This window comes from Perca flavescens, chromosome 12, assembly GCF_004354835.1.
Source record: "Perca flavescens isolate YP-PL-M2 chromosome 12, PFLA_1.0, whole genome shotgun sequence".
NCBI lineage: Eukaryota > Metazoa > Chordata > Actinopteri > Perciformes > Percidae > Perca > Perca flavescens.
In genome coordinates this window covers 12,697,841-12,763,850 of record NC_041342.1, presented here as the reverse complement: position 1 = coordinate 12,763,850, position 66,010 = coordinate 12,697,841, and the positions used below count along the sequence as shown (strand labels likewise).

Here is a 66,010-nt window from a genome sequence, read left to right as displayed (position 1 = left end):
GACAAGATGCTTTACTATGATGTTGACCCATTGTTGAATTGCAAATACACAAAGCACATAAAGCAAAACAGGACCAAAACACATAAAGCAAAACAAGACAGAAACACATCAAACACGCAGCACTTGATCCGAAACTGGAATGGATAATGGTTAGTTTTGAATTGTCTACCGGCTATGTCCCTAATCAAATTCAACTCCTCACTTCCTCTTTTTCTCCTGTGTAACTAAGCTAAACATGCACCCGAATGTCTACAGGGGCACTCCAAAATAATCTGCTTTGAACCAGTCAAAACTTCACTTACGCCTTTATGCGTCACAATCACTCATCACATTCATTCCGACTGTGTACTGAACCTCATCCAAAACGAAGCACCAATCACACAGAGAAGTCCGCACCAAAATCACGCATTAATCAATGTCACCCACCATGGGACCTTGGTAATACTTGGGCCACTAGCACACCAGGGCTTCTTTCATCCCTATTACAATCACAAGAAAACAGATAAGTTTCTGTCCCTCAACGCTTCACTATACGTTGGTCTTATCACTGTCAGCAAAAAGCGACCCGAATCTTCAAATAACCTCACTCACAATCTAATCGTGTTGGCCAACACTTTTGTCACAGGTTAGATTTGATTATGGCCACAGCTCCAACAATTCAAACACCATTTAAAAATTTTAGAATTACCCTCATTAATAATTTTAGCGTAATCCAATTAATAATTCCACAGCCAAATCATGTCTCCTTCATTTCAAATCCCACACCCGGTTCTTTAACAGATATACAGCAAAAGGGAGCAAATTTCATTCAACAGGAATAAATATTTACTCACCTTTCGCTGAATCTGCACGCGTTCAGTGATGCCAAATGATATCTGGGAAATGTCTGGAAAGGAGATGGAGACTGAACAAATGCTGAGTACAATGAGTTCAGACTAATGCAGCTTTATTCACAACAAACAAGCATACTTTCATGAAAGAGAGAACAGTTGACATGCACCAAATGTATATGCCAAGGTTTCTCCTAGAAAGGAAGATAACCATGTGTACACCCTCCTAAGAGCATGTACCCATAGTGTCTCTACGAACATCAGAATAACTCCTTTATACTTTTTGTCCTCACACGCTTCAAGCTATCTATTTCAGTGCAACAGTTTACTCTTAAACTACACCTTTTATGGCACGTGCTCCTAATAGATTCCCACATTCCAGGCTCCAATTCCTCTGCGTGAAAGTTGTACCCAAACTCAATAGATTCTACACATTCCTGTGGGTGAAAGTTGTCCCCAGACTAACCTTCTTGTGTAGTACCCTACATACAACATATAAAATACATTTGAAACATGTAGGCTGAAATATCCAACCTATCAATAACATACAGCAAGACCGCTATGGAGAGGAGCACTGAGTGGGAGGATGAGAGCCAAATGACATGCAGCTGGGTCATTCTGGGTCAAAATCCAGAAAAAAAAAAAAAAAAAAAAAAGTGGTGCACCCTCTTAGATTTTGCTCAAAGTTTATGCTACCCTTTGTTTCAGTCTTTTCAGACATAGGATTTGAACAGAAATATTTTACAGGCCTTGGGACACATTCTTGATATAGACAAGGTTTGAACAAAATCTGAGACCGTGCAACAACAACAACAACCTGTAACTCCATTTTAACCCAGAAGACTTGACAGTGCACATGCATCTGCCTGAGATATATATTATATATGTCAAGCTGCGTCCTGTTAAACCCTGCTGCTTCCTGCTACGTCCATCCATGCTCTGCTGGGCCATGCTACATCCTGTAGCCCTGCAGCGCCCTGATATGACATGAACTACTACGACTACCATTTGAAGTCACTGTTCCATTATTAATGTGACTATTATCGCCACGGTTCATCATATCCCCAACCGGCACAGTCAGACACCGCCTACCAAGAGTCTGGGTCTGTCTGAGGTTTCTACCCAAGAGAGTTTTTCCTCTCCACTGCTTGCTCTTGAGGGAATTACTGGAATTGTTGGGGCTTTGTAAATTATAGAGTGTGGTCTAGACTTACTCTCTGTAAAGTGTCTCAACATTATATTTCTCCATTTAATAAACCAACTATTCAGTGAGATAGCACAACATCAAAAAATCTTCTCTTCATCAGGTATTTTAAATTACAGGCAGAACTTTATTCAAACCCAGAAGAGCTACCATTTCTCCTGTAGATTTTAAGGGTTTTTCTCTAGACAATAAACAACTAGAGAGTTTTTACACCTTGCTGGTTTGCTCTGGCTTCAGGTTAACAAGACTTCAGAGAATTTAAGACTTCTTAGGGCCTAAACTTGGATTTTGAACTTTTAGACTATTTTAGACTTGTTAAAGAGTGCAGAAGGCCTGTGAAGAACCGGTATGTGCCGGTCCGATGTACGTGTGAAGCTCGGTGGAGTTTCTCACCGTGAAGGACCACATGCGCAGCTTGTGATCCTTACACAAAGCAAAGATTAAGCAGTCTTCCTCCGCAAAAGCATTTGGCTAGGAGGGGCAGGTGGGCGGAGAGTTTAAATGCAGCGTTTGGACTGGCCGAAAGCTTTTCACTCCACTGCTCAGCGGCAGAATCAACATCATAGATTGCATAGAAACTGAAACCGGAGAAATGAGAGATGCAACAAAATGCGTACCTAGAGACCAGCGAATCGTACAAGCGTACTTAAGGGTCAAAATGTGTGCAGAGTACGAAAAATTCGTACATTTTGGCAGGTCTGCCATTAGTCTGTGTGTACCTTGCGTGCCGTGCGGTGGCAGAGAGAGCAGCACAATGCAATCAGCCGGTGCAGCCAGAGCATAGATCGTTTCTCCGTATGCTCTAGGCCAGCCAGTGCCGGTCCTGGGACTCAGCGAGCCGGGGATGACTAGGTCTTTCAGAGTCTGCTTGCCCACGTCTGTGAATATGGTCTGCATGTATAATTCTGACGCCAAATCCTGGAACAAACGGGAAAGACACATTTATATCCAACGTTATTTAAAGGGGTGATTATATAGGGTATTTCACACTGTCCCTTAAAGGGGTACCTCACCGATTTAGTATTAAGCTTTGGATCAGTAGAAACCTGGTAGTATTTTCGAATGGCTGTACTTCCTTCCCTCATGTCCCCCTGAGACGAGAGATCTCTGTATTGTGGTCTGGAAACAAATTTTCAGAGGACTTAAAACGACGATGTTTGAGTCATCGGAAGATTTTTTGCCCAGAGGCAATGGACTGTAGTCCTTTATCAGTAGTAGGAGCTACTTCCGCATGTTTTCAACCCGCCCGTAGGGGGTCGGACTGTCGTCTTTAGACAAAGCTTTCCGAAGCAAAAGGAGCATCAGCCATCACTCGGTAGAAAACTTTTACAACAATTATGTGCATTCAAACTACCACACATGCGTACCACCGGGATATATTGGTACAGATCGGAGAACACGAAGGAAACTTTATTACAGACGGAATACTCGACACACTGTGCCCGCTTCGGAGACCAGCACCTCAGTCTGCGGTCTCGCTCTATGCCACTAGCCGGTAATGGGAGATCTTCAGCGGTGAAACGCACGAGGGATAGACTATGAGCTAGCTAGGTGGAAAGCTAACGCTAGCCGGCCACCTGTTCCATCAATCCTGCTTGAAAGTGACCGCTCATTAGACAAACTGGACTACATCCAACTTCAACAAAACTCCCAACGCGAGTTCAGAGACTGTTGTGGAAAACGGTGTACCGGACTATCCAGCTACCAGGCCTGCTGCTCTGTTGCCGGTTAAGACTAGTGGAGGTGGGATGTGTTAACACTGACTGGTGCTTGTATCCAACTAACTGCTGGTTGAGTTTGCCGACCATTCTACATTCCACTCAAATTTACAGCTGCGTTTATACTCAGTTTACAGCCCACCAAGCGCTAACGCTAGTATGCGTTAGCTAAACTTTATGGAGCCTATAAATGTGCGTGCACTAAATGTAACCCATTTCGTATGTAGTTTTTAATATGTCGTTTTTAAACATTTTAAATGTGTAACACCACAAAATGACAAACACACTTGAGTTGAATGTCTCACTGTCTGTCTGTAAACGGTAGGTGTGGCTTAAGAGTAGACTCTAAAGCAGCAAATTTGGTCAGACTTCAGAAGCTCCACAGTCTGACGTGACAGCTGGCCGGTGCCTGCTGGGGTTGCTGCCTTGCTGCCAGTTACTTCCAGGATCTGGGCTAATGTTTACTCACTCTGCGGTACATGCGTGAGGGGTGCGGCAGCAGCAGCCTGTGGACGCTCCGATTAGTGGAGACGAGGATGACGACATTGTTGAGTCTCCTGGATGTGGACTCCTCCGGGCAGAACGCTGCAGTGACTCAGCAGTTACCTCTTGCGGCATGTCTAGTCGCATAGTCGTGTATATCTAAACTGAAAGGTAATTTATTACACAAAATAGTTTTTGTAACAAGAATATTCCTAAAAATAAACACAATGAATAGAATAATCTATTTCTTACAAATAACCAACCTAAACATTTGTGCATTGTAACATTTGCCCGATATCCACACCTAAGCGTGGCTCTATTTTGCATAATTTGCAGTTTAGTTATTTTTTTTCTTGAGTTGCATTAGACCATACCACTGAACAATAATCAAGATTAGACAATATTAAAGCTTTTGCTACTACTTTGATTGAAGTTTGTGACAAATCTGGTGCACATCTTTTAACAGAAACACCACTTCCCACCTTAACCATTTTATAGATACGTTTAGTCCATAATAATTTAATATCTAAATTAACTCCTAAGAGTTTGGTTTCATGGACATGTTCAACAGATACCTCATTTATACAAAGCTTCAACTCAGGTTGATTATGAAGAGTATAATGTGAACCGAACATCATGCTTTGTCTTATTAAATTAAATACAAAAAATTAAATATTAAGAACCAGCTTATTTTTCTTTATCCATTCAACCACCGATTGCAACTATTGTGATAGGATAGTGTTTAAATCATGAAATGTAGATGAAGACCTATACATAGTTGAATCATCTGCATACATCGATATACAACCTTATTTAAAACAAGTGATAAATCATTTGTGAAAATAGCGTACAACAATGGCCCAAGACAACTCCCCTAGGGAACTCCACAGCTAACCACTCCAACATCCGAGTAGCTACCATTTATTAAAAAAAAAGACGACTAGTTGTTGCCCGTTTGTTAAATAACTCTTCATCCATTGCTGACTGAGAGAAACTATAACATTCAATTTTTTTTCCCAATAACACACACACACACACACACACACACACACTTCAATATCTCTCAGCCAGTCATAGGAGTTAGAGCTGTAGCTGTTGAGTGTCCCTTTCTATAAGCATGTTGACAATCAGTTGTTAAGTCATTAAAAGAAAAATATTCTAGAATCTGCTCAAATACTATACTCTCCATAATTTTACTCAACACAGGCAATGAACGTATAGGATGACTATTTGACCCCGAGAATGGTAACCCTACATATTTAGGCAGTGGAATTATTTTAGCAATTTTCCACTCCTGAGGGCATAAGCATTCACTTAAAGTTTGGTTTATAATATGACAGATAACGGGGGAAATTAGGTCTGCAACCAATTGAAGAAGTTTACCATCAAGTTTTACATTTGTTTCTATTTTAATATTTACTCTAACAAATTTAAAATTACAATCTTTGCCTCTCATGATTTTCTCTTTTATTAATAAATAAGATATCTCATTCTCTATTTCCGTCATTATTTCTTAAATCATTTATTTTATATATAAAATTATTAAGGTGGTTTGCGATCTCTGCTGGTTTGTTGAGGAAATTTCCACGAATCTCCAAAAAATATAGTTTGTTCAGTGCTTTTTCCCCCCCATTAAGCTGTTAAACATATACCATAGTTTTTTCTAGATAGATGATAGATAAGATGTTTCATAAGATGTTTCATGGTAAGTCACTTGTCAGTAGTAATCAGAGCAGCTGTATCATTGTTAGTTAAACCAATCAGGGTCGGCCATTTGTCACGAGACTATCACAGCTTGACACCCTGCTTTAAATCTGCTCTCTCTTCCGCGGTTGGCAGTTGTCGTTTCAGGAAAGAGAGTGCGTCCCGCCTCCTCCCTTCTGCCACCGGTGGTCACACCCTCGGACCTGGGTTCCGTCTAAGCTTGGCTGTCGATGGTTCCTCTGCTCATTCACCACCACCAGTGTCTGGACTCCATCAGGGGATTTGTTTGGGTTTCCTTAAACCCTTTAGGATATTTGGGTTCGATGGAGTCCAATCTCCAGAGACTTGTACATTTACATGTTTGTATGTACAATAAATATGTTCATAATTGCAAAGAAGTCTCTCCTGATTGAAATGGGAAGGATGTGTTGGGCAAGTTGATTCCAAAATGTAATACATTGATTACTAGTTACGGTCTTTGAGAGTAATTAGTTATATTACAATATTATTGTCTCTGAATTGTAATGCTTACACTACTTTTGCGTTACTTTCACCAAAATGGAAGCAGAAGTATTCTTGGCAGGTAGCTTGTGAATATGAAATACATCATAGTTTATTCATATTATTTTGTATTATTAATCCGACGCTGCAAAGTAACTAAAAGCTATAAAATAAATAGTTAAGTAAAACGTTAAATAGCATACTTGACTCTGAATTGTGGGGGACTAGAAGTAGCCTAATCAGTAGGAGAAAATGAAAAATACCCAATTACAATTGAATCAAAGTAGCCGACGGTAGTATACCGACAGCTATAGTTACTTTCCACCGCTGATAAAATATAATATTCCGTGTAGCAAGACTAAACATTAATTCTCGACAGGTTATCTGTCAGTTGCTCGGGCACATTGCGGTCGCCACTGACAGGACACAGATGTTGTCAGTTACCGTCTGGTTCTGGCTCTGACCACGGAACAGTGACGGGACAGCTCGCTTCAACTCCGCGTAAATAACTCAGGAAAATAATGTCTGTCGCAAATGTATCCGTCTCTGCAGTCATTTCAACCAATGAATTGTAACGAGTTACTCCCATCACTGATGGACACGCTTTTTTCTTATCATCCATTTATTTGTAATATCATTAGGTTTCGGGGGTTGGGGAGTATTTGTTTATGGTACTGCGTTTGTTACCGGTTGCCCCTTGGCGACTGATGTTGTCGTCTGTCTTGCACACGGTGCAGAACGCGTGAGGAGGTTCTATATACTGTGTCTGTGAGGTAGCCTGGACATGTGGAGGAAAGGCCATCTCTCCAGTTAAGAAATCGTTCAGATATATACTGTCTATGTTCTTTTGAGGCGGTTCAGCCATGGCATGCAAGCCTACGGTTATCCGGACAGCCTGGCTTGCTTGCTGAGGCACTGAATAGTGTTGACGCACTGACCGAAGAGCCGGTTAATTAACCCGACTTGGGTCACTGAGCAGGGAGAATCAAGTGCCATACGTCAATGAACCGACTCACTTCGCTTTTTTTCCCCTTTACTTCATTTGTGCTATGCCGCCTCTGTACACCTTGCATATAGTCCACTTACTAATGAGGTTACATGCTTCAGAGACGATGGGTGGATAACAGCCTGCCAAGTGAAAGGAATAGTGTGACACTGTCATTAACATAGAGAAGTGGGAGATGGAGTGCAAAAGGTTTTCTTTTGAAAGGAAGCCAGGCTCTTTTATCATGAACTGTCAAATATATGTTGCAGATTTTCACTTTGACGTGTGCAGCAGGTTGCTACTAAGAGAACAAAGGCATTGAGGAAAGTGCACATTTTGTGAAATAAAAAAAAATTTCAAATTATACAATTGGTGCTCTTCAATTATACAAATAATATCAGTTATTCTAACAGCAGGGCGTTAAACCTCTTAGCTTTCAGTTGTCCTTTTTATTTTACCTCAAAGATCATAATTTTCCACACATTTATATTCTGCATGTTCCAGCTCTATTATCAAAGCTTTATATGGCTGCATAATTTAATGAAATATATAAATTGTAGATGTTTGTTTTCTTGTGCATAATTTATACAAATTTAGACAGATTCAAGTCTCCACTAGACTTTAAAGAAGGTAAATAGATGCTATGTACAATGGAGGCGAGAGAGAGAGAGAGAGAGAGAGAGAGAGAGAGAGAGAGAGAGAGAGAGAGAGAGAGAGAGAGAGAGAGAGAGAGAGAGAGAGAGAGAGAGAGAGAGAGAGAGAGAGAGAGAGAGAGAGAGAGAGAGAGAGAGAGAGAGAGAGAGAGAGAGAGAGAGAGAGAGAGAGACTTCTGCTACTGTGTGTTGTAATCTAGGTCATTAGCGCCTCCACTGGACTGGAGGTGCTAGAATCAATCCGGAAATGAGCTACTAATGCCTAGACCCGAACGAGACCGAATGTAACCGTGCAACCGGCCTGTCCGCTCGACTCTAATGTAACCAAGCGGCGTCTTGGTTCTCGGCAAGTTTGAGTTATTAACCAAGCCTTGTTTCTGGTGCATCTTAGAGGATTGTGTTCACGGCAATTCACACATTATCGATGGGGAAGTACAGTACATCACATACAAATACACAAATGTTATCTTGGTAGTTATGTTAAGTTAAAGGTTTGTTACGTGATAGGTAGGCTGTCACCAGGAGACTGTGCACCAGACTGCTGAACGAGACCGTAACCGTGCCTAATGCATGAGTCATGTAATCAAACCGGTGTCTAGGTTCTCGGCAAGTTTGAGTTAACAGATAGCAGAAGCACATCTGCATTTTAGAATTGTGTTCATGGAAATTCATATGCTATACTACCAAGGGGAAAGTATTAGGCCTATATCACATACAAATACACGTAATGTTATCTTGATAGATATGTAAAGTTAAACGCGACTCCATTTCTTTATAGTTTATATTAAAAGGAGGATGTGACTCACCAGTGAATTAATCTGTTGCTAGTGACAGACGGCAGCGTCCCGCTCTCGCCATACTGAAATGCTCCAGCACTGTCGGGAAACTTCACCCCCCCCCAGGAGAGCACTCTCACCTGCACACAGAAAACACACCTTATGTTTTTACTAATGATTCTTACTCCACTGCATTCATCTGACAGCTTTAGTTACTATTTACTTTACACATTAAGATTTCTGGACACAAAACACATGTTTATACAATCTGATGTTTATTATAAATGAAACATAACTTGCAGAACTTTTACTGTAACAGTAGAACTTTAACTGCAGTTAAGTAATCTGAATACTTTGTCAACCACTGGATGTTTTCATGACAGCTTTAGCAGCTACATTAGCTAAACGCTGCTAACATCAAACTGCTTGCTAGCAGCGCTAGCTGTTAGCTTGTGTGCTAACCACAGAGCGGCTCTCTTACAGAGGTCAATTGTCACTTCCCTGAAGCGGTGCGGAGTTTCCCTCTTAAATGTCCTAAACTTTTGCTCCAGCACCACTGAGGTTGTTTCCTGGCCGACATCAGCGGGAGAAGAGAAGAAGAAGCGCTGCCCGTTCAAACATTTAAAAGAGACAGAACACACTTGTTACCAACCAGCAACAACAAGGCGGTTCAGACTGATGCTCTAAAACCTAAAGAATGGTTTTATTAACAAGATTGTACAAGTTCCGAATATGGATACCTTGTTCATGGAAAAACATACCCATACATTCATAAAATGGCCCATTCCCCCTCAAGGTTAAGAGACTAACTTTTAAATAATTTATAAAATCTGTCCGGTGGCTGACTTTTAGAAAAGGTTCATATTTGAAGTAGCCTAGATCATTGTGTATTTTGTGAGATGACTTTGGAACACATCTTGTGTCCTACAGCTTCTGGTCTGAGCTACGTGATTAGAGGTCACTTAAAATTGATAAAATCCTGACTCAATTTATCACACATCCTCTTTTATAGGATACTATAGATTCCTCAATATCTGATGTGTAGATATATGTATGTGAAGATATTATGTGTAGATCTCGACAACAACCCAGAATAGTTAGTTCTGAATCTCAGGTAAGACCATTTAAAATACTTACCTTGTAATTACCATAAGCTTTATAAACCCGGTCGCAAGCTGAAACCGGGATTTTAAGATTCAGACTTTCCTTGCCTTCTCCTTTAGGGTCCCTGTTAAGGACATCATGGACAGATACTGCTCCATGATATCCTTAACAGAGACATCCTTTGTTGTATGCTGAGGAAAATACATGTGAAATAATCAATTACATAGTTGAAATTAACTTCTTACATTAGGTATTTGTTATAAACACTACAATCATTAATTATACTTACTCCAAATTGTTGAAATTGCATAATTCTGTAGAAAATCAAACAGAAGATATGAGGGTCACATAATACATATTCTTACTGAATATACTGGTTAAAAGGTACAATATGTAACATTTCTGCATTAAAACCAGGGACGTCGTTAGGCCTATTTTAGGGGTGCTGACGCTACCCCAAAATGTTCCTAAGCCCCCCAAATAAGGAAAATATTTAAATTTTTACAGTACACTCTGTATCACTCAGTACTTTGAATCAATCTTCCTTCACCAATCATCGGTCGGTGTCGTTGTGCACAGCAGTCTGTTTTATTTATACTAGTACAGAGCCCGTTCAAAATGTGCCTGTTTGGAACGAGCCGATTGCTTGGTCTTTGGTATTGCTGCTCATAGAATTCTCCAAAACCAAATTGTACCCCAAAATGACTTACAGAAGGACACCGAACCGTGGCAGCTCTAGAAAATGTTACATTGGGTGGCAAGAGGTCTTGAGGTCTTGGCAGGGTGGCATGGGTGTACGGTAAAGGGGGGAGAGGCTCTAGAGTGGGGAGGGGGCACCTGCCCCCCCTTGCCCCCCTGTAGATCCGCCCTGACACCGAACCACTTAATATGCACCTAACTTAGTGTAGGCTACATCTACTGACCCACCAGCCTGTTTAACATCGCAAGTTTTGGAAAACTTCGAGACTGTACGGCTGCATCCTGGAACCTCCAGTGTCATGCCCTCGTCTAATGCCGTCCCCGCCTCAAATTTTGGTCTTCGGTTCAGTTACAGTAGTAGGCTTCAGGCGAGAGAGAGTGGTGAATAAGACGAGGACTGTGTCTGCATTGTTCAGCAGCAGTTGGGTATGTGAGTGGAAATACATCCAACATGCTAACGCATATCCGACGCCATCACCCATCATTCGACGCCAATCACTGGAACGAGACAAAAAAAAATTAAAAAAATTACTCAAACTGTCCAACTTCTCCTCCCTACAGTGCTTAACCAGCCTTTGATACAAATAAAAAGTTAAATTAAAAAGAAAAGAGCTTGGATGTTAAACAAGCAGTTATTCGTTATTTTTATTATTTTTGCACTTGCTATTTAGAGTTTTTATTTTGTATTCCTCCTGAATTGGACTTTATTTTGTGGTTGGATTGATAGCCTACATCTGGCTTCAGGTTGCACTACAAATTCATTTACTTGAACAGTGCAGTGTTAAACACATTTAAGAAATAGATTTTAACCTTATTGAAATTTGTTTTGTGTAAATTGTTAATTATTGAGCAATGGGAAAATAAATCGGCAACTGAAAATGAATAGTTCCTCCCGGTATCGGAAAAAATCTAAACAATACCCAACCCTACGTCTGCGTGTGACGTGCAGGTTACCTTCCCACCAACACAAACGCATACATACAGATAGGTCTCGCTTTATTAGATAGATTTCCAGATTGTCAACTGGTGGACAAGGCAGAGACGAGCGCCCGCGTGCACGTAACGGTATGCGAACGAATGAGGTAGAGAGTGACTGAAGAGAGAAGAGCGCCTGGCGGCATTCAAACAAATCAGTAGCCCAGAAATAAAACGTTTGACGATTTCTCACTCGAAATGCAACTGCAGCAAGCTTCTCACTATTGCTAACGTTATCTACATTCATATTTAGAAACAAAAATATCCAGCTGCAAAAAGACCAGAGGTGTCAAGTAACGAAGTACAAATACTTCGTTACCTTACTTAAGTAGAAATTTTGGGCATCTATACTTTACTGGAGTAATTATTATACAGCATACTTTTTACTTCTACTCCTTACATTTTCACGCAATTATCTGTACTTTCTACTCCCTACATTTTAAAAATAGCCTCGTTACTCATATTTCAGTTCGGCTTGTTCTCATTCCAGCTCGTCAGTCATCTTTCAAAAAAACACACACAAAAAACCCTATCGAAATCGCTCCATCCGGAGAGAGTGAATTTGATTGTGGTTGGATGAGAAATATAAACATAGTCATTCCGACACCCTATTGGTTTGTACGCGATCCATAACACCTGTACAGACCCGGTGCTAATACGCCACTGGTGCCTTAACGAATGTTATCTACCGGACCGAATAGCAACACGGATTTCGGTGCCTTAGGTGCCTGCGCGATGCTCCGAAAACGGACGTTAGAGGGAACTGAATATCGCCGCACGGGACGCTAGTCAACACTACAGTTGGAAGCAGGTTAGCCTAGCGTTAGCTAGAAGATGGAGTAAACATGATAAAATGCTGAGAGCTAAACTGTGTAAAAGTGTGTCTATATTTCACTGGAGAGGAGTCTGACACCAGACTGTAGCTGCCGTTGTCTGAAAAACACAGAAGAGATGTAGCCTACGTGTCACCTTTTTCAGCCTTTCTGAGTTTGCAGGTATGATTTTAATATACTGTAACATTATAGTCATATGATTTTGTCCCCGCGTTTTAGAGTTAAGCTGTTGTCCTTAATGGCATTTCCCCCCCTTACATCAGGGGTCTTGAACGTTTTTTAAGCCAAGGACCCTTTAACTTAAAGTGAGATGTAGCAGGGACCCCCTACATATTGTATGAAATTAAGTTGCATATTAAACTGGGCCTACAATAACTGTTAGGGTAACCTAAAGCCTTCTTACATACCTTTTTTCATAAGCTATTCAAATATTAATTAATTGTTAGCATGATTTTATAAATCATATTTTAATGTTACATATGTGGCACAGTAAATCTAGTAAATCTAGGATTAACTGTATCTGTGGACTGATATCTTAGTTACTACCTTACTTATAGGCCAGTAAGCCTATCATCAGTGGGAATTTATATTTGCTAATAATATGTTGGAATTATGTTAAGGCATTTTATTTTTGTTTTTTTTAAAGACTCAAAAATGTACAATAATTTGGAGGCCCCCCTGCAATGACTGAGGACCCCCTGTTGAAGATCTCTGCCTTACATTACTTTTACACTTTAAGTAGTTTTGAAACCAGTACTTTTACTTAAGTAAAAAGCTTGAGTTGATACTTCAACTTCTACAAAAGTCTTTTCAAACCCTAGTATCTATACTTTTACTTGAGTAATGAATGTGAATACTTTTGACACCTCTGAAAAAGACAGCAAGTCTCTACACTGTATTGCTCTGGAACATTAAATAATAGGCTACACATGCAGTATGTTTGTGTCGTGGAGATTGTAAGGTTAACCGCCGAATCGGAAATTCCCCATACAATGTCTTTAATTATGAACCGGGTAAACCACCTGTGCTGTTTAACAGACAGTAATTTATGTGCGCGTGACAAGTTTGTCATTTTGTTGCAAATGTGCATTATTTACAAGCGAAACAAAAATGGCAGGGCGACATTCTTCGGAAACGACAGAGACTATTTAGAAGAGACATGCCACTTCCTCAATCCAACTATATAAAGGAAAACCCGTAAAGGCAAAGATGGCAGTTGTATGCACATGTCCCGCCCCTCCCGCTGGAAAGCCAATCATCTGCTTTTTAACAGTCAAGCCGGGAAACATTTAAGCCTATCGTCTGGTTCCACTGACGCATGCGCACAGTTGAGGTTTTGCGACAGCGGAGACGATTTGGCCACAGCGAGTTGTGGCGTGTCACGCCGCCTTCACACTGGCAGTTGAAATCAGCTCCGATATGGCCGGAAGTCATTCATTTCCTATGGAGATTCGCAGAGCGCATGCAAATGGGTCCAAACCGGGTCCGAACAAAAAATCGTGTCAGTTGGTCATCCGGATGCGTTCAAAAAAATTTAACTCTTGCGAAAAGCTACGGACGGTTCCTATCCGACGGAAGGTAGCGTTGCTATGGTACTGATAAACAAACCTGCTAATGCTAATTGGTTAGCTAGCAACAGACGTCCAACTATTGACATTATACCGCTATATCACATTTAACCGACGTGACATGTCAACATCCTGGGCAACTTTACTCCACGCAGCAGCCTTTCTATTTATAGCTGTATAAGAGAGGTCAGAGAGAATCGGACATTCAGACACTTATCAGTCCTTCTAGTTGTTCTGCCATTTTTGTAAATCGCTTCCGAAGCTCTTCAACGGTGTAGTACGGCGTCCGCTGGGGCGACACGGAGCCGATTTCAACTGCCAGTGTGAAGGCGGGTGTGTGCAAGATCAGATGGAAGAGGATGATAACAACGCCAAGGCACCGGACTACCAAGGTAGTTAAAGCACAACACCGGCATTCTGGATAGAGACGTAAATGAAGTTGGTGTCGTGAACCCTTGCGCATGCGTAGTAACAGTATAACCTGTGTGGAAAAAAGCGTTTTAAACGTTATTTTGAGGCAAAGTCATCAAACTTTTTCAGCGATTTTTATCATATTCTACTGCTGTTTCTATGCATGTAGTTTTTATGTCCCGATGACCAGTAAAAGTGCAGTTTTGACTCTCTGCCCATTCATTTAGATAGGAGCCTGGTCTTGTTAGTCCGAAATAGCTGCCCGGAGGCATTGCCAAGATGGCGGCCGAGTGGCATGACTTGCCTAAAAGGACTTTGGAAACGATTGTGTCAAATTGCAAGGTCCTCGAGGAGGATCAAATTAATGGGGATGAGAGGACTTTAAATGAGGCCAATTCCCGAACTCACCACCGGACGCGACAAAGACCAATCATTCAGGGGTGTATCCTGCCGGTGTTATAGCCCTACTGGTTTCTACCCTAACTGGTTGCCGATGTAGTCCGCCTCTGTCACCAGATTCGTCACACAATCACAAACATTACTGCCAATTTTCAAATAGTTTTCCAGATCTACGGTCGCAAAAATGTTTGTCTAACTAATCACCACATCACAGCCACCTACAAAAAAAAAAAAAAAAAAAATATATATAAAATCTAAAAATATAATCATTCAAGTTCGGGTCGAGCTGGTTTCGATCTTGTGGCATAAATATAATAGTTAACACCTGAGTCCGCAGCTCTACGCAGTGAGCTATCAAAGCTCTGAACGAAGCTGCTTCCAGTCACGTATCTATCAGCTACGTCATCAACCAGGTAACAATTTAATTTGAGCTGATCTAAAACAACTGGTTACCTGGGCTTAGTTGAGGAAATACCTGATGATAGTTTTCACGTTTCTTTCCTCGCATAGATATGGCCATATGGACTACTACTACGTCATCACAGCCACCTACTAGCTACACATTGTGACTTATAGAATATACTAGTAGCCTAATATATACACCTCACAATCTGCAAAACTACGAGTTGTAATACAGTGTTAACCGACTTTAGTTTTGCTGCAAATTAACCAAGCATTGTAATGCGTCTCTAATCGAATCATTCCATCCAAACTGATATAAAGTTGTTCTGAAATCTAACTCAGACACAGCAGAGTAGCTATTGATATTTTTAATGAGCTTATTCATCTTTAGTAATACGAGTTTCTCTGGGTTTAACCCAGTGCGCCCCTTGTGGACAAAATAAAACACCAGCAATTACAACATGAGAAACATCACATTCATAGCCTTAATTATTACAAGCCACTTACAAAAACACATTCATAACGAATCAGTACAATTGCAAGAAAGGCGAAAAAGAAAGTTGATCTGTATATTGCCTCACAGTGATCGCAAACATCAAAGCAACATTTTGTTTTGAGTTGATCTGAAACAAGAATAGGCCTATATAATTTCCTCATGTCTATTGTAATAGCCTATTGTAGCTTCCCTTCGGCGTATCTTAAACTACCCAACATATCTGTTGTGTTTTCTCTATCAACACTTTAAATGTAGGCTACAGCTTAAAGTCCACAATCACATTATGTAGCCTATATTAGTTTTTGGAAGTGGCTTGTAATAATTAAGGCTATGAATGTGACGTTTCTCATGTTGTAATTGCTGGCGTTTTATTTTGTCCACAAGGGGCGCACTGGGTTAAAGGTCCAATATGTAATATTTGTAATGTAATAAATCCAAAAATGACACCAGTGCCTCATCAGATATTTAGGAAACATGTTAAACTGAAATACTATCTTTTCTGACAACAATGCTAATGTCAGTATTTTCTTTTTGAAATTTACATTCCGTGACAGAATTTGTTTATGTTTTGATCTGTGTGTTGTTATCAACGGCCCAGTTTGACAGGCAGGCTGGGTTGCCAGATATACCTGTAAAAACGTAAACCCAGCGCGCTACAGCTGTAACGGTAGTACAGCCATGAAAGCAGCAAACAAACGAACAGGATCAACGGAGATAGATTCTACATGACATAAAAAATGAAAACAGCATGTTTCTAACAGTTGCGTGACCAGAGATGTAACAACCCCCTGGTAAATATTGGAGTTGTATTTGAAAGATGGAGACAGCTTAGAGCCCAAAAGGACGCAGAGTTGGCTTATTTTCTCCTGAACAGGTAAGCATTAGCTTCAGGCTAATTTATCACAGCTACTAGGGACGGGCATTTTTTGTCATCAACATTTGTGTACTCACATTGAATTATATAGCTAGAGTACCCGAGTTGGTTACTCGCAAAAACAATTGAGACATAGCCAGTAAAGTGATCCCGACTGGTCCTGGCTAACGCCGCCATACTAACCCTGCTAACTGCTAGCTAACGTTACCGGGAGGACCAGGTAAGCAAGCAGCCCATGGCTGTTTACAACGTGTAGTTCAGCGGCTGCAGCCTTTGAATTTGTAGTGCAGTAACTATTTTAACCAGCCAGTATTACATACAAGATTACATATTGCACCTTTAAACCCAGAGAGAAACTCCTATCACTAAAGACAAATAAGCTTGTTAAAAAAATATCAATAGCTACTCTGCTGTGTCGGAGTTAGATTTCAGAACAACTTTACATCAATTTGGATGGAATGATTCGAATAGAGACATTACAATGCTTGGTTAATTCGCAGACAAACTCAAGTAGGTTAACACTGTATTAAAAGCCGTTGTTTTGCAAATTCTGTGGTGTGTGTGTGTGTGTGTGTATATATATATATATATATATATATATATATATATATATATATATATATATATATATATATATATATATATATATATATATATATATATATATATATAGCTACTAGTAGGGGTTGGAGATATTGACAAAAATGAATCTCGATATTTTTTCTCAATATATTGATAATCAGACGATATTTTTGAAATCCTTCTAGAAGTTAAAAGAAGCCCTGTTCGGAGGCTATTTTGGTGGTTCTCTTGGGAAAATGTCCAAGCAAGATGAAATCATAACAATAAACAAAGGGCTCTGTTCTGTAACCTATTGCACACAACCATGTCCTTATTGGAAGCAGTCCTGGAGCTGGGACAGGGCTGGGTCAGACTAGGTTCTGATAGTCCTACTTGGCTGTATAGTCCTTCTGACCGGGATTTATGCTGGGATCAGGACTTGGATGTAATCTGACTGGCCCGGGTGAAGGAGAGGTGCAGTCTGTGCTTTTTTTATGTCAAGAGTATACATGGTCTAGTGTGTTCTTCCCTCTAGTAACACAATCTACATGCTAGGAGAAAGCTGGAGGGGAACAGACTTTAAGGACACCTTGTAAAAGTCCCCTGTATCCCATATCCAGGTGTTCGCGCTGCAGTTTGTTCACTATGGTTAGCAGTGAATCAAACTTTTGCTAACATTAGCATTGGGGGCTATGTAGACGGCAGTGTGCGGTTTTTGTAGTAAATAAAATGGTCAGTAGATTACCGACAGGGCTCTAGGTCAGGTGAGCCGTACTGGGCAACGATCCTGCAGTTGGTACTCCATTCATTGTGCACAAAAATGCAGTCCTCCGCCTCTGGTCGTGCCCGAGTTATTTTCTCATAGCTAGCTCGGCATGCTAGTGCCGACAACAACCTGGAGGGCTCGGTCAGGCTATTTCCTCCGGGATGTTATGAGCCGCCTGGGAGGCTCTCGTAACGGCTGTGTTGTATCGTGGTCCTGTATTGATTAGTTCAGTGTGGCTGTACGTACTTTTATAAATATACACAGACGGGAGAGCCGCTGGACAATCGCGCACCGCCATCTTTGTTGACATGAGTGAACGTCATAACGCACAGGTAAGAACTAGTAGCAGCTTACTCTCGTGCTGGACGATCGTGATTTTGTACAAAAAAAATAAATACAGTCAAACAAACCCCTACAGTATTAAAAGGTCCAATATGTAATATTTGTAATGTAATAAATCCAAAAAGGACACCAATGCCTCATCAGATATTAAGGAAACATGTTAAACTGAAATACTATCTTTTCTGACAACAATGCTAATGTCAGTATTTTTTCTTTTTTGAAATTTACATTCCGTGACGGAATTTATGTTTCTGTTTTGATCTGTGTGTTGTTATCAACGGCCCAGTTTGACACGCAGGCCGGGTTGCCAGATATACCTGTAAAAACGTAAACCCAGCGTGCTACAGCTGAAACGGTAGTACAGCCATGAAAGCAGCAAACAAACGAACAGGATCAACGGAGATAGATTCTACATGACATAAAAAAAGAAAACTGCATGTTTCTAACGGTTACGTGACCAGAGACGTAACAACCCCCTGGTAAATATTGGAGATGTATTTGAAAGATGGAGACAGCTTAGATCCCAAAAGGACGCAGAGTTGGCTTATTTTCTCCTGAACAGGTAAGCATTAGCTTCATGCTAATTTATCACAGCTACTAGGGACGGGCATTTTGTCATTTCAACATTTGTGTACTCACATTGAATTATATAGCTGGAGTACCCGAGTTGGTTACTCGCAAAAACAATTGAAACATAGCCAGTAAAGTGATCCCGACTGGTCCTGGCTAACGCCGTTATGCTAACCCTCCTAACTGTTAACGTTACCGGGAGGACCAGGCAAGCAGCCCATGGCTGTTTACAGCGTGTAGCCTCTTCAGCGGCCGACAACGGTGAGTTATTTTAAACCACGAGAGGGGGGCTGTAAATCGGAAAGAGAGGACTGTGAGTTTGCAGTGCGTTTAGCAATTGTTGCTGTAATTCTAAGCCAATGAAGTGTGTTCCGTCGGCAAGGTAGTGGTATTTTTAGCGTTTCGTATTGTAATTCTAAGCCGAGGAAGTGTGCCTGACTGGTGTGTGGAGAGGACAGTGAGGTTGTTGTTTTTAAGCGGTTCATACTGTAATTTTAAGCCAAAAAAGTGTGTCTGTCAGTTGGTTACAGAGCGTGAGCACGGGCTTTTATGACTGTCAATATAGCTAGCATCTACCGTTAGCTACTCCGCTGTGCTGTGGAGTAATGTCTGGCTATGTGAGAAAAGCGTCTAGCAACGTTGTTGTGAATGCTGCTTTTTCAGCCTGGCAACCAACGTGAACTTCGAGTCTGGGCAGGAGGGGGCGGGGGAGACGACTCTCCAGTATTTTGAATTGGTAGTGCAGTAACTATTTTAACCGCTAGCTGCCAGTATTACATACAATATTACATATTGCACCTTTAAAATCGCTACATATAATTGTTTAGAAGGTCATAGTGTGCGTTATTTGTTTTCTCTTTAACTTCCTTCAGCTCTTTTCATTTTTGGGGGGTCGGATTGTACAAATTATGAAATATTCGATATCCCAATTTTGCATATCGTCCAGACAACAATTTGGATATTATCGTCTAAACGATATATTGCCCACCTCTAGCTACTAATATATTCTATCAGTCACAATGTGTAGCTAGTAGGTGGCTGTGATGAAGTAGTAGTAGTCCATATGGCCGTAGATGAGGAAAAAAAACGTGAAAACTATCATCGGGTATTTCCTCAACTAAGCCCAGGTAACCAGTTGTTTTAGATCAGCTCAAATCAAATCAACCCCAATTGTATATATGTTAAAGGCTAGAACACCAGGAAGCCGAATCGTTTCGTACATCCACGACATCATTGTCCATCAGCACAACTTTGTAGAACCCGATGACCCCAGTCAAAACATCGAGAACACATGGATGCGCGCAAAGACGAAGCTCAGGCAGCAGTACGGAACAACAGCAACAGCGTTATTTCGGTCTTACCTGGCAGAATTCTTGTGGCAAAACAGAATGAGGCCAAATGTTTTCCCGGCACTAACAGGGCTCCAGACTGCGACCAAAATTTGAGTGTCCAAGTGAATTTCACGTCCAGTCGCAACATGTACGTTAAACATTGAAATTTCGATACCCGAGAGTGCATAAGCGCAAGCTTATCTGTCCTCTCTGAAAATTGACAGAGAGCAGCGCTCTGACACAAACACACTCGCACACACGTAGTGCTGCAAACTACACCGGCTCTGCATTCTGTTGAAATGCCGATAAAGTGGTTTCCATAGGTGGTTTCAAGTGTGGTTACAGTTTTTCATAAACTTCACGCAGACAGCGTTTGCTGCGATATGATCACGAACGGCTCTGCTAACCCGGACCCGACGGCCCGTCTGGGAGGGATTCTGAGTTAAGGTGTAGACACATATAGACGACGAGGCGTTCAGTCATAATCCCGCAGATGGTATCTTTATGGTAGCTTTGGGACACGCGCAGTTTTTGGAAAATAACTAAACTGCACGTATACCACTTCCTTCAATGCTGGTAGTTAGCTACATGCCAAACACAAATCAACATAATTTACCGTTAGCATAAACGTGGCTACCAGTAATGTTAACCTGTGGGACGTTAGCAGTGATGCTAATTGTTAACATCAGCTTTACTCACGTTTTGACGTTATCTGAAAATCGCAGAAACAAAGGACACTGCGGGACCTCCATTTTTCCAGAAAATTTAGTTTGTGTTGTGTGTGTGTCCTATTTATACCTGAACCAACAGCTGCGTGGCACGCCCCCCTCCGCTCATGCCACGCCCCTTGTTTTCTTCACCTTCAAAATAAAATCCCGTTTTATAGAATGTCATTCAAAAACAAAATCAGTTCATATCGTATTGGATTATTTAATTTTTTTATTTCCTAATATGTAATACATTGAACTGCAAGCAAACATCAGTTCATATTGTATTGGATTAGTTCTTTTAATTTGCTAATACATAATAAGCTACATTGAACTGCAAACAACAACAAAACTTCAAATACGTATTTAAAAAAAAAAAATCTATATCCGTAGTATAATTTCAATCCCTCTCACCACTGCTTGGAAATGTATGCATTTTACTTTGTTTTAAAGATGTGGGGTCAAAAGTGGAGGAAGAAGATATTGGTGACAGGAGGAAGGAAATAAAAGGATTATTTGGCAATGGGAAAGAAACAGGGCACAATGCCTTGGTTAAGTGAGTTTTCCCTCACCACTGTCGCACTAAATGCTTGCTCCTGGGGGAATTACTGGAATTGTTGAGTCTTTGAAAATTATAGAATGTGGTCTAGACCTACTCTATCTGTAAAGTGTCTTGAGATAACTCGTTATTTTATACTATAAATAAAAATGAATTGATTGAGAGAATTTGTTGCTAATAACATTTTTTTCAAAAACATACAGTGAGGAAAATAAGTATTTGAACACCCTGCTATTTTGCAAGTTCTCACACTTGGAAATCATGGAGGGGTCTGAAATTGTCATCGTAGGTGCATGTCTACTGTGAGAGACATAATCTAAAAAAAAAATCCAAAAATCACAATATATGATTTTTTAACTATTTATTTGTATTATACAGCTGCAAATAAGTATTTGAACACCTGTCTATCAGCTAGAATTCTGACCCTCAAAGACCTGTTAGTCTGCCTTTAAAATGTCCCCCTCCACTCCATTTATTATCCTAAATTAGATGCACCTGTTTGAGGTCGGTAGCTGCATGAAGACACCTGTCCACCCCATACAATCAGTAAGAATCCAACTACTAACATGGCCAAGACCAAAGAGCTGTCCAAAGACACTAGAGACAACATTGTACACGTCCACAAGGCTGGAAAGGGCTACGGGGAAATTGCCAAGCAGCTTGGTGAAGAAAGGTCCACTGTTGGAGTAATCATTAGAAAATGGAAGAAGCTAAACATGACTGTCAATCTCCCTCGGACTGGGGCTCCATGCAAGATCTCACCTCGTAGGGTCTCAATGATCCTAAGAAAGGTGAGAAATCAGCCCAGAACTACACGGGAGGAGCTGGTCAATGACCTGAAAAGAGCTGGGACCACCGTTTCCAAGGTTACTGTTGGTAATACACTAAGACGTCATGGTTTGAAATCATGCATGGCACGGAAGGTTCCCCTGCTTAAACCAGCACATGTCAAGGCCCGTCTTAAGTTTGCCAATGACCATTTGGTGATCCAGAAGAGTCATGGGAGAAAGTCATGTGGTCAGATGAGACCAAAATAGAACTTTTTGGTCATAATTCCACTAACCGTGTTTGGAGGAAGAAGAATGATGAGTACCATCCCAAGAACACCATCCCTACTGTGAAACATGGGGGTGGTAGCATCATGCTTTGGGGGTGTTTTTCTGCACATGGGACAGGGCGACTGCACTGTATTAAGGAGAGGACGACCGGGGCCATGTATTGTGAGATTTTGGGGAACAACTGCCTTCCCTCATTGAAGATGGGTCGAGGCTGGGTCTTCCAACATGACAATGACCCGAAGCACACAGCCAGGATAACCAAGGAGTGGCTCTGTAAGAAGCATATCAAGGTTCTGGAGTGGCCTAGCCAGTCCCCAGACCTAAACCCAATAGAGAATCTTTGGAGGGAGCTCAAACTCCGTGTTTCTCAGCGACAGCCCAGAAACCTGACTGATCTAGAGAAGATCTGTGTGGAGGAGTGGGCCAAAATCCCTCCTGCAGTGTGTGCAAACCTGGTGAAAAACGTTTGACCTCTGTACTTGCAAACAAAGGCTACTGTACCAAATATTAACATTGATTTTCTCAGGTGTTCAAATACTTATTTGCAGCTGTATCACACAAATAAATAGTTAAAAAAATCATATATTGTGATTTTTGGATTTCTTTTTTTTTTTAGATGGTCTCTTACAGTGGACATGCACCTACGATGACAATTTCAGACCCCTCCATGATTTCTAAGTGGGAGAACTTGCAAAATAGCAGGGTGTTCAAATACTTATTTTCCTCACTGTATAGTATGTATATCACAAACAGCAGATTACTTACAGTAAGGCTTAAGAAGAACATGTTTGGCACAGTTAAAAGCCAACAAGTAAGAGTCTTTTTTTTTTTTTTAAAGGTGAAGTTAGAAAGAATATCCATAGAGTAAATAGACAGAGCATGTTAACTTTCTCCAAGTCAAACACAGAAAATTGTGTGAAAAAGAGTCAGGAAATAATGCAGGACTGCCTGATTAAAACTACTTGACAAGACAAAATAAAGCAGATAGGTTTTATGCTTTGGACAAAATAATATAACTTTGGGTTTATTCTCATTCTGCTGTAAAACGTTTCAGTCAACCAGGCTCCTGGAGATGATAATAACTTTACTGTAATTATTAGGCTCCAACGGTACATACTGTAGGTAAATCCGTACCTGTACCTGCCTATTCTTGTTTTGCACAAGATAATATGTTGTGCAAAACTAGGATAATAAATAAATGAAGGGTACGGACCGAATCAGAGGAAGGCACTGGTGAAATCACAGTAATAAACAACACAATATAATTATATTGTGATAACATTTTGACTTATATGCTAATGAGCTATAACACTTTTTAGGAGAAGAGAAATGAAGCTGGACAGGCTTCACAGCTACAGACTGTTTAGATTCAATGTTTCACCTGTTCAACATGTCTGGACTGTGGGAGGAAGGAAGGAAACTCACACAGACATGGGAGAGATCGTGACTTTACTGTAAGGAAACACAAAGTTTTCACTTATCCAAATATTTCAAAATCTACTGGATGGATTGACACACTGTTTGGTGCATACATAGCTCAGGGTGTCTCTAGGGTCACAGCAAAGTCCCACCTTTTGGAGGACACAAAAAGGTGGGTGGCAGCAGCTGTGTTTGTTGCATGGGTGAGTCCTTGGTAATGCAACTATGGTCTGTGTGTGTTCTCCTTTTCCTTGGCTGGTCACAATAGAGCACATTTGAGTAGAAGGCACTCTCTAGGTCGAAGCACTAAAAGAGAAAAAGAGTAAATAAATGCAGCAAGTACATATTCAATTATTTTTTCACACCGCTTTGTTTCATAAAAAGAATCCTAAACTGCAAGTTGCAGCTGGCTATATAATGGCAGAAAAAAACTGAATGCAAGCAAATTTCTTTGTTTTAAAAATATCAACAAATGTAAAAGACATCTATCCAGCATGTTAAGCAGTAGAAAATAATTTAGTGCAAAGAAAATCTGACATTTCTTGCAGGTAGCGGCTAGGTTGTTAATAGGTGGCAACTGTGGTTACTGGTTTTTACTAAACCCCCAAAATAGACACTAGAAAACCTTGAGGATATTAGGGTTGTGCTGATAGACGATATCATCGTCCATCATGATGGCTGGCCGACATCACGATGGTTGCTCTCCATCGTGATGTCCCCCCCGTCAAACACACTAATCCTAGTTGCGGGCGCTGGACGGGAAATTGACGAGTGAGTCGGTCTTAAACCAGCAAAGACACAAAGACAGGACATAGGGCTCCTTAAGTGGAAGCTACTTTATCCCCCTTTACGTGCAACCTATTTGTGAAAAAGACCATCGCTTTGAGCAGACTGCTGATTGGCTGTAGTGATACGTTCTCTCTCTCTCTCTCCCTGTCAGTTGTAGCTCGCTCTACCTTCTAGTAACGTTGGACACAGCGGTCTCAAGTGAGAGAAAAAAAGTGTTAAAAGTGGAACGCCATCACACTTTCCTTTCTCCCCTCATTGGACTAAGTTTGTCGACACTACTCTGTGCGTGCATCAATAAGTAAGTCTGAGGTCCTGTAGGTACGGGACGATGTTATGCAGGATTTATGAATGTATGTTAGCAACAGGCTAATTCACGAGGGTGGTATTTTATGTGTGAGCTAATATTGCGCATCTGTTCACGTGCGCTGCAAGAGTTATGTTTCTGTTTATTGAATGCGTTATTCAGTGCAAACATAACCGTGAATGTAGTTTAAACTCAGTAATGATGGTATGTTAGGTTATTACTGTCACTCTGTTGAAGGCAAACGTCCCACTGTACTGTCGTTACGCAGATCACAGACATCTGATTGACTTTACTGCACCGTACTTAAGTGAAAGTATGTCAAGTTGTAAAACCTACCAGCAGGGCACCATTCACCCAGTGTGGAAAATGAATTTGTTGCAACATTTGCCGAGTCGCCTGAATTTGAAGCAGGGAGAGATTAAATCATGCAGGACAGGGGGTAACTTTCTCCAGTAGAGGGATGGGGAAACACTGTCATAGTAACGCTACATAAACTTCAATTCAACTAAGATAGATTCATACAGCAGTCGAAGTGTTTGCACATTGTTTAAGTGTGAAAAAGCTACACCGAACGGTCTAAATGATATAGAACTGTATTTTATCTTCTTTTGGACATATAACTAACCTGAGCGTCATAGTCAACATATTAAGACAAATGCAAACCTATGCCCTTGCTAAATGCTTTACAATTTTTTTTTAACAAAGCTGAACACACAGTAGCTTCATACAGTCTATGAGTTTGTTATCCAAAGAAAAAAAAAAAAAAAAGTACCATACTACTTCAGGATCTGACGCTAGCCACCATTGGCGTAGCCTAACATTGCCTATGTAGAAAGACAAATAACCTAACTTACACACGTGTAACATTCTGTAATTTGTGTGATTTAAATGTACAATATTGGCTGCGGTATCTATATTGACAGCGAACACAGACAAAGAGCAATGCATTCAGACTTTACTCAATGTTTTGGATAATGCTAACCAGTCCCCTACCGTTCTCGCAATGTGTAGAGTAGCAAAACAACCGAGAATGCATCACGTTACATCCTGTGGGGGACGTAAAAACCTATTGTTTATTGTTGTATTGTTGTTTATTTATGGTTATTTCCTGTCCTGACCGGCCTGACAGTGGAGGTCTGCAGTTAGACCCTCTTGGGTTTTTCATGACCATATGAACCCTGTATATAATACATTTGTACTCTAAATTAATGTTTAACTCACCACACATGGCTGTTGATGTCAGGAAATCTGGTGCAAACATTCATTTTGTTCATTTCATCTTTGACATAATTAAACTTTTAATAATTTTAATTATGTACAAAACTCATACCCACTTGTGACTTCTAAACCGGGGTATGAACTGAACCCTGTGACTTTCAGATCCCTAAAGAAGGCTGCCAGTTGGCCCAGTGGTAACAGTCGAGTCCCCTATACAATATTAATTCTACTCTATTATATCGATGCTAACAGTAAATGACATCTAATTGACACTGAGATATAAACACTTACTTCTCCATGACCCTTTTAACATTGTCTTTTAAGAGGACTCCTCCCACCCTGGACAAGGCATTCATCTGAAATTAGAGGAACAATATTTCAGTTTTATCAACAAAAGAAAAAGAAGTAAACAGTGACACATTACACATGAGAGAAATATATGCATAATTATGTTGCTATGACTACAGTTGACCTTACCAGCTTCGGTTTTTCCTCCAGGGAGTCGAGGGATCTATCAAGGAGGTTTAGCACCTCAACAGTTGACGCTTGTTGAATTTGAGTTGCTTTGTACTTTTCTGCATCCCGTTTCTTCAATGAGCGGATATCCTCACGCATTTCCACTAGCATTTCCATCACTTTTCTCTGAAATTCTAATGCAGTGAAACAAATAATTACCATAATTAGAAATGGTATGTCAAGGCACAACCTACTACTGATAACTGTCATAATTTATTGTCCTTATGTTTTTGTTTGAGAGGCTATTGTTTTTTATTCCAAATAGGGGTTTTGTCTTAGAACTTTACTTGCATAAAGCTCAAAAAAAGGCAAATCCCCTTATTTTAGCACAATTCCTGGATGTTAATGGGAAATTACAGCTGCTATTTGATTCCATAGACAGCTGACTATATTAATGTATGCTATATTGAGATATAAATCATTTATAATATATAGCCTATAAATATTGAGATTTTATTTACAATCTATTTCACCCAGCCAAAGTGTACTATGATTATGACATTCCACAATGAGTGAACAAGTCTGGGCTTTCACCACATTAGCCTGCTAACAGATGCCTTGCTGCCACACACAGCTGACATCTGTCTGGCTGTGTGTATTGGGGAAGAGTAAAAGTTATGTAATTACTAGCAATAGGAATCATTAAGATTTTATCTATACTGCAACTACTCTTATCAATCATCTTTATTGGTTTGGTTCTTTATCAATGCTGTTATTGATTCTTTTATATTACTAAGAATTGATTATTTTTAATATATTTTAAAATAAAAACATTCAGTACAGGATTAGAATTTATTTGGATTTTAAATACAAGTAAATATTGTTTCTAGAGAAGCAAGAGCAATGTTTACATCAGCAACGTCACTATATAAACTACATAATCATCAAAGAATAAATCATATTGCTGACATCAAGATACTGAGTGAAGTTTAGAAAGAATAAACAACTCAGACATCAGTAGGGGTGGGAATCTCTGGGCACCTCACGATTCGATTACAATTCAGAGGGCTGTGATTTGATTATAAAACGATTATCGATGCATCATTTTTTCTAAATAGGATCCCTGGATAATTACTAAGCATTTCATTTACGCATTAAAATCCAAAAGAAACATCTCCCAATTAGCTTAAAAAGGACTAGTTTCCATCCCTAATTTACTTCATTAACCTCAGCTCCACGGTCCTTCATTTCATTAACAACCAGTTGTCAGACTCCTCTGAACACTGAAATATAATTATCAGGATGTAACGTACAGTATGTGTACAGGACAGAGTTGTACACCAGTTTAGTCTAAGCTTGTACCTGATGTCCTCAACACTTGACTAGTATGTTAGTTAGTAATGAAATACAGCTGATAATTAAGGTTACTTGGTTACTAATTTTGCTAACGTAACAAATAAATATTTTTAGCGCCTTTCACAGGACCCAAGGACGCTTTACACATAGTTACAGTGACAGAACAACAAAAAGTAATTCAGGATTGAATGCCTTGTTAAAGAGCTGGGTTTTTAGTAGATTTTTTTAAAGTGTCCATACAGGGAGCATTTCAGATCTCTGGGGGGATGAAGTACGCTGCACGTTTAATACCAGACAAAAACTTACTGCTAATATTAGAACTAACCTTCATCACGGTTGAGATGTCGACAATTTCCTTGGAGGTCTTCTTGATCAAATTCTACCTCACTGTGACCACTATCATCTAGTTCAAGATAGGGATGTTAACCGATGACCGTTTGACCGGTGGTTGACCGTTTCAACGTTAACCGGTCCAAATTATTGTTAGTCGGGTAAAAAAATAAAAAAGTGATCTCTAAATTAGGCAATTATAGATATTGGAATAAACGCTACTACAGTTAGCCATCTCATTCCAATATTTTTTTTTCTGTGAAGTGAAATAATCCCTCACGCAAAACTTTTCATAAGGCATAAAAAAAAATAGTTTGGTTCCGGTTTGTTGTCTGTTGAGGTCATGGGTCGATAGGGAATTTATTTTATTTTTTATTTTTATTTTTTTCCCAGTGGCACCAAGGGATAAGTAGGATTTTTTTTTTTGCCTGTACAGTAGCGATGGATACTCAATATTTTCATAACATAGCCTACCTGTTACTACATGTACAGTTGTCGCTTAATAAATTGAAAACATGTAATTCACGTGCATATTAAGTAGCCACATGTATTTGTTTTGGTCTTATAATACAGCCACAGGTTTACCGCTCCAGCGGAGAGGATGGTTCGTTTAGACAGCAGCTACGTTTACAAGAGTTTGTCCAAAAATCAAGATTCGTTGCAATCTAAGAAACAGACTACAAACTGACATCTTTCATTTTAGCTTGTTTGTAAAGTCGCTATTTGCAGAGTAGAGCTTTGTTTGCACAGCGCGGTGAACAAGAGTGGACAGCGCATGAAGAGCACCTGAAGCACATGAAGAGTGTTAGCCACCTCCACTGAGCCCCAGGGACTTGCTGTAACATTAGAGCACTCTAAAGGGTGTTTACCTTTCATTTGATCGGGTTTGCTTGCTACGTTGCCATCCTCTTGAACGACATTAAACACAACATATAGTTCATGAGTGGTTACATCTGCCCTGTTTAACGTGTTGAAGCTCCCCGGCGGCGCAGTAGCGCTGTAGCTGGCCGCCGTGGCCGGTGAGGGCTGGTTGAAGGCGCCGTCCTCACGCTGCTGCTGCTGCCGTAAAACTGGACACGGCAAAGTTAAGTGCCGCTGCGGCGACATAGGGTCCTCTTCCAGCATTGCTGAAGGAAAACGGGCATCTTGCATCGCAAGAGTGCTGTACAAAAATGTAATTATAGTTCGCCTTAAACGTTTTATTTGTGTATTTATTTAATTTGTATCATTTCTTCCCCAAGCTCATAAAATAAATTTGGGTCGCACATTAATTGACAGGGTCGGTCGGAAACCGGAACCAAACAATTAATTTTGTTAGGCCTAATCGCATGTTTTAGCATTCTGAAGGTGCCTGTTTTATCCATTGGTTGTATCTTGTTGCAGTCTATTAGGCAATATTCCGCATAAGATGGGCTTATATTTGAAAACACATTACATCTGCATTTCAGTGGTAACAGATAAGGTGATGATGATCATCATCATCTTTCTTTATTATTGTTAGCACTACGCTCAAACTAAAGCGGCGTCTCTTCGGAGCTGTCATTTTCTCAAATGAGCCACGGAAATGTTACTAATGATCTTCGAACGCTAGACAAACAACTTTATTTTAAACGCGATCACCTGGCTTGTACCCAAACTATTTCAAAAGTAAGGGCCATTTGTCCTCCGATTACATACAAGCTCCTCTGCGCCGCATTTGCGGGACTTGTTTCGCGCTGTAGGTGTAATGGGGACTCTTACTGGTTATGAAACTTAGTCACCAATATGGGGTGTCTAGTCAGGACACGGAAGGCAGGGATATTCCTTGAAGGTTTAATATATATTCTCAAATACAGATGCACAGGCACTATATCTTTAAACACTTTACAGTGTAAGTGTGCTTCTAAAGGAAACAGAAATAAACATCAATGTTAACTAACATAAATACATTTGAGGCTAATAACTCCCTATTTACTTAAATATACAGTGCTCAACATGTCCTGAAAACGGAAACTACAATAAGAATGCCATAAAGCTATACAATGGACATAAAAGCTGTCGTTTACTGTAAACTCAATAATAAATTGTGAATATTAACTTATCTATATAATATAATATAACTGTAACTTACTTGTGGTCACTGACGCACACGAACACCAACTGAAACTTAACTGATAAACTGAAACTCAACTGACAGCCCTCTGCAAGCCAGGGCATGTCTCAACATGTTGGAAAAAAGGGGGCGTGGCCTGAGCGAACACTCTGTACAGGCTCTGTCCATGCTCACAGCACTTGAGCCTTTTGCACAGCCGCCCCATAATTTACAGTGTAAATTATCTCCCAGAAAGGCTCAACTATCCCCAGGAGCTGTCGTCGAGGCATCCTCTGGGATGGCAGGCAACTCAATGAGCTTGGCTACTGGTCTGGTGTAGGTCCTCTCGTCCACCTGCACCTCAGCAGTCCTCACTTTCCCATCGACACTCCTAATGGTCTTCGTGACTCGTCCCACGGGCCACAGTGCACGTGGTAACCTTTGGTCGATTACCATCACCACCGTACCAACAGTGAGGTTCTCCGTGTCCTTCACCCATTTCTGTCTTGACTGCAGGAAAGGTAAGTAGTTCCGTATGAAATGGGTCCAAAACTGGTCAGCTAACACCTGACTGTGCCGCCACCTTCTCCGACTGAGAATCTCAGATTCAGGGTACACCACTTGAGGAAGCGAAGAGTCTGGCCGCCCCATGAGGAGGTAGTTGGGAGTTACGGGATCCACATCAGCTACATCTGTCGACACATAGCCCAGTGGCTTGGAGTTGAGGATTCCCTCTACCTCAATCAGAACTGTCTGCAAGACTTCTTCGGTAACTGTCTGTGCTCCCAGAGTAACGTAGAGTGCAGCCTTAATGGATCTTACCTCCCGCTCCCAAGCTCCACCAAAGTGAGGTGCATTTGGTGGGTTGAACTGGAAACGGATCTGGTGCTTGGCCATCTTGGTCTGCAGCTCTTCGCACATGGCCTCAAAACTCGCTTTGAGCTCATGCTCCCCTCCGCGGAAGTTGGTCCCACAGTCAGAGAGAAGCTCGAAGGGAGTTCCCCGTCTAGCCACGAACCTTCTGAGTGACATAAGGAACGAGTCGGTATCCATGTTAGACAGCACATCTAGGTGGATGCACCTGGTGGTCATACACTTGAAAACTATTCCCCATCTCTTGTCCGTACCCCGACCTCTCTTGACCTGGAACGGGCCAAAGCAATCTACTCCCGTTGAATAAAATGGAGGCTTCAGGAGGCGGAGACGACAAGGGGGCAGATCTGCCATCTTAGGAATAGCAGGCTTTGCTCTCCATTTCTGGCACTCCGGGCAGGATCTCTGATGGCGACGCACAGCTTCGTGGCCCTGGAGGATCCAAAACTTGCGTCGGAGCTCTGCAAAGACCCTCTCCGATCCAGAATGGAGTAACTTATTGTCATACTGTCATATGATAAGTTTGGTAATATGGTGCTTAGGTTCTAGCACAATTGGGTGCACAACATCTTCTTCCAGACTAGTAGAACGGCGCAACCTACCACCTACTCGGATGAGACCCCTAGAGGCGTCGTACTCTGGAGCAAGTGACAAGAGCCGACTGCTGGATGGAAGTGCTTTCCCTGATTGTAGGCACTTGAATTTGTCTGGAAAGCTATCATATTGCGCTCTCTGAAGGATTCTGAGTTCTGCCTCTGCGTAGTCATCTGCACTGAGGGCGCTTGACTGGGAGGCCGCCCCGTGCAGTGACCTACTTGTTGCCTCAAGGAGATCTTCGAAAGTAGAGTAGTCTTCAGCGGCTGGGATCTCTGGAGCAGTGATGGCTGACATAACGCCACAGAATGCAGACCTCTTCATTTCCGTCTCATCTGGGACTTCCACGAAATAAGTTGTGGCTGGCCAGCTCTCACGTGGTAGCTGAAGGAAGGCAGGACCTTGACTAAATTGGTTTGGCTCGGCTAGGTTGGACAGTGTCATCCCTCTGGTGATAGCATCTGCGGGGTTATTCTGTGTGTCCACATACCTCCATGACCGGTGATCCGTCAGCTCCTGGATCTCAGATACACGAGTCCCAACAAACACCTTGTATCTGCAGGACTCTGACTGTATCCAGGTAAGTACCGTGGTGGAGTCAGACCACAGCACTGTGTCCCTCAACTGAAGGGTGAGCTCTCTCTGAATCATCTGGGCAAGCTGAGCTCCGGTGAGGGCGGCGCAGAGCTCAAGGCGTGGCATTGACTGTTGTTTCTTCGGTGCCACTCTTGAGCGTGCCAGCACGAAGGCTACATGGACTTGGCCAGTTGGATCCTCACCACGCAGATAAGCAACTGACCCATAGGCGGACTCTGATGCATCACAGAAGGCGTGAAGCTCGGGGTGATGGCACTTACATCAACGTCCGGTGGGAAGTAGCTCCGGGAGAAACTGACTGTCGGGAGCTGAGGGAGCTCTTCTTCCCATGTAGTCCAGGCTTGTAGGAGGTCGACTGGTAAGTTTGGGTCGTCCCAGTCACGGTCTTTGGCCCACAGTCTCTGGACCAGAACTTTGGCCCTTGTGGTGAAGGGCAGGATATGACCTAGAGGGTCATACTGGCTTGCTAGTATCTTATAGATATTTCGCATGGTCGTCTGGCTTGGGGCTACCGGGCGATGCCTGTAGTGGAGTGTGTCCTCCATGAAGTGCCAACTGAGGCCTAGCGTCATCTCCTGAGCTTCACCATGCATCTGAGAAACCCATCTTTCACTACTGTCAGACTTGGCCTCCTTAGGCAGGTTGTGAATCACCTCTGGCTGGTTACTGGCCCACTGGCGGATATCGAAGCCACCTGCAGCTAAAAGGGATCTAAGCTTCGTCACAAGGTTACTGGCTTCTTCTTCAGTAGGTAGACTCTGCAGGCAGTTATCAACGTAGAAACACTGTTCTACACTGTGGCGGACATTTTCACCTGGTTGACTTGACTCATTGACGTGTTTCTGTAGAGCAAAGATCGCGCAGCAGGGACTGCAGGTCGTCCCGAAAGGCAGGACCTCCCACTGGTACACTGATGGTTGTTCGTCCGTCTTTAGGTTCCTCCAAAGGAACCTCAGCAAGGGCTTGTCTCTGTCCAGCAGGCGGACCTGGTGAAACATCCCTTTAATGTCTCCACTTACTGCGACTCGATGCTCTCTGAAGCGCAGGAGGACTCCGAGGAGTGAGGGTCCTAAGGCTGGGCCTGGAAGGAGGTAGTTATTCAGACTTTGTCTGCCAAGCTGGAAGCTGCAGTTGAAAACAATCCGTTCCTTGCCGTTGTGCCTGACCATGTGGTGGGGCAGAAACCACGACTCCTCTGACGAGTCCGCCTCACAGGAATCAATCTTGGTGGCGTACCCAGCAATCTCTAGTTTCTTGATCTCCTCCTGGTAGGTAGATGCACGCAGTGGGTCTTGTACTAACCTCTTCTCTGTGTTTCGGGTTTTTCATAACAACTTCCTTTGAAACTTGCAGCTTGGGCATGTTTGGGACTCGTAGAAGGGGTGTAGCATACCGACGTACTCCGTTTACTTCTACACGGATGGTCTCGGCCTCCAATAGGTCCACTGAGTACTTGTCCTGTCTGGATCTGGTCACCAACTTCTCACTTTTGAAAGGCAGTGTATCCAACTGCCAAACGTTCAACTTGACTGAACAGCTCAGCAGAAGGGGAGGAAACTGTGGTGAACAAGCACTGTGTGGTGGGAAGCTGTTGCTGCAGGTACTTTGCTGGACCCTGGAGTGTCCAGCCGAGATTAGTCTTGACTGCTGCGGGACCACCAGGGGGACCCAGGTGCACTGGTTGAATCGGAACGATCAGATCAGCATTATCAGACCCAATCAGGAGGGTTGGCTGAGCTCCATCGATGGGTGGGATTGCCAGACCGCGTAGATGCCGATACCTTCTCTGGAGCTGGGTAACTGGGTAGCTGTACTGGGAGAGGCCTAGGTGTTCCCCTGTGAATGCGCCTTGAATGGAGAACCTCTTTGCTGGTTGGGAAGCTGGAGCAATAGTAAAGGACACACGTGAGCCTGACAGTGTCTTGATGTCTTGGCGGATAGTACGGAGTGTGAGGTCTTCTGCTTGACCCTCTACTCCCAGGTGGCGTGCTGCAGAGGAAAGCAGGATGGTTCTCTCAGAGCCATCATCCAGCACTGCATACGTGTCAAGCACTTTATCCTGGTATTGCAAAATGACTCTGACAATCTTTAACAGCACCTGGCTATATCCATTTGGCTGATCCAAATAGTGAGACTCTGCTGTCGACCTGATGGTGGGCTCGTTCTCACTCCTCTGGTTGACTTCATGAAGGACCGAAAGGTGTTTTGACTTACAAAGGCGACACGGCTTCTTGAGGTCGCAGGCAGAGGCTAGGTGAGAACGACCACATCTCCAGCACCTTCTCTTGACTTTAATCCAGTCCACCATCTCTGCTTTGGTAAGCTTAGCGAAGCTCTCGCATTGACTGAGGTAGTGCTCTGCCTCGCAGTAAGGGCAGTATATCTTACCCTTCCCTTGGGTTTGGATAGAATGAGCTACTTGGGATGGGGTGTTGGATGGATGGTTACTGGCACTGCCTGTCCCATGCATAATAGTAGTGATCTTAACCTTGGATTTCTGCTGCTTGAATTCTTTCTTGTCCTTCTCACTGTGTGCTTGAAGTGAGGGCTCAATGTCCAGACATCTGACTTCTGCTTTTAGCCACTCTGAAAAGTCAAGGAGCGATAGCTTCAGTTTATCAGGGTCTTTCCTATACTGTTGACGACGAAATCTCTCTTGCTGGTGCTTGGGGAGCCTGCTTAGAAGGCGCTTCACATTTGAGCCGCAGTGGAGTTCCTCATAGCCTTCACCTCGGAGAGATTTCAGCATCCCGACAAGCGACTGCACTCTGATGGAGAACTCGTCGAGAGCCTTATCATCTCGGATCGGGGGTAGGCGTTCCATGTCCTCTATCTCCTTCAGCACAAACTGATATGGACGTCCATAGCGTTCATCCAGTGCTTTCAGAGCTTCAGAGTAGGGCATACTAGACTCTGCATGAGCTAGCACAAGGCGATGTGCATGTGGAACCTTGACATGCTTCAGTAGGATGGCATACTTGTAATGCTCGGACTGAGAAGGATGAAGGAGTGTGCTAAGTGAAAGGCGTAGCTCCACATATTGAGCCCTATCCTCCTTAGTAAAGTCAGGAAATGTTGGGCCTTCTATATTGGGGGGTGCATGCTGATACACGGTGGAGGGATAATGGGACAACATGGCTGGGTTCCCTTGGTAGAGGGGTTGGGGTACATAAGCAGGCTGATGTACTGACTGGTGCACAGGTGGAGGCACGGATAGAGGCTGGGGCGCTGTCTGGTGCACTGGTGGAGGCACGGATAGAGGCTGGGGTGCTGTCTGGTGCACTGGTGGAGGCACGGATAAAGGCTGAGGTGCTGTCTGGTGCATGGGTAGAGGCATCATCCGATCTGGAGCTGGATTTACATGTAGCAATCTGGGAGGAGCCGCATGTGGGAGATAGAGATGAGGCTCAGGTGGCACCAGATGTGGGTTTCCTAACCAAGGCTCCCTACCTTTCTCATGTTGGCTGCTGGGTGCGGCTGCATTTGGCTGACAATTAGCTGACATGGGGTAGGACAAGAGTGAGCTATGTGATGAGGCATATCTTAGCAAGCCTACTGGCTGCTGTGGACCCTGGGGTGACCCATTTGGATGGCTGGGCTGAAGATGAGCGGCTGTATCATGTTCAGTCTCCTGTCTGATAGCCTGAATGCCATAGCGTGGATCGAGCGTGTGCTGAGGGGGTTGAGTGACTCGGCTGAGAGGCGGAGGAATTGTTAATTGTTTTAGCTGGTGGGTTAGTTCTGCAGATACGCTTGGGTGATCATCAGTTCGGTGGGGGTGAGTAGCACGGACTGGGGAAGGCAGTGGTTCACCTACTCTGTCTGGGTAGAGTCGTACTGGGGTCTGATGCCGTGATGACCTCCTTGACCCCTGAGCTGAGGACCGGGGGGAATGGTGCTGCAGGACAAGCTCCAAAAGCTCTGTTTGTTTCTTAGCCGTTTCACTCTGTTGCCGCGCTGTCTCCAAAGCCTGATGAACGATGGCTTCATTTGCATTCTGCGTTAATGGAATTGAGGATGTGCTTCTAGCAGGACTGAGTGGCTCTCTCTCCTCTTCGTGCCTGTGCATCTGTGCTAAGCTATGTTGACCGACTAAATAATCCTCCAAATATCTTGGGCGTTGGACTTGCCGTTTGGGGCGCACAGGTGAAACAGGGAGGCTGATTCCTTCTTTACTGGTTGCCATATCGTTGACTCTATCCGGCTCGAAGGACCGTTGACTCTATCCGGCTCGAAGGACCATAAATTGTAATGGGGACTCTTACTGGTTATGAAACTTAGTCACCAATATGGGGTGTCTAGTCAGGACACGGAAGGCAGGGATATTCCTTGAAGGTTTAATATATATTCTCAAATACAGATGCACAGGCACTATATCTTTAAACACTTTACAGTGTAAGTGTGCTTCTAAAGGAAACAGAAATAAACATCAATGTTAACTAACATAAATACATTTGAGGCTAATAACTCCCTATTTACTTAAATATACAGTGCTCAACATGTCCTGAAAACGGAAACTACAATAAGAATGCCATAAAGCTATACAATGGACATAAAAGCTGTCGTTTACTGTAAACTCAATAATAAATTGTGAATATTAACTTATCTATATAATATAATATAACTGTAACTTGTGGTCACTGACGCACACGAACACCAACTGAAACTTAACTGATAAACTGAAACTCAACTGACAGCCCTCTGCAAGCCAGGGCATGTCTCAACATGTTGGAAAAAAGGGGGCGTGGCCTGAGCGAACACTCTGTACAGGCTCTGTCCATGCTCACAGCACTTGAGCCTTTTGCACAGTAGGGGATTTAAAAAACGTGACGTGAGTGGAAGGGCGGTGCCGGGGCAGTGTGTGTGTGTGTGTGTGTGTGTGTGTGTGTGTGTGTGTGTGTGTGTGTGAGAGAGAGATGCGACAGAGTTGAGAAATTGCTGGCGCGGCTCAAAATGGCTGTTATTTCAAATAGCGTAGCATATTTTAAACTAAACGGTTAACCGGTTTCAACCGGTTAATGAGGCTTGGTGACCGGTCAAGAAAATTTTTAGTTTTCGCCATCCCTAGTTCAAGACATAAATTAACAAAAAATTAATTCTGCTACAGAAAGAAATAAAAAAAGTGCAATTTTCAGTGATTGTGCTCAGCTGGTGCAGTGCATGAAAGGAAGGCAGTTGTGATAGAAGAGACGTAGGTATGTACAATTATGCATGCATCCTTTATATTGCTACTTTCCCATCCTCTTCTACCGTCACTCTTCTACCAGGAAGTACGTTGGAGGAAGCAGGGAAAGGAGGTAATTCTAAACCTTCATCCTTCAAGATACCAAGCAATTCATCAATTTGGCTTCTTCCACATTTACTTTGTGTAGCCCAGGAAGCAAGCTTTTCTTGCAAGGTTACCTCGTCTTCTTTTGCAGATTCTATGACTTCTTCAGAATCAGTTGACACATATTCTCTGTATCCAAAATCTGAATCTGCATCACCAATTTCATCTGCTTCATTTAAACAACTACTTCCCTCTTCTGCTAGATCTTCACCTTCATCTTCTACATTACAGTGATTACGATTAAAATTTCCACAGCAACCATCTTCACTGCTGCTACATTCCAGTGCGATTGCTGCAGCTTCTGAGTGGATTTTTCTCCAGCGACTCAGATATGACATACCATGTATAGATACTAGGGTTTGAAAAGACTTTTGTAGAAGTTGAAGTATCAACTCAAGCTTTTTACTAAAGTAAAAGTGTAAAAGTACTGGTTTCAAAACTACTTAAAGTATAAAAGTAAAAGTAATGTAAGGCAGAGATCTTCAACAGGGGGTCCTCAGAGTCATTGCAAGGGGGCCTCCAAATTATTGTACATTTTTGAGTCTTTAAAAAAAAAAAAAATAAAATGCCTTAACATAATTCCAACATATTATTAGCAAATATAAATTCCCACTGATGATAGGCTTACTGGCCTATAGGTAAGGTAGTCACTAACATATCAGCCCACAGATACAGTTAATCCTAGATTTACTGTGCCACATATGTAACATTAAAATATGATTTATAAAATCATGCCAACAATTAATATTTTAATAGCTTATGAAAAAACGTACTGTATGTAAGAAGGCTTTAGGTTACCCTTACAGTTATTGTATGCCCAGTTTAATATGCAACTTAATTTCATACAATATGTAGGGGGTCCCTGCTACATCTCACTTTAAGTTAAGGGGTCCTTGGCTTAAAAAACGTTCAAGACCCCTGATGTAAGGGGGGGAAATGCCATTAAGGACAACAACTTAACTCTAAAACACGGGGACAAAATCATATGACTATAATAATGTTACAGTATATTAAAATCATACCTGCAAACTCAGAAGGGCTGAAAAAGGTGACACGTAGGCTATATCTCTTCTGTGTTTTTCAGACAACGGCAGCTACAGTCTGGTGTCAGACTCCTCTCCAGTGAAATATAGACACACTTTTACACCGTTTAGCTCTCAGCATTTTATCATTTACTCCATCTTCTAGCTAACGCTAGGCTAACCTGCTTCCAACTGTAGTGTTGACTAGCGTCCCGTGCGGCGATGTTCAGTTCCCTCTAACGTCCGTTTTCGGAGCATCGCGCAGGCACCTGAGGCACCGAAATCCGTGTTGCTATTCGGTCCGGTAGATAACGGTCGTTAAGGCACCGGTGGCGTATTAGCACCGGGTCTGTACAGGTGTTATGGATCGCGTACAAACCAATAGGGTGTCGGAATAGCTATGTTTATACTTCTCATCCAACCACAATCAAATTCACTCTCTCCGGATGGAGCGATAGGGTTTTTTGTGTGTGTGTTTTTTTGAACGATAGCTGACGAGCTGGAATGAAAACAAGCCGAACTGAAATATGAGTAACGAGGCTATTTTTAAAATGTAGGAAGTACAGATAATTGCGTGAAAACTTTTTACTTAGTAGAAGTAAAAAGTATGCTGTAAAATAATTACTCCAGTAAAGTATAGATACCCAAAATTTCTACTTAAGTAAGGTAACGAAGTATTTGTACTTTGTTACTTGACACCTCTGCAGTTAGGTCTACATCAAGGAAATAAAAAAATACAATGTTTTACCACAAGAAAAATCAGAGGGTTAGACATGCATACTAATATAGGCTAAGCTTCATCACTAAAATGTTGCCAACAATTATTTAAAAGAAGTTTATCACTTAAGCCAGTGTTTCCCCTATCATATGCAGTGTCCACCAGCTACAGCTGTACATTGTGTAAAGAGTAATAGTTATAGAATAGTTATAACTGATTAATGGTTAAAAAGATTTTCAGCAATATCAAAAGGCAATCACACATAGATTGTAAGGACAAAATACAATGTTATTGTCTACAATGTGGCATTCAGTTTAATTTACATTTCGAGTCAAGTAGATGTAATTGAGTAAAGTGTTAAACGTATTACAATGATCTTGATTTTACAGTATCGACAACGTATATTAGTAGACGCAGCTTCCTTACAAAAAGTTACAGCGGGTCTGGATCCAGCTTTCAAAACGTAACTTAACACGGATGACCAAGTAGTCAACTCCGTGGTCAGTTATAACATCATCAGACTATCGCAAAATAACTGTCTGCTTTACGAGGGAAAATATATAACTAGCTAGTCGTCTTGTTTAGACATTCGGTGCAATGAATAATACAAAGTTCATAACACGTCACGTTAGCCTACAGTAGAAGCCTTTATTTTGACAGATAAGTGCTAGCTTGCTGTGCAAAAATCTTTTGAAAAATAAACCATCAAATGGCACTTTCTGGAGAGTTTTGTGCAAAGAAATGGAGAATGATGTGCAAAACTGCAAGGTTAAGAGCCTATACTTTCCATTGTTGTAGTATCAACAGGTATTAGGGCATTTAGCATTTACATTACTGTTAATCAGTCATCACTTGATTACACATTGTATTACCTTGTTATGATATAAGAAGTGACCCATACAATGTGCCAAACATAATGTGCCACATGAAGAGACAGCAGCATATGACTGTAGCAACAGCTGACAAGATTTGGATCTGTGGTGACCAGGTCCACCTCACACAAACTTCCTTCTCCCAATCTTTCTCTTTACTACAAGACACACACACACACACACACACACACACACACACACACACACACACAAAACACAAACCCCTGGCTAAGACGTACTAAAAAAGACGTAAAAAAGTTCTGGCTTGTTTGTCACTTTTTGATATGCTTTTGGCAATTTCTTTTTTTTTTAAAAAGGTTTTTGTCAAAAAAGCTTTCTTTATTCATGGTCAATAAACTGAATTTATATGACATTATACCTATTTTTTTTTTTTAAGTAAAAAAGCCGAAATTATTAATTATTTTGACTAACAGTTAAGATCAGAAGATGTTGATTGGATCACTGACTGGTGTATGTTAAAGTTTAGTTAGGATACGGTTTTAAAACCATTTCAACTTTTTTTTCCAAATGCTATAAAATTGTATATAATATATATGTATATATATATATATATATATTTTACCTGCATATAACGTTGTATGGAACCCATAAAACATATCCATGCATCCATGTTAATTTTCTGCAATTTGGTTGAAACCCATATTTCTGATATAAAAAACTTTTTCAAAATGGTCAAATTTGACCCGAGGACAACACAAGGATTAAAAGTCCATACTTGAGGATACTCAGAAACATGTAGCTATTTACCACTTAAAACTAAAATTATGTTGGAACGCCACTTCACAATCCTGCGAAATTGATATTTTGTTGTGTTTTCTAGTAAATTAAGTACCCTAAGTTTTAGATTAGTTGTTGGTCATTCTCAACACCTTTCTATCCCCTGCTGTGACTTATCAAGTCTGGACTCTGTGCTGCTTCCAGCCTGAGTAGCGTTGCTACGTTACTCACCGTCGATCGACTGTTAGCTTCAGCTGGCTAACGTTAGCTGTCAACCTCCCGACTAACGGTTACCGCAAGATAGTGATCTAGCGAGGATTATCCCTTCAGACCACAGTGGACTTCAGTGGACTCTCCATCCAAACTCCCGACTGGACCTTCGTCGGCCACGACTGACGGACTCTTTCAAGTCCACGTACTCCCTGTGTCCGCCGATCACTTGGTAGCTTTGAGACACCTGGTCAGCTGTCGGCTTACGCCAGCTAGCTTCTGTTAGCTTCCACCGAGCCCAGCACATCTGTTTGCGCTGTGTAGAGGTCTTTTTCCCGGCTGTGAAATTCATGGTGAAATTACGATTCCTAAGACCCGCCCTTCAATCACCTGATTTGTTCATTTAAAATTATATAATATTTAAAACACACGAGCAAGTCAAGTTATTTTAAAAATCTACAACTTTATAAACATTTATATAATTTGTGCAAGTAGATTTTCTGTTATTATTGTTATTAAATTAATTCATATTATTATTATTATTATTATTATTATTATTATTATTATGTTAGAGATAGACAGATGAAAAGAAAATTATTGGTGATTAAGGGATGGGATGTTCTGGATGCATACATATGATAAACATGGGCTAATGCCACTCAACCCGTTATGGCCAGGAACACTGAATGCACGATAGATATTTTAATAGACCTTTATTATATTGTTTCTTAGCAAATTAAAGAGGGGTCCCTTCAAGGATTACAGTGCTACTATCCCCAAATGAACGCATTGAAATAAACATAATATGTAATATCTCAACCATTGATAGATTTCAACATAGATAAAATCTATTTGAGGTTTCAATGTGATTCACCAGTTATAAAAGTTTATCATCAGTGCTTGATTACCAAGCCACAAAAACAGCTTATCATAGGAGGTCCCTCTCAACAACCAAGCCATCAGTGGCCCAGAATAGGTAGGTAGGTCATTGCCTGTCATGTATAGATCAAGTTTGACCCAAAAACACAAAAAGACAAAAATAACTGCATGCTTTACTTTAACCAAGCAGTCTAGGAAATCAAAACAGGACTTGCCTTGGTGGCTACCTCAACCACTGCAAGCCAAGGCATATCCCTCTTGGAGGTAGCTGGCTGATCACCGACAACCAACATCTGCCAAAAATATAGCTGATATTTACTGTTCAAGTCTAGATGACATCCTGGCAAAGCAACTCTATATCCGTATCATATGCAACAGCCCCAGGTTCACCATCAGGTAAGTTGCTGGCGTGTGCCCCAGTACCAACTATGACTGTACTCTCTCAAGGGCTGCACTGCCAATGATGGCTGCCAGATAGGCTGACACCTCTTGTTGTGTGTTTTGGCATTTGTCTGACAGCTATACTGTCATGGTGCAAAGTCCATCATCCATCGTCCATCCATCGTTAACCGCTTATCCTGCGTACAGGGTTGCGGGGGGCTGGAGCCAATCCCAGCTTACATTGGGTGGAAGGGTACACCCTGGACACCCTGGACAGGTCGCCAGTCCATCGCAGGGTCACACATAGACAAACAACCACTCACACTCACATTCACACCTAAGGACAATTTAGAGACACCAATTAACCTAGCCTGCATGTCTTTGGACGGTGGGAGGAAGCCGGAGCACCCGGAGAGAACCCACGCAGACACGGGGAGAACATGCAAACTCCACATAGAAAGGCCACCGCGCCACGGTGATACAGTGGTTGGATTATACATTTTTGCTATAACAAACATTTTAGGGCTATTAGGTGGCCCAGTAGCTCAATTGGTACAACAGGTTGTAGCCCTGAAACAACTTCAAATTTGGTCATGGAGCTCTTGAGCGTTTGCGTGTTAGATGTTGAATTACTGACAACCTGCATTTATCTAAGATCAACGTTGTAGTAGCATTGTGACATTTGAGAGATTTTGACAACCGTTGATACGATCTTGAGGTTAATAATGAACCCTAAACCAATGTGTATTGTTGTGCTGTCTTCAAAAGTTTTGGGTTGCTGCTTAAAATCACATTGCTTTCAGGTCTATATCCACTTTATTAATTTTGGATCACCCCACTCCTGGTGAAGCACTTGTCCAACAACTGTTGTTACCTAACCCTAACACCAAAACCTAAAACCAACAAAATATCAATTAACGTTGTGTAGACATTACCATTATGACATTTAGCAGATTTTAAGTTTTGAGACACTACAGGTGAATAGGGAATTTTTTTAACTAGCAGATATCACCATGAAACTCTGCCAAATGATTACTTACATTAATTCAATTCAATTCAATTTTATTTATAGTATCAAATCATAACAAGAGTTATCTCGAGACACTTTACAGATAGAGTAGGTCTAAAACACACTCTATAATTTACAAAGCCCCAACAATTCCAACAATTACAGTAATTCCCTCAAGAGCAAGCAGTGCGACAGTGGCGAAGAAAAACTCCCTCTTGGGAAGAAACCTCGGACAGACCCAGGCTCTTGGTAGGCGGTGTCTGACGGGCCGGTTGGGGGTGTGATGAACAGTGGCGATAATAGTCACATTAATAATGGAACAATGACTAAGATGAGAAAAAAATTTATTACAAGTTTTCTGTAATTTAATGTTTAAATATGCAAATTAGGCATTATCTAATGAAAAATGCGCTAATTTGCATATATTTTAAAAAAAAAACGAAATCTGAGTATTGGATAAAGCCACGTTCAAAGTTATTTTTTCATTGTGTTCACATATTAGATGGGGAAAAATTACAGAGGGATTTATGGATATCTACTTTTGTTATCCTGTAAATCAGAAGATACTGTCAATAGCCTTAAAAAAACGATTTTCGCCATGTTTTTTGGAATAAAATGTTATATAAATCAGGCTAGGAATAATATATTTACAAATCCCTCTGTAATTGTCTTCATAATATAACTAGGTACAAGACTGGAAAGTTTGGTGTATAAAGGTGCTACTGAAGTGGAAATTTCGTTCTTGGAGTATGAGAGAAAAGTCATTTTGAGAAAACGGGCTTTAAAGATTTTTATAGCAAAATTCCACTAATTTCTATTGAAAGCCATGAATTACAGACACATATCCCTTCAGGTCCAAGGAAGATCCATGTATCTCACTGTTTAACATCCAAAACTCATTATTGCTTCATCCATCACTGATCATAACATCCAAAACAACACATCAACATGGGCTTCAACTGAAGACCATTACATCACAAACTTCAAACTGACAGAACACAACCATTACACAGCCTAGTTCCCCCAAGTTAGTTTACAGTCAACATATCCAGTACCATATGTAGGGCCCTCCTCCATCTCCTGCTGGTGTCTTTTCACTATTTTCGCTGTGCTTACACTTTTAAGCTCCACTTTGCACTGGTGGAATGGACACTATTGGCTTTTGAGATCCTAACCATGTCGTCATCCTTCATTGCATTAACAGTCTGTGCTCTGAAGCCACAATTTCTCCATCACAGCCAGCATGGCAGAGGCACCCTCATTGAATGTAGAAATAGCCTTCATGGATGCAGTTTTTGGACACTGGGCCCATATAACCAAGTTGAGGTGTGCTTTGTCATTCTGAGTGCCTCCATGCTGCACTGTAACTGGACATCCGGTGATACACAGGGATGAGCTTCTTATGAATCATTCAATAGACCAATATTTAGAACACTGGAGAAAGCAATCAAAGTAGACTAAATTGTTATTAAACTTATTATTTTCACACTGTCAGAGATACGAAGAAGAGACGGATCCTGACTAAATACAGACTCAGTAACCACCAACTGGGTCAGACAGAGATGACCTTCCTCCTCCACTGGGAAAAAGTATCTTCACTAAGAGATTTACACCTTGGAAAAATAGCCTTAAAAATAAAATTTCCCAAAGTTAACACCAGAAAAGAAGCTGATAGTTCTCCTAGGAGAGGGGACAGCAGCTCCACTGACAGCTAAAGATGGATCTTCCTGCCACAGCCTGAGGGACTCACAACCACTTTAGGATCCCAAAATTACAGATTTGTTTAGTATTTTATAGTAATTATATTAGAATAGTATATATGTGACACCTACATATTTAATATATGACATGTAGGCCATGAATATCTGTAAACTGCTTGGAGAGAGGGAGAGAGAGAGGGTCAGTCTGATTACCTCCGCTGTCTGAAAACTCCTGTTTTCTGAACGATAGTTGACACATCGACGTACTATGTGAAGGCATTTCATCATCTGCTGTCTTAGTGTGTAATCCCCTGTGTCTTCTGTTGAGGTTTAAAAAAAGTTAAAGCCAGGCTATGTTTGGAAAACAATGTTTAATGGGGCCTGCAGCTAAATTTAATCAAGTAACTACACTAATCAGCATTTGACTGCCTCACCCAAAACCTAGCTTCTGAAGAATTAATCAGGTCATGTCTGACATTTAGCATATGAAGAAGACTCATTGTCCCCACAGGAAAGGTAACTATTGTTTCTGGTTTTGGGGAGCCACTCCCTGCAGGGCCAGACGTGATTAGAACAAAGGAAATGCAAACTCTGTAATCTTGAACAGAATCGGCACTACCATGTGAAACGACCTTTGTCTGTGACCTGGAGTAAACCTAAAATCAGAGGTGTGTCTTTAACCTGGGACAGTTTCCATTCAGGGAAACACCCACAATTCCACAGGAATATAATTCGGAAACTGAGGTGATTTCGGCACTTCAATCTGTGACCCCGCAAGAGGAAGCAATTGGAGTCTGCTGTTTACAGTGTATTTGTTTGTCATGTCACATGACTGTTCTTCTGTAACTCCGCAAGGAGAAGCATGAGATCAGTCCGCTGTCAGCTGCATTGTTTTATGTTTTATGTTTGATTGTGTTTTGTCTTGTCGTTTTCATGCAGTTTCATTAAACCTATTGCTTAACTTTCAATTCCCCAAGCCCCTCCTTTCTCCTCCAGAAATCAGAACGAACACGTCTTTTAGATATTCTTAACACTTCTTACTAATAACAACTGTTTTCTTCTTATCTGAGGTGATTTTCGACCGTTTTCGACGCATTTATTTTGACATTCTGAACTACCGCGGAAATGTCAGAGCACGTCACGTGACCATTCTAAGCGAATCACGTTGTCAGGAATTGTCATCAGCCAATGAGATTGCGCATTTAGCGCTAAATCCCCCCTTTTACTTTCACGATTGGTTGCTGATAAAAAGGAAATGATCATATTTGGTTACCTAAATGTGTATTTTTGACTTTTTTTCACCACATGTTTGAAAGAAGACATGTTATTGAACACAAATAGCCAAAAATCTCAAAATTGACCAGTGAAAAAAAAACGATGTTTTTGCCTACCGTGTCTCGCCTTAAGTAGATGTTGGGTTTTGGTCCCTGTATTTCATAACCAAATGTTGGTATTCTACGTCAATATGACGTTGGCACGAGACGTTTGAAACACGTTAAATTGTGGTTACTTAACACCATGACTTAAAACCAACAAAATATCAACATCTAATGACGTTGTAATTTAACATTGTGTAGACGTTATCATTATGACCTTTAGCAGACGTTGGGTTTTGGTCCCTGTATCTCATGACTAAATGTTGGTATTCTACGTCAATATGACGTTGGCACGAGATGTTTGAAACACGTTAAATTGTGGTTGCTTAACACCACGACTTAAAACCAACAAAATATCAACATCTGATGACGTTGTAACGTAATGATGTGTAGATGTTTCCAATATGACGTTTAGCAAACGTTGGGTTTTGGTTCCCGTATCATGACTAAATGTTGGTATTCTACGTCAATATGACATTGGCACAAGACGTTTGGAAGACGTTGGATTATGGTTACTTAACACCATGACCTAAAACCAACAAAATATCAACATCTAATGATGTTGTAATGTAACGTTGTGTAGACGTTTCCAATATGACGTTTAGCAAACGTTGGGTTTTGGTTCCCGTATCATGACTAAATGTTGGTATTCTACGTCAATATGACATTGGCACAAGACGTTTGGAAGACGTTGGATTGTGGTTACTTAACATCATGACCTAAAACCAACAAAATATCAACATCTAATGACGTTGTAATTTAACGTTGTGTAGACGTTATCATTATGACGTTTAGCAGACGTTGGGTTTTGGTTCCCGTACCTCATGACCAAATGTGGGTATTCTACGTCAATATGACTTTGGCACAAGACGTTTGGAAGACATTGGATTGTGGTTACTTAACACCACGACCTAAAACCAACAAAAAATCTATGTCAGTTGACGTCAATACTCTACATCAAGTTGACGTTGGCATTAGACATTGAATTGATGTTGGAATTTGGTTTCTCGCGAACATCTTGCGCATGCGCAGAACAGATCGTGCAGGCAGAACGGATCAGGTACTGACAACAACTATGAACGACGTCAGAAATGGGAAGTAACGAAGCACAAATACTTTGTTACTGTATACTCAAGTAAATTTTTCAGATATTTTTACTTTACTATTTATTGTTGTGGCAACTTTTTACTTTTACTTCTTACATTTTAACATGAATATCGATACTTTCTACTCCTTACATTTTAGAAAATTTGCTCGTTACTTTAGTTTTGTACAAAAGGTTGTCTATCAGGAGTGATTGTGAGTGCATGTTGGAAAATATCACCAAATGCCTCACATCGCGAGCCATATGGAGAAAAAAGGATAATCAGTTAGATCGTGTGTGTGCGTCCTTGAGAACTGTAAGTCGTATAACTTATGTTGTCAGTTAATTTAAAGGTCCAATATGTAATATTTGTACTGTAATAAATCCAAAAATGACACCAATGCCTCATCAGATATTAAGGAAACATGTTAAACTGAAATACTATCTTTTCTGACAACAATGCTAATGTCAGTATTTTTTCTTTTTGAAATTTACATTCCATGACGGAATTTATGTTTTGATCTGTGTGTTGTTATCAACGGCCCAGTTTGACAGGCAGGCCGGGTTGCCAGATATACCTGTAAAAACATAAACCCAGCGCGCTACAGCTGTAACGGTAGTACAGCCATGAAAGCAGCAAACAAACAAACAGGATCAACGGAGATAGATTCTACCCGACCTAAAAAAAAACAAAAAAAAGGCATGTTTCTAACAGTTGCGTGACCAGAGATGTAACAAACCCTTGGTAAATATCGGAGATATATTTGAAAGATGGAGAAAGCTTAAAGCCCACACAGGACACAGATTTGGCTTATTTCCTCCTGAACAGGTAAGCACTAGCTTCAGGATAATTTATCACAGCCACTAGGGACGGGCATTTTATGTCATTTCAACATTTGCGTACTCACATTGAATTATATAGCTAGAGTACCCGAGTTGGTTACTCGCAAAAACAATTGAGACACAGCCAGTAAAGTGATCTTGACTGGCCCTGGCTGATGTCGTGTTTCAAAATCCACTAAGTAGGCAAGAAGAGGACTTAAAAGTTTAACAAGTATTTATTTAAGTAAAATCATAAGAGCATAAACGTGTACACGGGTCCGAGTTGAGCAGGCACACAGGCTTCTCTCATCAGACTGAATTTTCTGGCTTATACATGAATTCATATATCAGTCTCTAAGAGCATTTTGATTTGTTTATTAAAAGTTGGAGGAGTACCGTGGTTTAGACTTAGCCTCCCCTGGTTGGTGCACAGACTGGTCCCAGTCTTTTGGCACACGCCCTCTTCATCAGTTCTTAGGCAGACTTTAACTATGCTGATGGTCAGAGAGAACAATGCACCGCTGTTGCCTGTCACAGGTTGAGGTGTAACTTATTCTCATGGTCAAACTGATATCAAACTGATATTAACTTTGTTGCTGCACTCTTGTTGCTTTCTGACCACCGTCATACAGTGCTGCTTTCTGCACGTACAACAGTATCCTTTTCTCATTTTGCATGACTAAGCTGTCACAGTGCTCTTCCACTAAACACACAACTATAATTCAACTATGATTTGTATCCTCATAAAGCATAGCCAGCTTGACTGATTATTTTTATTTCTTACAGATCCCCTTTTCACACCTCAGGTGTGAATACTACTAAGCTTAGGATTATATGGCCCTCAAACTGGTAAATAATTGGCCGCACTAGGGGAAGAAGAAGCAAGATTAATATAGCATAGCATTACATTGGTGATTCATTTCCTTCATTGTCCGAATCAGTCTCATCACCATCCTCTATCCCCAACAGGGGCATGGAGTAGGCTGGAGGAGCATCATTCTGGGGATCTTTTTTGGTTAGAGCCACATCAATCCATCTGTTCACCAGAGTGCGACAACAAGGGATGCAACAGCATCCACAACACACCAATATGCCCACAAACACTGCTACGGACATAAGCATGGAGAGCACAATTGCTTTGTATTTGCCAAAAACGTCCTCCAGCCAACTGGTGATGGGGTTTTCAGCCACACCCGAGTTCTCTGCTAGTTCATTGGCTAGAGATGTCAACCCCTCCAAGGCTCTAGTGATGCTACCATCCGGGGCAGTATTATTGGGAATAAATGTACAACAAGCATCTCCAAACATGTGGCATACACCCCCTTTTTCTGCCAACAACATGTCCAGTGCCATACGGTTCTGAAATGCCATGAGTGAGGAGGCAGCTAATTGTAGTCCGGTTCAAAAACCTCTGCTGGTTGTAGTATATATAATTTATCCAGTTCACATTCTTGTTTGTAGTTATCCAGGGCAGTATAGACTCAAAACCCTTTGCTATCTGATTCTGTTTTTTGAACTCCTCTGGTACACCCCTTGGTATTCCAATTGCATCTATATACACCCTACTATCTATAGACCCGAACGGGGTGCTTGGATCTCCCCATGTACCAAAACCCAAGTCAGTGTCTCTTTTAGCCCTCTTCAAGGAATGTTTGTGGTAGGTAGACTGTACTGTCTCCTCTAGCTTCCCTGCGCTAATAGGAAGCATGGTAATCGGCAATAATAGGGACACTAAGGCGCAGGTTCCCCCCCATTTAGCAGGTAAGGATGGTCTAAGGCGGGACTGTGTCCCACACATCAACCAGACATCAGCGAGTCCCTTACTCTGATTGTTAAACATCGACTGTGTGACATTGGGAACGAACGAAGATGTGTTGTAGGTGTACATACAAAACTTCTTAGGTAGGTGTCCCACATTCATGGTAGAGCTGTTGGGTTGTGTGATGCAAGTATAGTTACCAGGGTAGGCGACCACTCCTGGAGGCGGTTGTATTGCACGCACTCTGGGATACAGGAGAGACAGGGTCCTGCAGACATCACTTTCCATGGTCACATCACTGTAAAGACTTAACATACAATTATAACTAATAAGGTCGTCCACAGGTGAGAGTGGGAATGGTACTGTCCCCAAATGAGGTCTTGCTTTAGCACAGATAACACAGTCAGACATTTTATGCATTCTAGCAGTATATTTCATCATTTTGAGCCACGTGTTACCTGAGGGTGTGAAACCAGTTTCCATCTCCAACCTTTCCTCAATGGTAAAGTCCTCTAGGTTCAAATATTTTACTAATGACCCTTTAGAGTCTTTCAGGACACCCATACCTGTGTTCATTGCGTCAACCTGGGCAGTAATGGATGTGGACGGTGTACTATTACTCCATGGGTCTGTGACTCGAATGATGAACTGTCCTAATAGATCTTTCCCTTCAGCATACAATCCCATAACATAAGTCCCTGCATCCTCTGGTTTTGGATCCTTCAACGTCACATATATAGGATTACATTTCTGTTCCTGGCATCGTCTTTCCTGCTTTCTACCTACACTCAGTCTGGATTTCAGGTCCCTATGTGTTATCGTAAGGTGCATTGTATCATATGGTTCACATCCCACATTTCCCCAATCTAAGCCTGTGTTAGCTATGGCCCACTTCCAACTGCTACACCACTTGTCTGAGTTGGTCGTTACGCATATACATCTCTTCTGTCTTTGGTGGTGCATGGCACTATGTCGCATAGGTCTAATAGGGCTGTGCTTGTGTGTCCCCTAATAAATGACAATGTGATCTGTCCCTTTGTTCTAGTCACCTGAACCTCCCTTCTTCCTCTGTCATATTTGGTATCTATGAACCAAAATAACAACATAACGAGTATGGCTGTAAATATTAGCATACCTACCCAGACCTTCCATGTGCATCCATAGTAGTATTTTTGTCTGGGTTCACTCCCTTGGCCTGATTGCCTAAGTTTGAACGGGAGCGGCATTGTTGATCAAATCAGCTCTAATTTCACTCAAATTACGGGAAGGTGTAGGTGCTGGGGCACAATGTGTCAGGTGGTGCCAAGCAGTTCCTGCCTGGCCTTTTACTTGGACAGAGTGTGAGGTAACCTCCCTCACTTCGTACGGTCCAAGCCACCTGGGCTCGGTCCACTTTCTCTTGTGGACTTTCACTCGCACCCAGTCACCTACCTTGACACTGCTCCGGGGCTCCTCTTCTCCCGGGGTCTGTGCTCTGGCGACCTGTTCAGATAAAACTGAAGTAAGACTGGTCAATGCCTTCATGTAGTCATCATATTCTTGTTTACACACATCCAGGGATGGCATATGACCTCCATCCCTGGGTGGGCCTGGCATTTTTCTTCCAGTCAGTAACTCATGAGGAGATAAGTGTGTGTCGGATCCTGGGGAACTGCCATGGACATAAGAGCTAACGGCAGTGCTTCTACCCATGTTAGTTTTGTACCTTCACATGCTTTAGCGATTTTTCTTTTCAGTGTCTGGTTGGCCCTCTCCACTAATCCCTGTGATTGTGGATGATAAACTGACCCATATCTGTGTATGATCCCCAAGGCCTCTTCTACTTTCTGTAGATGTTTGTTAGCAAAATGAGATCCATTGTCTGATCTTATTGTGTGTGGTACGCCATATCTGGGTACTAGTTCATTTTTCAGCCATTTTACAACTGTTTGTGCTGTTTCATCTTTACTTGGTATCGCTTCAACCCATTTTGTGAATCTGTCTACCATTACAAGGAGATACCTTTTTCCCCCTACTCTGTTCTCTGGCCCCATATCTGTGAAATCTATGGTGATGTCTTGAAAGGGAGCTGTAGGCAAAGGGAATTTTCCTGCTGGGGCCTTGAATGGTTTCTTGTTATTGTGTTTGTTGCATGTGTCACATTCTTCCACAAAGTTGGTGATGATGTCTGACATCCATGGGTGCCACCGTAGTTCTTTCATGTTTGTAAGGGTTCTTCTGGTTCCCTCATGGGTGGGGCCGTGCATGGTTGGGAACAATAGTCGACATAGCTTTGCCGGAGCCACTATGTGTCCAGTGTGTGACTTCCAAATGCCGTCTTTATCCTTGCATGCTCCTTTTCTCTGCCATTCTGAATGTTCATATGGTCCGGCCTCTTCTTGGATGTCTTTTATGTTTTCTGTGGTTAGTTCTGTTGGTCCTCCATCTGGTTGTAGTGTAATTTGTCTGGGAGTGTACCCTCCAACTTCTTTGGCTCTTTGGTCTGCTGCTTCATTTCCTTTTGCCACCCTTGTGTCTGCTTTGTCATGTCCTTTGCACTTCATTATTGCCACTGCTGCTGGCACTTTTACTGCTTCCAGTAGGGTTACCAGTGGATCCTTGTGCTTGACAGGAGTCTTGCTGGTGGTCAGGAAATTCCTCTTCTGCCATTGTGTTCCATCTATATGCACCGCTCCATGTGCGTATGCTGAGTCTATGTAGATATTGACCCTTTTCCCTTCTGACCACTGCAGTGCTTTTGTGAGTGCCAATATTTCAGCCATTTGTGCTGATGCAGGTTGTGGTATTATTCCTGAGTCCACTTCGGTGTGTGTACTGTCTGCGTGTTGTTCCATCACCGCATAAGCAGCCACATTTCCATTTTCTCCTTTGTAGCAGCATCCATCTGTGTACAGCCAATGTTGTGCATCTGGCAGAGGTTCGTTTTTCAGGTCGGGCCTGAGTTTCAGTTCTTGTGCTGCCACTTCTTCACAGCTGTGGGGTTTTCCGTGTCCCATTTTGTCTGCCAAATTGATGGCTGAGGTTACAAAAGTGATGTGGGGTTGTCTCAGCTCCTTCTGTATTTTCAGTTTTTGTTCAGTACTGAACGTGAATGCATTGCTCTGATGTTTGTCCTTGTTCAATAGTGTCCAATTTTGAGCTGTGGTAGGTTAGCACTAACCTGTCTCCCCCTTTTTTCTGGAAAAGAGCGGCATGAACATGTCCGTTCTTGACAGAAACATCAAGATGCCAACATGGTCCAGCTCCCTGGGTGATTGGCGGGAGGTCATCCAGTAACCCCTCCAGATCTCTGTGTTTAAATGGCACATACACTCCAAAGTTGGTTGAGGGGTGTTCCATAATAGGGAAAGCTCCGTCCCCCCTTTTTGGGTCTGTCTCTAAGGTCATATTCTCTTCTTGCTTCATCCATGACCTTCGCTTCTCCTTCAAACACACCTTGCAGCTGCAGTTTCTGCATAGCTCCATCGTGTGGGGGACCCCTTTTGGTGAAGTGTTTTGTAATTCTGTGCTGCTTTTCATCTTCATCGTCAGTAGAGGATATGTCAGTTCCTGATTCCTTCAAGCTAACCGCTGAGGTGTGGCTGGAGAAGGTGTAGTCAGAGTGTTTGGAGACTTTATCTGAGGGGGCATACTCATTTATAAATCGATCAAAAGGTGGTCTCACTTGCAGACCCCCTCTAGGAGTGCTCTGGGACTGAGGTTGGGGCAGGAGTTGAGGCGTTGATTGTGATTGTGGCAGTTGGAGTGATGCAGTGGATGGTCCTGGGGGTCCTTGGCCTGATGGTGACTGTGTCCCAACCAAGGATTCCCCCTTGAGCTGGCTCATTTCTGCTCTGGTGTTTTGCATTTGATTTTCTAGTTTGTCAACTGTGTCAGGTCGGCTGTGCATTTCACCAGATTTGCCAGGTCGTTGTGTTGGGGGATGTCCAGATCCAGAACTCCTCCATTCACTTCCAGTACACCTCTCTTTACTAGCACCACAGGAGCTTGAACCACTGTTATAGCCTCGTAGGATGGAGGTGCTGTTGGTTGTGGCAGGGAAGTGTACATGCTGGCAGTGGCTGTGGTTGGGTAATTATTAGTCTTTTCTGGTACTACTTCAGTTGTGCCACCAGATGTTGCCAACTTATCATTTTTCCTTTTCAGTTTACCCAGCAGTTCAGTCAGCCCCCTTGTGACATCTTTCTCCACGGCTTTCTTTTGTTTACGCCCCCATGCAGGCCCCCACCTACTACTCCCCTTTTCTTTCCATTCTGTGTCTGCCACTCGTGCCTGACTCTCTGCTCTGTTATTCAAAGTTCTCAATACACTCTCATCTCTCCCTATGTCTGCCAACAGTCCTTCCTTTTCCCACTTACAGAGTATCTTTTTCCCTGTCTCAACCCATTGTTTCTGCTGCCCCCCCGGTGCTTTCTTCCCCAGTTTCACCAACAGAAAAGCTTTCAGTTCTTCCATTTCAGCACTGTATGCAAAATCTTTCACTTCTTTATGCCATGATACAGTCCCCAACAGCACCCGAAACACACTATATATGAGAAACCGTATATTATTTTCAACGAACAATTGTCTCTGCTTTTCAAAGTGTCAATTTGACTCTGTAACCTCAGTCTGTCCCTTGTCCTGCTGTATGTTGCTCTCAAAATCTGAGTCTAGCTCTAAACTCACTTCGTCACCACCACCTGTTACTGTTTCACTCTTTTCCTAAAGTATTCTCCCCTGTCTGTTCTGACACTTCACACAATGAACCCTCACTAATAATTGTTTTAACTTCGAGCTGTGCCTTATTAATTTTATCCTCTTCACAGTATACCTCAAAATCAAACAGCGCTCTAGTAATTTTATTATCTTCACAATATACTTCAAAATCTGCCTCCGTATCAAAATGTAAAACGTTTCGGTCATTGCATTGAATTCACAATCATTGGCTTTTTACAGTATCTACCAACCAACCGACTGAGATTCCTCTAATTAAGTCAAATTAAACCAACTCTCCGATTTTTCTAACCAAGAGCTTTTTACGGTGAATTCACAATCATTGGCTTTTTACAGTATCTACCAACCAACCGATTGAATAACCAACCATTGTCTTTTTACAGTATCTACCAACCAACCGACTGCGATTCCTCTAATTATGTCAAATTAAACCAACTCTCCGATTTTTCTAACCAAGAGCTTTTTACGGTTTTATTTCACCCAATGTACTCAACTTTCCGACCAGTTGTAGATCAAAAGCTTTTTACGAGTCTCTTATAGCCAATTTATAGGTCTCATCAGACCATTGAACCTTCGAAGGTTTACCTCTTTGATTAGTTTTGCCCAACTCTCCAGTCTCAATGAACCAAGAGCTTTTTACATGTCTAATTTAGATTTAATTTTTGCTGCCCAACTCTCCGATCACAGTGGACCAAGAGCTTTTTACAGGCTAATTTAGATTCATTTTTTGTTGCCCAACTCCCTGGTCACGGCGGACCAGGAGCTTTTTACAGGCTAATTTAGATTTATTTTTTATTTCCCAACTCCCCGGTCACGGCGGACCAGGAGCTTTTTACAGGCTTTATTTAGATCAAATTTTTGTTGCCCAACTCCCCGGTCACAGTGGACCAGGAGCTTTTTACAGGCTTTCTTTTCACTCTGTTAACAGTTCTTATTTTGCAATTTCGTTTTACTGTTTAGTTTTCTTTTATACTCTTAAGATTTCATTCAATTTACCAACGGCACTCTTGTTCTTCTTCACTCAAAAATTTGGTTATGCTCAATGTGCAGAAGTTAGATATTAACAGGTCTCTGCTTACCTTATTTTTGACAGCGCGCTGTTTTGAGTGATGGAAAAACTGGAGTCCGTTCTGTCTGCTCAATTCAGGGGAAAGTCCTCTGGCGCCACTTAGTGGATCACGTCCGGGGTCACCACTTTGTCGTGTTTCAAAATCCACTAAGTAGGCAAGAAGAGGACTTAAAAGTTTAACAAGTATTTATTTAAGTAAAATCATAAGAGCATAAACGTGTACACGGGTCCGAATTGAGCAGGCACACAGGCTTCTCTCATCAGACTGAATTTTCTGGCTTATACATGAATTCATATTCAGTCTCTAAGAGCATTTTGATTTGTTTATTAAAAGTTGGAAGAGTACTGTGGTTTAGACTTAGCCTCCCCTGGTTGGTGCACAGACTGGTCCCAGTCTTTTGGCACACGACCTCTTCATCAGTTCTTAGGCAGACTTTAACTATGCTGATGGTCAGAGAGAACAATGCGCCGCTGTTGCCTGTCACAGGTTGAGGAGTAACTTATTCTCATGGTCAAACTGATATTAAACTGATATTAACTTTGTTGCTGCACTCTTGTTGCTTTCTGACCACCGTCGTACAGTGCTGCTTTCTGCACGTACAACAGTATCCTTTTCTCATTTTGCATGACTAAGCTGTCACAGTGCTCTTCCACTAAACACACAACTATAATTCAACTATGATTTGTATCCTCATAAAGCATAGCCAGCTTGACTGATTATTTTTATTTCTTACACTAACGCCATCATGCTAACTGCTAACGTTACCGGAGGACCAGGCAAGCAGCCCATAGCTGTTTACAAAGTGTAGTTCAGCGGCCAGAACCGACAATGGTGAGATATTTTAAGCCACGAGAGGGCAGCTGTAAATGGGAAAGAGAGGACTGTGAGTTTGCAGTGTGTTTAGCGATTGTTGCCGTAATTGTAAGCCAATGAAGTGTGTTCAGTCGGCAAGGTAGTGGTATTTTTAGCGGTTCCTATTTTAATTAAAATTTTAAGCCGAGGAAGTGTGCCTGTCTGGTGTGTGGAGAGGACGGCGAGGTTGTGGGGTTTTTGGCGGTTCCTACTGTAATTCTAAGCCGAAAAGTGTGTCGGTCAGTTGGGTACAGAGCTCCGCGTGAGCACAGGCTTTTATGGCTGTCAATATAGCCGGCATTAAACGTTAGCTACTCTGCTGTGCTGTGAAGTAATGTCTGACTATGTGAGACAATCGTCTAGCAACGTTGTTGTGGATGCTGCGGTCTCAGCCTGGAACCTCCGTGAACTTCGAGTCTGGGGAGGAGGGGCGGGGGAGACGACTCTCTCCAGTATTTTGAATTTGTACTAAAGTAACACTAAACACTAGCTGTCAATATTACATATTATCAACAATAACAATCAATCAATTTAATGCATTTTTGTGAATTTTAGAGGTCTTTTTAGGAGGCAAGCTAACTAGCTCTCATTGATAGAGCTCCATCCAGCTCACTCGTGGACAAGAGGCGTTTATTTCCCAAATCATTTGTTTAAATAACTCAATACACATATCCATTACAAGATTAACTGGAACCTGTGGTAAGAGATTGCGGGCGTAACAAGATTGCGGGCGTAACAAGCTCGCTGACGCGCCCCACTTACACAGAATGGCCGTTTAGCAGGAAGAGGGGAGCTGCAGGCCCTGGAGCTCTGTCAGGGTAGCGGCGTTTGGTAGTCCACTAACCCAGAAATGGTGACTTTGCGCATGTATCGAGCACCGTGGGCTGCCAGCCGTGTCGGAGCTCCATCTACCTCACAGCAGGCCGGTTTAGCCATTTAAATTTTACTCAGATCAGTTAGTGGCCTACGTACATTTTGGGGTGTTACAAAGATAGAATGTAGAGCCAAATAAGGAGGAGTTGAGAAGTTGACGTCAACTTTTAGCTTTGTTCAGATTCGCCCATTTTCAGAGGCAATTTCAAATTGTGAGATTTGCAGAGGAACTCAACTCAATGTCAATGGGATTTTGAGGTTCTATGTATGTCCTATTTACCTATTTACCTTCTGTCAACCCTTTAAGCTTCGCTCCTACGAGATAGGTGTTTTTTCGTAATGTAACACACAAAGCTAACTGGCTATAGTTAGCCTGTACGTATGTTAGCGGAATTAGCTAACGTTGCATGGCCAGCCAGCAACTTCGGCAATCGGCAGTAGTTTCAGTGAGCTAACCACGACAGTATGTCGCCCACAATCAATCTCTGCTGCTAAAAGCAGTCAATCTGCAGTGATGTTTGAAATGTTTACTGCTGGCTGGCTATGCAACATTAGCTAATGTCCGCTAGCATACGTACAGGCTAACTATAGCCAGTTAGCTTTGTGTGTAATGTAACAAAAACCCACCCATCTCGTAGGAGCGAAGCATAACATTTCATTCAATAAAATGATGGTACAAAAGGAGCAATAACGCCACAGGTCTTATGTTGACAATGTGGACGCAGATATAGAAAAACTCTGAAGGCAGTTGTAATATTTACCTAGCCGTCTAGGCTAACGCTGTTGTGCTAACGTTAGCGAAACGGCGGCGTAGCATTATTTAGCTAAACTTGTGAAAAGCTGAACAGCATCCCCGTCCAAGTAATAAATAAACACTAGGTAAATATATTGTTACTGGAGCTAGTAGGCTACCATCAAAACGTGAGATATCTAATCAATATGTGTTTACAACTATCGGGGGATTTCACAGGTGGGACTAGCAAGTTAGCACATAGCTAGCATGATGCCTTCTATTTTCTAGATCTAGATAAGTTTACCGGTACTTATCTGAACTAACGACATGATCACTGTCACTAGATATAAATAAAACATTGACTTTCACTTGGTGCTATTCACTGACAGTAAAAACACCTCTTCCTCATCCCAGTCAGTAAACAAAGTTCTAGTACTAGGCTGATACACAGTCACCATAGTTCTAGTACTAGGCTGATGCACGTCCCCCCCAATGTGACGTCATCACTGAATTGCTTTTAAAAAAAAGCACTAATACCAAAAATGACAAAAACTGGCCTTTAACACTATTTGGAGACATTTTTAACAATGATACACATATATTGAGTGCTATATGTACCCATTAATCAACAGCGGTGGTTAACCTGCAACATGGGCTTTAAAGGATAGTTCAGATATTTTAAATTGTGGCTGTATGAGGTACTTACAGCTACGTAGTCAGTGTGTTAGCTCCAGTAGATGAGTTTGGAAAAGCAGGCAGGAATATTGGCACAGAAGCTAATGAAATGTCCTGCTGTGGACGGGGGCAGCAGCTAAATGAAGTTTACACACCTAAAAATAGGTCCATCTAAAAATATTGACTATGAAGAAGTAGCTCATACAACCCATATTCAACACATCCAATTAAATGAAGTGTTTTTGAAATAAACAATATTAATAACAAAAATATTAATATATGACACAAAAAAGAAATAGCAAATGTAAACAAATTTCCCAACATACCGTGTTCATTGCTGGATGAGAAATAAGCCTTGAAATCATCCCAGGGAGACATGTAATTACAGACGTTTTTTAAACAAAGGCAAGAAATCAACAAAAGTCACTAGGATTCATTCATTCATGGCAACCTATCCATAGTTGTTGGAATATCTGCATATGGATTGGGGTAGTGGACTGACTGATTGACAGACAGACATTGCCATAGGGCTTAACGTTGCTAGCTAATCAACATACCTTGAATGATGCTTAAAGCATTCCTCAGAGAGGAGTTCTTTGACTCTTTATCTTCCAGGTTGCTCTTCTGCTCCCTTGCCTATAACAAAGCCCACATCCTAACTTTTACTAAGGGTTTAGCGTGTTCCTCTGTGGTCCGTCATTTATTTTCATTATTTCAAAACAAATGTTTCAAAGACAGTTTCTGATTCAACTCTGTAATGTAAGTAATAATAATAAAATTAGTGCAACATTAAAACTGATGCAGATGTTGCCGTGGTCCTGCTGCGTGCCCTGCTATTTTCTGCTACGTGCTTCTACGCTCTGCAGTGCCCTGCTACGTCCTGCTACGCCCTGCTATGCTCTGCTGTGCCCTGCTACATCCTGTAACGCCCTGCAGTGCTCTGCTATGCCATGAACTACTACAACTACTATTTCTTGTCATTGTTCCATTATCTTTACTGTGACTATTATTGCCACTGTTCATCACACCCCCAACCGGCACCGTCAGACCAAGAGCCTGGGTCTGTCCGAGGTTTCTTCCTAAAAGGGAGTTTTTCCTCACCACTGTCGCACTAAATGCTTGCTCTTGGGTGAATTACTGGAATTGTTGGGTCTTTATTAGAGATGGTCCATCGGCTCCGATACTACCTAACGCTGGTATCAGTATCAGGAAGTACTGGAGTTTATGCACCGATCCGATACCACGTATCTGAAGCCCTGAAGAAAATCTACGTTAAAGTAGTTTATTTATGTTCTTTTTCCGTTATAACTGACTGTCAAACTGGATAATAAAAGAAAGTTCTGTGGCATTCATTGTTTGTGTTTGTTCATGTTTCACAAAGAGTTTAACCTGAGCCAGACAGACAACAAAGATTGAAATAATATTACATCCATACAGGGATAGTAGTATAAAGTTGTTAAAACATAATAAAATATATGACACACTGGTATCGGATCGGTACTAGGTATCGGCCGATACGCAAGTTCAGGTATCAGAATCGGTATCGGGAAGCAAAAAAAGGTATCGGGCCATCTCTAGTCTTTATATATTATAAAGTGTGGTCTAGACCTACTGAGCCCTGAGATAACTCTTGTTATGATTTGATACTATAAATAAAATTGAATTGAAGTGATTTATGATGTTTTTTTTTTAAGTTTACCCTTTTCATGCTGTGCATTCCAAGAGCGAGTAGGCAAAGACAGTGGAGATGTACTTCCTGTTCTTTCCAGCTCCAATGGAAACAAAGATCCTCTATAAACAAACTACTGCTTGAACTATATATATATACTGACTAGATGTAGCCTTGGCTACTGCTGATGCATTCTTAATGCATCAGCATCAGTTTATTAGTCACATTCTTCCACTTAAGTAAACTTAAAATGATTGCCACTTACCTTAGCCTAGCCTACTGCATACAAATTGGCTATAATGGTGTGACTATCCGTATTTGAAAAAACATGTTAATTAATTTACACATTTGAATTATATTGGTTTACTTTGTACATCAGCAAGCCTGCAATACATGTGACGTAAGAGCTACCCAGTGTAAAATGGATATATTACAAGACAAAAACAAGGACTCGTTTTTTTCTGATATTTTAACTGATATCAAAACATTTCATATTTATTACAGCTTCATAAATGATTACAGTATATAACAAAGGTTAACCAACGTATTTGGTATCCCTGCAACAACATTACCTTACACTGTTTCTTCCTTAGACATTTGCAGTTGCAGAGTATAAACCTTTGCCACATGGTGTTGTCTCAACTTATGAAAGGTACAGACAACCAGCGAAATTAAGCTAAAGTGGTGGTTATCTATGCCATCTTGAGTCTCAACAATGTGATCACGAAGACCAAATATTTCCTCAGACCCTACTTATGCTTTCATAACTCTGTTTAACAGAGACACTAGACACTGACGGGCTGCTTAGTTGATGTTAGAGGCCCTTCGGATGCAGTGCTCAACCGAGCGAATCACCTTAACGGTACCTTTACTTGGTATCACTAGGCCTCTGTTGTTTCTTGCCAAAAGATGGTATGGTTGAAGCTACCAAACTACTACAACTTTCATTGCATGCAAGTTTTCTCATGACTTGCCTAACTACAAATCCTGCAAGTTAAACAAGTGTGTTCTCAGTTAGGCACCCAAAGCTTGTTGCTAAATAAATATGGTCCAACACAACACCAGTGATTTGCTCAAAGGGAGAGGATGCTAGGTTGTCATCGTCGTCCTCAGCTGACACCACAGATGACATGTCAACAGCTGAGAGACACATGGTGTCATCCTGTGGTTGAACGTTGCCTGTAATGTGCCGGAAATAACTCTGAAAGTGAGCAAAATTACTTTACAAACTACAATGACAAAACTGTGTGGCCAAATTTCCAACATCTTACGATCATATTACATTGATATAAATACATTCTGTTCATTGTTGGTTTTCCTAACTGGCAAAACTAACTAGCACTAGCATGGGTAACTAACTAACTAGCATAGATTAACTCAGGGCTTGACATTAACTTTTTGAGGCACTTGTCCTTTGGACAAGTACATTTACGTTTCACTTGTCCATGAACAAAAGTCACTTGTCCGGGTAAAGATTAATCATTTTATAATTTTTTTTATGTTTTGCTAATGCAGAATTTTAAGAAACCATTGAAAGCATCCAAACACTATCAACATTAATACAATTCAGTTTAAACAGTAGAAACAAATGTGTCCCAAGAATAGATTTCCCCTTCAACAAGAAAAAAGGATCTCCAGACTCATAATACAAAGTTATACTTTGCACGCCGGTGTGCAGAAGTTAATATATTGAGATTCTAAGTGAATATTTTAAAGTTTCTCATTACTTTCAGATTCCTAGTCAATATTCTAAGTTACTATGTCAATTGAGATATTTTGAGATATTGAGTCAATATATTGAGATTGTAAGTCAATATTTTGAATGTTCTCATTGCTTTGAGATTCTTAGTCAATATTCTGAGTTACTAAGTCAATATATTGAGATACTGAACCAATATGTTGAGTTACTAAGTCAATATATTACGATACTAAGCCAATATATTGAGATTAAGTCAATATTTTATAGTTTCTCATTACTTTGATATTGTTTGTTTATATTCTGAGATACTGAGTCAATATATTGAGATACTAATTCAATATTTTGACCAGAGGTAGTGGTGACTTGAACTTATACTATATCTAAAATAATTTTGTAGACATAACAATGGATTTGCCACTAAATGTTGGTGTCAACGTGTTTTTTTTTTTTTTTTTTTTTTCTTTCTACAATTTCACTAACCAAGGGATCCTTTAAAAAGGTGTAGCTACTTTACAGTTGATTATTACCTGATATTTAATCCGCTACAAACGAGTAGCGGAGCAGCTAGTAACGTTACGAGGCAGAGAGCCAGCCATCAAGAGTCAAATTAACTTCATGCTTCATCCGCACAAAGCACACTTCTATCGCCACGAGTGACAGCTTTATTCGGCTCGTTTTCTGTGAACGATGTGGGGACGGGTAACGTTAAAGCGTAGTTAGCATGCTAACGTTAGCTAACTAACACCGGCTGCCTGGCTTGCTGGTTCCGCGGTGCTTTCATGCTGTATCGCTTACAGAGAAGGAGCTGAACAGTGGGCTGGGTATAACGTCAGAGGTCCGCTCTCCCGCTGCTGCTGGGTCTAACGTTAGTTAATGTATTTGTTTCAAATCGGTAAAGTAAAATCTGTAACATAAACGGAATGAGTGGCACATAATAACGTATATAATGCTTCATCCACACAAAGCACATTGCTATCGCCACGAGTGACTTCTGTTTTCAGCTTGTTTTCTGTGAACGATGTGGCGAGGAGGTAACGTTAAGGTGGAGTTAGCAAGCTAACACCGCCAGCTCGCCGTGCTTTCATGCTGCTTCGCTTTGGAGAATGCGCTGAACAGCGGGCTGGGTCTAACGTTAGCGGCCCGCCGACCCGCTGCCCGGGATTGTGGGGTAAAATATGTATTTGTTTCAATTCTGTAACATTGACGAAATGAGTGGCATTTTGTTTTGTTTGAGTTTTAACTTGTCCAGTGGGGCAAGTAAATTTCTCTTCCACTTGTCCTACAAAAAATCCACTTGTCCCGGACAAGCGGACAAGCCTTAATGTCGAGCCCTGGATTAACTTCACGCGGTCGTCGACCAAGGACTGAAACATTAAATATTATTTCGTAACATTCAATATCATAAAACACATTTTGATTTTTTCATTTCTTTCGTCCGAACATCCATAAGCAGCACAAAAGTCCGGCATCTTTAGTGCTGATCTGTGCGTATGTGGCCTGCTCAAGAATGATAAGACCGAACACAAATACAATTATTTTTGTCGTGGGTTTTTATTCCCCTTAATAAAGAACAGTGTTATTACTGATTTGTTTTTTTATATTTGAGGATTTAGGACAAATATAGTTACAACCAAACAGAATGATAACTTTTCCCTATTTCCTTGTCTGAGAAAACCATCAGCTTTAACAGTTCTCCTCAGCACTTGATGAACACTGGTGGGGGCTACCAACAGCAACAGTACCCAGGCTCAAACTCATATTGCTAAACTTCATTAAACTGAACCTCAGAGGTTAGCTAACAGTAGTGACACCTCTCTAAATAAAGAAAATAAAAAAAACATTTGTTAAGTACATTTGTTAAGCCACACACCTCAGTCATTTCCAAATAAAATACTTTGATTCCATGAGAAATATAAAAATACCTTCTTAACCACATATTCTCCCACAAACATTCTTACAATTCAGAAACAATTTTCAGAAAAATATAATTAACTCACTTTCACTCCAGTGTGCAGCCTGTGCTCCAAGACACACACACCTGGATTTCAACACGCATATATCTCCCCTCTAGATTAAGCAGAAAACATACAAACGGACATAGCTTATTTAAACAGTCAGCATGCATTGTAATGAGATAATTCTGCTTATAGGCCTACATGTACTTTAGCATTACTCACGCTAACCCCACTGTTCAGTGTTGCCCTCAGCGTGGCGGAGATACGTACACAAAACTCATTTACAGATCTACAGAAATCGTCAGGAATACAAAATAATCATTCATCAACCTTAAAGGGAAATTTAACCGCTGGAAAGCTGAATATATCTTTAAATTGGGTCATTTATGTAGTAGAAATGTGAAAAGAAAATTGAAATTGGTGCCTTCTAGGCCAAGATAAGCCAGAAAATGTGTTTTTGGCCCATATGGATGAAAGACACAAAATCCCAGAATGCACTTGCTTTGCTGCTGTATGAGGCCACTCCCAAGCCACGCCTACCCTTTACAGACAGACATTGAGACGATCAACTCAACAAGTGTGTTTTATTGTCATTTCAACCATATACACGAATAAACGTTTCACCGTGGCTCAAGTGGTGTTACACATTTAAAACATGCTTCTTTTTGGCCACAGCCGATACATTATCTGCACTTCTTTCAGCGGATTGATTGATAGCTCCAGAGTGAACAGAACTGTGTCCATGGCAACGCTCTGCTATGCATGGCAACGGTGTGTTATCCTTGGCAACGGTGTGTTATCCTTAGCAGCGGTCTGTTATCAAGAAATAACAGACCGCATTCTAAATTAGAATTCAACCAAGCCATGTAATAAAAGAAGGCAACTCATAGCTACTAGCATTAGCTCTTGGTGGGCTGTGGTATAAACATTGAGTATAAACACAGCCGTACATTTGCTTGGGATGTAGCTAGAATTGTCGGCATTTTACAGTCACAAACTCCACCAGCAGTTAGCAGTTAGTTGGATACAAATCACCCCATTTCTGCAACAGGCAGTCCGGGGTAACACAGCCCACCTCCACTAGTAGTCTTACCCAGTGACAGCAGGCTGGATTGTCCACAGCAACAAAAACACAGCACAGCAGTCTCTGAACTTGCGTGGGAGTAATGTTGAAGTTGGATGTAGTCCAGTTTGTTTAATGAGCGGATACTTGCAAGCAGGATCGGTGAACAGATGGCTGGCTAGCGTTAGCTTTCCACCGGCACACTCGTTCAACGCTCCCCGCTGATGAGGTTACTTTACCTGCCACAGCAATCGAGCACCACCACTGGTCTCCGTGCAGGCAAAGCTCGCGTA

At 41.5% G+C, this 66,010-nt stretch overlaps 1 protein-coding gene and 1 long non-coding RNA gene across 3 annotated transcripts; both read right to left on the bottom strand.

Annotated features, from left to right (window-relative positions):
* Nucleotides 1-9,019: 9,019 nt before the first annotated feature.
* On the bottom strand, nucleotides 9,020-20,938 carry LOC114565621 (uncharacterized). The gene is made up of 4 exons (XR_003693950.1): nucleotides 20,885-20,938; nucleotides 10,248-10,272; nucleotides 9,992-10,149; nucleotides 9,020-9,459 (listed from the first exon to the last, which is right to left on the bottom strand). It is a non-coding gene; the product is annotated as an uncharacterized LOC114565621 (long non-coding RNA).
* A 3,003-nt stretch (nucleotides 20,939-23,941) lies between these two features.
* LOC114564744 (uncharacterized) lies at nucleotides 23,942-31,706 on the bottom strand. Of its 2 annotated transcripts, XM_028592254.1 has the most exons (4): nucleotides 30,492-31,706; nucleotides 26,717-26,889; nucleotides 26,531-26,595; nucleotides 23,942-24,234 (listed from the first exon to the last, which is right to left on the bottom strand). In XM_028592254.1, exon 1 carries the CDS (start codon nucleotides 31,677-31,679, stop codon nucleotides 30,711-30,713), a length of 969 nt encoding a protein of 322 aa, XP_028448055.1. In that variant the 5' UTR covers nucleotides 31,680-31,706; the 3' UTR covers nucleotides 23,942-24,234; nucleotides 26,531-26,595; nucleotides 26,717-26,889; nucleotides 30,492-30,710. The 2 variants fall into 2 exon arrangements, with proteins under 2 accessions (XP_028448055.1, XP_028448056.1); XM_028592255.1 differs by lacking the exons at nucleotides 23,942-24,234; nucleotides 26,531-26,595; nucleotides 26,717-26,889 and adding an exon at nucleotides 30,166-30,263.
* Between the last annotated feature and the right edge of the window lie 34,304 nt (nucleotides 31,707-66,010).

Coding starts and splice junctions, on each gene's coding strand:
- LOC114564744 (XM_028592254.1), bottom strand. CDS start 31,679: ATGGCAGATCTGCCCCCTTGTCGTCTCCGCCTCCTGAAGCCTCCATTT.